Source organism: Miscanthus floridulus, chromosome 10, assembly GCF_019320115.1.
Source record: "Miscanthus floridulus cultivar M001 chromosome 10, ASM1932011v1, whole genome shotgun sequence".
NCBI lineage: Eukaryota > Viridiplantae > Streptophyta > Magnoliopsida > Poales > Poaceae > Miscanthus > Miscanthus floridulus.
The window spans coordinates 79,615,842-79,682,362 of NC_089589.1; the positions used below are offsets into that span (position 1 = coordinate 79,615,842).

The 66,521-nt window shown below is 46.1% G+C and overlaps 1 protein-coding gene across 4 annotated transcripts; it reads right to left on the reverse strand.

The window, feature by feature from the left end:
* Nucleotides 1-39,880: 39,880 nt before the first annotated feature.
* LOC136486794 (uncharacterized) lies at nucleotides 39,881-60,425 on the reverse strand. 4 transcript variants are annotated; one of them, XR_010766971.1, is made up of 10 exons: nucleotides 59,577-60,425; nucleotides 59,394-59,495; nucleotides 59,218-59,286; nucleotides 58,886-59,142; nucleotides 58,406-58,802; nucleotides 58,062-58,321; nucleotides 57,899-57,984; nucleotides 41,835-42,045; nucleotides 40,876-41,059; nucleotides 39,881-40,424 (listed from the first exon to the last, which is right to left on the reverse strand). XR_010766971.1 is itself a non-coding variant. In XM_066483811.1 (4 exons), the coding sequence occupies exon 1, from the start codon at nucleotides 46,454-46,456 to the stop codon at nucleotides 45,305-45,307; it is 1,152 nt and encodes a 383-aa protein (XP_066339908.1). In that variant the 5' UTR covers nucleotides 46,457-49,847; the 3' UTR covers nucleotides 39,881-40,424; nucleotides 40,876-41,059; nucleotides 41,835-42,045; nucleotides 43,188-45,304. The 4 variants fall into 4 exon arrangements, 3 of the variants coding, with proteins under 3 accessions (XP_066339908.1, XP_066339909.1, XP_066339907.1); XM_066483811.1 differs by lacking the exons at nucleotides 57,899-57,984; nucleotides 58,062-58,321; nucleotides 58,406-58,802; ... (2 more) ...; nucleotides 59,394-59,495; nucleotides 59,577-60,425 and adding an exon at nucleotides 43,188-49,847; XM_066483812.1 differs by lacking the exons at nucleotides 57,899-57,984; nucleotides 58,062-58,321; nucleotides 58,406-58,802; ... (2 more) ...; nucleotides 59,394-59,495; nucleotides 59,577-60,425 and adding an exon at nucleotides 42,651-49,847.
* Between the last annotated feature and the right edge of the window lie 6,096 nt (nucleotides 60,426-66,521).

Below are 66,521 nucleotides of genomic sequence, written 5' to 3' on the forward strand. Positions count from 1 at the left end.
AGCTGCTATGATCCCTCCAAATGGAGGAGAAAACGGAGGCAAGAGGTTTGGTCCTGTGCTGCCGCAAGCCCTGGATGTTGATTCTGCAGATGTCTTTGATCCCATACATGTGCCTGGCAGAGGGGCCCCAAAGAAAAAGTTGAAGTCAGTTTCAGATAAATCTAAGAATAAATGTACCCTGTGTGGTGCAGGCATTCACTACTGCTGCTAGAGGAGTGGTCAAGAAAATTGAAGACTGTGTTATTGATTTTGATTTATCTGATCAGGTAAGCTTCATGTGTCTCATATTCTCCCTTTGCGTTATTATCACGGCGTTGGTTAATATATTAATTCTGGAGTATTGTATTACTGTATAGCTTATTTTCTCTATTCCCTGCAGTCTCTTGACAAGCTTGTCTTCCGGCCTTTCCCTGCTGACACTCTGGTGGTGGTCGCTGCTGCAGCTAACTATGCTGTTGGTAACCATGCCGAAACAAATCGAAATCCTTTCGGTTTCCATGTGCCTTGTGAAATACTAATAGCTGGAGTAGTTCCATGATCATTGTGTTTCTGATGTATAATTTATTATTAGAATGTTAGTAAAGTAGTAATCTGTGGGTTTTAGATTTGTTACTGAGCGGAGAGATGACTAAGTCATCTCATATCGATACAGGAGAAAAAAATTGTTACATATACAACATTTTATAGGCCTAATGCAATTCTTGAGGCAAACGAGTGATAAATTCTTTTTCCTCGTTTGTGTTTTGTTTGTAGGCTAAATTCCATATGGTCAAAAGTTATTTATCATTTCTTATACTAGTTAACATGCACGTGCGACACGCACGTGTCTAGAAAACATTTATTGTTTTTATTTGTCATTTTCTAGAAAACATACGATTAGATTAATTTAGAATTGATTTTGGGCTATAATTTTAAGTGAGCCATAGAGTTTTTCATGTAATATTATAATGAAAATACATATATCTGTGATAGAATTCTTGTTTTGTATTTACATAATCATTGGGTGTGGTGGACATTTGTATAAATCATGTTTCCTAGCGTTGTTGGCTCTAACTGAGTCTTGAACTCCCAAGGGAAGTGATGAGATCAGCTATCCCTGGTCCAACATTTTGGTGCTCTTAAAAACCTCAGGTCATTCCTGCATTTCCTGCAAGAAAATTTTGTATGTACAATAAATATATTTGTTTCGAGTATTATATCTCCCAAACTGAAATAAGATTAAATAAAAGTATTGAATGTATCGGTGTAACATCTCTAATACATCTCTAAAGACAATATTTTTTTTGTGCTCTTTCCAGTGGGGTCAACATTCTTATTTATGTTGGCCAAAACCCAAGTGCTCTTACAAGAAACATCTCTTGACAATGCTATATACAATTGGTCATGGGAGAAAACTGGTTCAGGGAGATAAACACCAACATTTGGTATTGTCTGATCCTGGGCTTTATTTATTGTCATTGCAAAACTCAATCTTATTGGGAACTACTTTCGCTTAAACTTGAATGGCAATGTAAGGTCTTCAGAGGGAGACATGGGAATCTTTGGTATGAAAACTCTGGTTCTTGCGTGATCGCCGTTAACTATTTCAGCATCAATTGAATTGTTCTGGAATCCTCTAATGACCAACCTAGTGCCATTGCAAAGACCTTTGTGAGGATCAAGATTACATAGTAGGATAACAAGGTAGTCTTTTTTAACCTTAAGCTCATGAGGAGGCAACCCATTAGGTGTAATAGAATTTAGAAAATCAAGAGGGTAATTATTCCTTGTATCATCGTCCACAGAGTCAAAACTATAGTATACCTTCTCATCTCCAGGAAACCTCTCAATCATTATTGCATTCATTTCATCGACATGCTCATTTGTAGTAGAAAGAATCGCACGTTCGTGCATATAATCTGCAGAGGTGCAATTTTCCTTGAGTTTGGAAAACACCTTTTCAATAAGGTTGTCAATTGGATTGTCTTTTGAACTTAGTTTCTTTTGCATTCTTACTAGAATCTTGCCTCCATTCCACAATGATATCATCAGGCAATTCAACATAATTATCACCAAATGTTTTTTCTGTTCCATTCCCAATTCTTAACAGGTACTCTGCAAACCAATTATCGTTTTTAGCTCACATGTTTTGGGTAAACTGAATCATTCATACATTGTCCCATATATATGACTTCAGTAAAGTAGCATCAGTGATTTGTGCTCTTGTTCCTCGTGTCACAACGGGTAGAACTTGCCTAAAATCACCTCGGAACAACATGACCTTACCTCCAAAAGGTTGATTGCAACCTATTATATCTTGCAATATTCTATCGAGTGTTTCTACTGCTTGTCTCTTTGTCATGGCTACTTCATCCCAATTACCAAGGCAGTTTGTCATGGCTACTTGATCCCAATTACCAAGGCAGCCCTATGAAGCAATTCGGCAGTACTACCCTGCTTTGTAAAGCTGCACATAGTGTTATTATCTAGCTTGATGGGAATCTTGAAGCGGGAGTGTGCAGTGCGTCCGCCGGGCATGATACTTGCTGCAATACTAGATGTGGCTATAGCAATTGCTATAAGATTCATGGAGTGCACCTTTGCAAGCAAAGCTTTATATAGATATGTCTTGCTAGTTCTTCCTGGTCCATCAACAAAAAAATACCTAGCCAACTTTCTTCTCCACATGATTCATAATCAAATCAAACCCAGCTCTCTGCTCAACATTCAGTGTTTCTATCATTCTTAGATGTTCTTCTTCATATCCAATATTTAATTCTTCTATAAGCTCTCTATAATGGTCTCTTGACACCTCATCTAATGAAATAAAGTGTAAATGGTCATGTCAAAATGATGAATAAGAAGAATTAATTTTCTTAATAATGTTTAGTGACATATCAAATTGTCATTGTGATGTTAAGGTAAATACAATGTTTATGAATCAAAAAAAGTTTTTTTAGAACTTTTATATTTATCAATTTACCTGAGGCATCTAGTTTAGGAAGTCCATATCTTATAATGTCTCTACCCATATATTTAACATGTATAGATATATCTCTAAGCACCATTTGTTCAACCATTTTGGAGTTTCCATTTGAGCGACGATAATCCTCTGACATTGAATCAATATGTTTGTCCCATAGTGCTCGAACATTATTACATTCATAGAAAACTATGATAGTTGCAAATAGCCTCCTCAGAGCACAAGACATCTTAAATTGTGCAGATTTAGTGAGGCAGTCATCTAGGCTCTTGTCAGTTTTCACATAGCCCAAGGCCTCACAACCATCTCTAAATGTTGCATATGTAATTCCATGTCGACTTCTAAGATGCTCGAATGAAGTTGCACCCCTCACATGGTTTAGAAGCACACAGAGATAGTATTGCTCACCTTCAGCAGGATGGGCATACACCAATCTTCCAATCTGGCCACCTCTTTCTCTAGGTTTCCAAAACTTTTTTGACTTTATCCAAGTGAAGTGCTCAGGGAACTCTCTATATAAATATTTTGTGCATCAAAATTATACATGTTTGTGCTGAAATATTATGTAAGCATGGACCTCTGAGAGTTAGGATTTTGCACAACATTGTTCAAATCATCCCTAGCTTTGTAGGCAACCATATGCTTTCCTGGAAGGTGAACTTGCATTTGTAACACAAAAGGTGACATATCATACAAAGGAAAACCGTATAATCTATAGATTGCCTCTATAGCTATTATACACCTTCCGTCTCTATACTGCTTAATCTCATTAATAACCAGTGGTTGCCCATCCATATTTGCCTGAGCCTGATTTATCGAACAGGAAACACGGTCGTGGCCCTTAAAGACATACTTAAATAGATACTTGGCACACTTTATGCTGCTCCAAACCTCTACATTAATATGATAATTATACCTCATTAAAAAGGATTGGATTATACGGCACAACCCATCTGTTGTCCAACCATTCCCTTCTTATTTTCACCTTTTATCCATCATCTCTCCTTCTATAAATAGGATATGTGTTCTTTCCTTGCTGGGTGGTTTCACAAAAGTCACGAGGCTAATTAAAGCGACAATTTCCGTCTATCATACATGGACATTTATGATTAAGGACACCACATGGTCCATGCATCATATGTTTGCACACAAGTCTATGCAATTCTGGATATTTCTTCTGATTTGGAAGCTCTGCTGATATATACTTGTCATAATCATCAGGAGTACGTACTTTGCTCTCATCTTCCATAACCAAAAGGAAGTGTTCATGTGGTAATCCCCTTTTTTGAAACTCAGTAACATGTGCCCAGGCAGCAACCCTACCCAAATGATGCTTTTTAAGAAGGAAATCTTGGAGGTCTCGTAGCTTTGCTCTATAAACCCTTGCCACTATATCTAGATGATCCTACGGCAATTGACCTGGCAATAATTGTTCTACTATCTCATCCCAATATAGATTGGATGTCATTGTTACAAAAAAATCTGGCTTTCCGTATCACTTCCTGGGAAATCTTTTGATAGTACAATTCTACAACCAGCTTATGATGCACGGGTTTCTCTAGCGGCAAGAGTGTCTAGAAGGCCCTGAGGAATATGTGTTAGAAGATTAGTAGTATTTCATTGGGTTAGAAAATAGAAAAATCAACTTTTAAACTCAAATAAATTTAACCTGGTATAGATCAGCACGAATTAGATCTTGATGCGCTGATTTTGAGTACCAATCTAACCGCATTGACTCCACCTTCACATACATATCAACAGCCCATTGTTGGAAAAGCCTCCCACCATGAAACATCACATTAAATTCTCCCTCACGAATTTCTAGTCTGAAACATAGGTATTCCCTAGCGCTCACGTATTGCTGTGACTCGGTAATTTCTGTTGATAACAACAAAAAATATTAAATTTCATTCTGTTTTGAGTTTTAGAATGGCTGAAACGTCTTAACATCATCATGTTGAGAAGAAATAATAATAATATTTTAAATAGATAAAAATTGTGCAAAGAAAATAACCTTCTTCTTCGTGTACATTCATCTCCGAGACATCATTGATGTCAACAAGTGTTGGGCCTATATAAAATATAAAAGTAAGAAATTTGTACTTGCACTACTACACAAACGATTAACCGCGACACCCCCCCCCCCCCCCGATGGCCTCTGAGGCGGCGTCCATTTTAGCCCGCCACGGTTAATCCCGCGATTTACCGAGGCGGGCATTTTTTATTTACCGTGACAGGCTCTTTTGCCCACCATAGTAAATTTATTTACCGTGGCGGGCATCTTAAGATGCACGCCACGAAAAATACCCTATTAACCGTGGCGGGCGTCTTAAGATGCCCGCCACGGTAAATCGATTTACCGTGGCGGGCATATTATAAAGCCCGCTTTAAAAAATAAGGCCCAAACTCTCAGCCCAGATGAAGCCCATCTCAGCTTTTCTACTGGGCTCGTATATAAGTGGCACTTCACTTGTGAACCCTAGCCTCAGTCCACATCCCTAGCTGCCTCCCTCTCTCATCCCCGACTCATGCGACCGCGCGCCTCCTCCTCTCTTCCCTTCGCCGTGCGCCACCCCGCGACGGTGGCTCCCGGGTGCTCGCGCGGCGGCGGCCCTCCGAGCTCACACGCGGCGGCGACCCTCGGAGCTCAGGCGCTCCCTCCCTCTCTTCCTCTCTCCCTCCCTCGTCGGCGGGGGAGGCCCCCATGGCGCAGATCCACGACGGGGGAAACGCAAGGAGGCGGTCATGGCGTGGTTCCACGGCTGTGCAAGGAGGTGGTGCCAGCCCGGATCCATGGTGGACCCCTCCCTTCCCCGTCGGTGGCCTCCTCCAAGGGCATGCAAGGCCTCCAGACGGCGGATCGAGGGCGCGTAGGGCGACGGCGCGCGTGGGATGATGGCGACGGCTGCGCCCTCCTCCTCCCCTATGGATCCTCCATGAACGACGACGGCACGGGGCTAGGGTTTCAAATACAGTGAGTTCATCTCCCTCTTCCTCTCCATCTCCCTCTTCCTCTCTCCATCTCCCTCACTCCTCCCTCTTCCTCTCTCCAGATCCGGCGACGGCGACCTCTTCCTCCACGGATCCGACGGCGGTGACCTCCTTCCCCACGGCGCGGCGGGATCCATGAGGAGGCACGGGGATCCGCGAGGAGGCGTCAGTGTGGTCCCCTGCGAGCGACTGGCGAGGTGGTGGCGGCCGTGGGAAGCCCAGATCCGTCGCCGGTGGGCTCGCCAGTGGGCTTGAGAATGGGCTCGCTGACGGGCTCCTGGTTTTTTTGTTTTTTTAAAAATGATTAACCGCAGCGGGCATCCTAATGTGCCCGCCGTGGTAAAAGTATATTTACCGCGGCGGGCACGTTACACCGCCCGCCGTGGTAAATTGATTAACCGCGGCGGGCAACGCCGCCTGCCGCGGTTAAGCCATGATTTACCGTGGCCTCTAGGCCGCGGCGGACGGCTTTGCCCACCGCGGAAAACCGAAAACGCCCGCCTCCAGTAAAGTTTATGTAGTAGTGTTAGTTGTTCATGAGATTTTGAGGAAAAAATTATTTATGCAAATAACAAATAAAATCACCTTGTAGCACACGCTTAGTATATTTTCTCTTTGGTTTTGATGGAGGTGAGTCTTGATATAAAATCTTCTTATCCTCCCAACCAGTTTCACCATTAGGATTGAATATAGGATATGCTAATGGATCATAACATCCATGATACGGTCTTATATAATGAGGTTGATTTTCTTTCCCATAAATGACTATGCTTCGCTCAAACCATTGTTGTGGGTCATTTCCATCAAACCATATTGCAGCCACTTGCTCCATTGCAAGGGCATTATATCTTCTCTGGTCAATAGAAATACTTGTATTTAGTGCAATAGCGTAGCAATCCAAGTTGGTAAGATTGCCAAGACTCTTAAATGCTTGAACATATGGATTGTGTTGCATTATGTTCAAAATAGTGCGGATCACATTAGCATCAAGGTGTGGTGATCTTTTCATCCTTGTGTCATAAAAGTACAACTGCATGTGGCGTGATCCCTTAGCACCAGGCATAAGTTGATCCAACCTGTGATATATTTGGCCATGAGCTTTAAATGTACATATACCAGTACCCTTTGCCGTTGCCAAACTACGATCAATGGACACCCCCATGCTGGTGAAAGAAAAGTGTGAATTGAAGTAACGAATGCTCCTTCTGAAATACTTTGCATCCCTATTGGTTTGACTTGTGAACAATCGACGGAGCTCATCTAGGACCTTTGGTATAAATATATTAACCCGTCCGTTCCGACAACAAAATGCAGGACCTTCACCTGCAAACCTCTTTGCACGACAATAGAAACAGTTCTGCACTTTCTTCAACACATGATGGGTCTCAGGAAGTCCCACATACACAAAGTTATAAGGATCATGATCATTTATTCTTGTTGCGGGTTCTATAGAAAACTCGTATTGGAAATCTGCATTTTCAAATAAGATTTTTTAAGCTTGCATGAGCATTATATATATATATATATATATATATATATATATATACAGAGAGAGAGAGAGAGAGAGAGAGCGAGAGCTCACCTTTAACGTTAAACATTCTAGCTTCATCATCTTCGTAGATGTCAGGGCCATCTTCATATGGGTTCTGTTGATCTAAGTCATTTTCTATTGAAAAGTATTAAACTGTTACTCATTGCACATACAATGTCTTTTTGTGATTTGCAATTACAAAGTTTAAACTTGTCATACCTTCTATTCCATGCAATGTGTCTTCTGGCTCCCAAATACCAGGGTTGAAAGCTTCTTGATCAACTCTTTTATGAGTTACATTGATATACACGTTTCCCAACACCTAAAACAGATAGGATTAAGCAAATAACATTACTATCATACATGACATATTTGACACTACATATATATAGTAATAGTAATTAAATTAAATGTATTCAAAATATATTACTATCATAACAGACATATTTACCGTTGATGCTAAGAATTTCTTGGACTTCGCGACAGCACTCAATTTAGCGCGATTGTTATGTTGATATTCACGTTTTTTTAGCAAGGATCTCATCCTTTTTATCACCAGACATTGCATGCCTATACCTCTCCCTAGCCATGCGCTTTTCATGAGTGTCTTGATCTTCATGAGTGCCTTGATCTAAAAGACTAAAACAAATAAAAACTACTATTCTTGCTAAAATATACAATGCCAACAATTCAAAGTGAAGAGCAGAAACCAAAAGTGGATAGGAGAAACCTAAGCAAAATACCTATATTACAGCTTGTGAAGCCATGTCCCGTTTCCTCTTACAAGAGTTGCCTTTATTGTTCCTCTTACAAGAGTTGCCTTCATCATCAATTCTAGTATCAACTTCAACTATTTCCAAGTTTAAATCATGGATAGGTGTGCTTTCAGATGATGCATCCAATTTGGATGCAACAGCCTCGGCCTTTAGACGAGCCCGACTTCTACGTTGATCCTCACGATTTTTGGTCCGGGCTTCCTCCAATTTGGATGCATCAGCCTCAGCTTTGAGACGAGCCAGATGACTATGGTACTCACGATTTTTTGCCCGAGCTTGCTCTAATTTTGATGCACCAGCCTCATCCTTCAGATGAGTTAGACGACTACGTTGATACTCACGTTTTTTGGCCCGGGATTCCTCCTTATTAGGAGACAATGCAGCATACCTCTCTCTACGTTGTTGTTTTTTTCATTGAGAACTTAGCTCGCCAACATTTGTTTGAGATGACTCCATCGCTTTTGTACCTGTATTGTATCAACTTGAATATAAGGGCCGCAGGTCCATTGCATAGGTATATATTAACAAGCTCAGGAATGTGTAGTAGCAGTATTAAACCAAACATGCTAGTCAAGAGAAGACATGTAGTTATCATTAATCATTAAATTAGAGCATATTTCTGTCAGTTTATCAAAACTTGAAATTGGAAAGTTAATCTAAATGTTCCCTTGCTATATTTCTCACATATTAGCAAAACCAGTACTCCCTCCGGTTCTCTAAAGCAAGTCGTTTTGAGGTTGCCTTAAGTCAAATATTTTAAACTTTGACAACAAATAACTTCTTTTGGGTTGAGTTTGAAAATATGAAAGTGATATAAGTAGATTCATCTCGAAATGTAGTTTCATAAAAGTATATATTGACTATATTTTATAAATATTTTATAGTAAAAAAGTTGCAGTCAAAGTCGTTTCTTAAAGATCGTGTCGATATCCAAAACGACTTGCTTTAGAGAACCGGAGGGAGTACAATCTTTGAATGTGATTTTTATAATAAGAAAATCTCTTAAAAAGGAAACCCCATATTGGAGTAAATCATCTCAAATCCTAAACCCCTAGATTCGAGCACTATTTTCCTATGGTTGATATTGAATGTGATGTTTAATAGCAAAAAAACACCCATATTGCATGTGGAAAGCTAGTTCTCATAACAAGGGCTGTAGTGGAAGTACCGGTAGATCAGCAATACCTGAGCAGAAACCAAACAAGGCCATCAATTGTAATGGCTATTAAGCTGCAATTTCTACAATACTCACTACTATAGAAACCATTTTTAGGGGCGGCTCGTAACCCTTTGTAGGGGCGGTTTGGCCAGCCGCCCCTACCGAACCGTCTCTACAAATCATGCATTTGTAGGGGTGGTTCTTAGGCCGCCCCTACAAATTGATTTGTAGGGGCGGCTCGTATTACCAGCCGTCCCTACAAATCGATTTGTAGGGGCGGCTATAGTACTAGCCGCCTCTATAATACCTGTTTGTCGGGGCGGTTCAATCTAGAACCGCCCCTACAGTACGTTTTTCCGCAAAAAAATTCAAATTTAGAATTCAAATTCGACCAGAACACTGTTTGTTTCCATGTATTCCATTAAGCATTCACGTTGTCGAATGCCCCGCGACTAATGTTCCGAACTGCGTTCGCATTGCCGAACGCCCTACGACTAGCGTTCCGAACCGCGTTCGCGTTGCCAAACGCCCCGCGACCAACGTTCCGATCCCCTTAGACTACAAGCACAAGAGTATTATATAAACTACAATTACAAGTCACCGACGAGCTCTAAGAGTTGGTCATCCTTGTATGGGTCTCTTTTCATTCCTTTCTCTTCTTTCCACTACAAGAGAACAAGTTTTGGTCTAGTATTTCATACCATGTACGAAGTTTTTATACTACGGGTGAAGAGGTTCAAACTTACCCTTAAGGGGTGTCTCCTATAGGCACCGGTGTTACTCATCATAGAACATATATAGTAACCACAATGTACACTCCTAGGCTTCTGCTTGGGGCACTGTGTGTTTTGCATATGAAAATGTTAAGTAATGCTTTTGACAGTCATGTAATGGAGTACTGAAGAAGTAAGTTACACTTACCGCACATAGTGTTTTTATAGCCAGCTTTTCCTTCCTTGTTGGATCATGCCTTCCATGATGATTAGTGACATAGAACCTAAATGCCCTGTTCAAATTATTTTAGCAAATACAACTTGTTAGTATCCAAAAGTGAACATTACAAGTGTGTATACAAACATATAAGCTAATGAGGATTGTCGATATGTATACGTCTTGAGAATTGATATGAAGTCTTTGTATGTCACCGGGTCCCTATCTATTGAATCAAAGACCCATGCCATGCTCCTTCCGACATCGATGGCTATACAAATCCAGTGGTTGCTGCATGGATTTAATCATAGAACTAGATAAGCTCTTTTGCATCGAATAAAATATATCGAACAAAGCTTTAAGTATAGAGTTGAACTTACTCGAAGTTGTATGGTAGCCATATAGTAGAGTGTTGTTGGAGAGTTTTGAAAGCCAGGGCAATGTATGCCGCAACCTTAAGGGGCTCTTCCCTTAGTTTCTCCGTACAGATGTGCTCTTTCTCCCGAAGAGTCTTTGCAATAGCTAGCTCTTTGGCATCCGGTTTCCACTGTTTAGGGTAATTAAAATTTATTTGGGCTATAGCTTGTGGGTCTAGATACCCGGCTTTCATACTTGGCATTTGTTTGACAATGTGCACTTGCATTCTACAAATCATGGCGTGGGTTAGTTACAACAAAATTCAAAGATTACATTCATATCATATCGGGAGGACAAGGACTTACAGGCACCACGTGCGAATTAGATTCAGCTCCATTTCTCCCAGGTGAAAGCATGTGTGCATGTCATTGAAGTCAAAGATAATTTTCCCGACTGGACTTCCAAATGTGCCGGTGGGGAAGCATGCTTGTATGAGGTCTAAGCTCGTTGGGAGAACATGCAAGTACCAATCATGGAACCTTCTTATTCCAAGTGGTAGGCGCTGGATGTCCCGGTTTGGTAGGAAGGGCTTGCCTCTTTCATATGTTTTTGGGCAATCCTTTAACCATTTGATGGCATCAACATTTGGATACTGCTTTGCAATTTGGTGGAGTTTGCTAGTGACGGCCTCCTCAGAATCCCATGATGGGACTTTTTTAACATGGTTCTCAGGCTTGAACTGGTCATGGGAATACCACTTGGACACCGACGAGACGTCTTTCATCGGAACATAAACTGGCCTTATGGTGATTGGATGCTTCTTTCAAAGTTCCCATTCAGGCACGTCCTCATCTTCTTGTGCATCACCTTCTTCAGGAGGCACTCGTTGTTCATGTATCGGTTGTGCTTGTTGAGAAGACTGTGGCATCTCATCATGCACTTGCTCGATACGAGCTGGAGAAGGTTGTGGCATCTCATCAAGCACATGCTCGCTAGGAGGCGGGGAAGAATGTGGCATCTTAGGAATCTGGTGGTCATGAGACGGTGAAAATATCTCCCCGACCTCAATAACTTGCTCCAAATTTGGGAGAGGGGGAGGCGGCGAAGAAGCAGTCAATATAATGTCCCGTTTGTGCCAGAGGATGAACTGCCCCATAACGTCTCCAAGTAACACCAGCCCCTCGGAAGTTACGTAGTCTATCCTCCACTGCATGAACTCGGGCTTCACGGTATGCACCTCGACCCTAGTGTAGTCTGGCGGTATCTTATTATTGTGGTGTAAGCCATCGGGAGGATGTGCCACACCCATTGCCACCTCCATCACAGTGTTCTGCCGGCCACTGAGAAACACCAAGGTGCAACTAGTTGGTTCCCATATGCGATCGATGGGGGTTGTGGCTGTAGTGGAACCTTGGCTGCTAGGAACTTTCGGAGGGCTACCAACTAATGCCAGTTCTCCCGGCGGTGTCACTAATATCCATGGCTCCATAGATAGTCCTTGCTCCTACAGCGCCTTCGCAATTAGAGCCTTTACTTGGAGCTCAAGATTAGTCTCCCGGTCTCTGCCATGTTTCTTGTACATGTGCCTGTCCTCTTCGAATCCTTTTTTCCAGGTTGTCCTTTTCCCTAGCCCCCTAGTGTGGCCTATGTGCTCCTTGTTCCCAAGCTAAGGCTAAGCTCGTCCCTCTCTCTAGAAGGATTGAATGAGCCCTTCTCCTTGTCTTTAGCATATTTTAGTATCCTTAATACTGCCTCTTGGGTCTTCGGCTTATCAAACTTAAGATTACCGTCAGATGATTCTGTACTCCTCGCTTATATCCAATTCCTTGAGCGTACCTTCAAATTTGTCACATCGATATTCCTAGCAGCTACGGCCTCTTCGTCCATCTTCCTAAACTGCTCTTCCTTGGCATAGTAGCCACCGGGGCCTAGATGATGGTGGTGTTTGTTCCTCTTCGCCAGCTCGGTGTTACGGGTACTGAGCTCCAATGCCTCCAGTGAAGTCTTTTGAGCCACAAGCTCTCCCATTGACTAGGAGTTATTTTACCGAACTCGTTGAAGGGAGTTAACCCCCTTTGGATATACTTCGTGTTGAGCTCCGACCTCCAACGTCGGAATGACTCTCCCATCATCCTGAAAGCATTTTTTACCAGTTTGTGCTTACCCTCTGGAAATCTAAAATTGAGCTTCAGCTGCCTATCCCATAGTTCATTCTTTTTGTTCTCTGGTACCTCTTTCCAGTTAGGGATTGCTGGGTTCAATTTATCTCTTACTAGGGCCCCGATCGCATTATGGAATCGTCCTCTATGTTCCCAAGAAAGCAAAAGTAAGCATTGGTGTTATGAGTGAAGACTACATTAGGAACATTTTCAGCAAGTAAGCAAAAGTACAATTTTTTTTTATCCATGTCTTAGCTTGGCATGTGATGCTATGTTTTTTTATTTCACTGTCCTCAGTTTTTCTAACCTATACTCGCTTGATAAGCATTACTTCATATGGAAGCAAAAGTATAACTATCATGTGAAGGAAGCATAGATTGGTATATATGTATATTTTCAAAAGCTGGCCTCTTCCAAGTTTCAACATAACTTTTAGGTATATTTCCATTTTAAGGGGCATTATAAAGCTCTTGCTTGAGTTGTGACGTAGTTGGATCTTCCAATGACTTCAATTGTATTGTCAATATGGGGCCCTTCTGATTTGATAACTGTTCTCTCTGGTGTACTAATAATAATAATGACTTGACACCAGCAATCCAGGATGTCCCAAAAATCTAGATTAGTGTCTGGCTTGCACATAATTTCTAGTTCCCTAAGTAGATCACAGACATGCACAATTTTTCAGCACCCACGGTGCATTTTACTATATTCCCATATAGTATTATCTTAAATGCCCCCCTTTGGTTGCTGACCTATGCTATGATTGTTTTTATCAATTTAGTCTAATACTCTGTACTTACATGGTTCCTGCATAATTTGACCTCCAATTGCAGGACTTTTACCTCTGGAACACAAGTCACTATTAAACCATGGTCATGGTCAGTGGCAAGAACCAGTAAAGAATGAAATTGTAAACCAGGAGAGCTAGCAACAGGAACAGACACATGCACTTAGAAATGATCAGCCGTCAAGACCTGAAATGGTTTCTCAAGGTTCTAATAACAACCCCCTTCCTACTAATACACCAAAAGAATATGATTTACTTAAGGCAAAGCAAGAGCCTGGGACCACATCTCAACAAGGTATTGTTGCTCAGCAGCAGCCTATGCAGCAAATGAAGAGTGAACAAACACCAATTGTCACTCAGCAACAATCTATGCAGCAAATGAAGAGTCAACAAACACCAGGCACAAACCAAACAAATAGTGCAACTACAACAGCAAAAGCCCCAGTTGTTACATTTCACATGTTAATTCCAATTTTGAGACGCTACCTTGACAAAGACAGGGATATGCAAGTGCTATCCATTTTCGCCAAGTTGCGGGTTTGTATATTGTTTTTATTACTACTGCACTAGAGTAATACTAATTTTCTCTTATAACATACATATTGATTCAAGTCAGTAAGTCTCAAGTAATCACATGGGATTTTTTATTGGTTTTTATAGAACTTGCATGAAAGCCATTAATCTGCTTATCCTTTTTCTAAACTTGATCTTTTATTTTTAATAGAAAAATGAAGTCAGCAAGGAACACTTCTTAAAAGTTGTAAGGAATATTGTTGGTGATAAATTGCTTAAGCAAGCTGCTTCACAATATCAAATGCAGGTAAATAATCTTTTGACTTCATTTTGTTATATGTAAACATAGTCTGGCTTGCCACCATTTATAAGTGTTGCTTAGCTTTGCACTTTTAGTGTTTATAAGTTAGGTCTGCCTGTATATCTATCAGCATTGCATGTAGTCTTATTGTAGTCATTCTTACCGGCACCTTTTGTTTTGGGGGGTTACTTACTCATGTTTGTCAGCACACTGCTCAGGCATAGCGAAGCCCTCAGACAAACCCAAGCAACTATTCTTTATCAGATCAAGTTTCTGGTCAGCAGACTGTTCCCAGTGGTTCTATGACAGGAGATGAACAGAAGGGAAATTCATTAACATTGTTATCTCAAGGAACCAAGAAGAAGTGAAGAACGCCAATGCAACTTTTGTATCCATACAACACTATTCATTACTATTCCACATGATTTCATAGCACTGTTCCCCTTTGAGAGAATCTCATGCTCCTAATACTACATAACAGTACAAAGGATGGACAACCAAAAAAAGAGGATAAAATCCAGGCTTTATTAATTTCAAAATCAACCATCTATCTACAGGGGAAACTATCCATAACCAAAAAAAAAGGAAGGCATTTTGTAGTGGCATAATTTAGCACTGATCCAAAACACTAGCCAATGCAACTTGCCGCAGCACTCATATACAAAGAAAAACAAATAGATTTAAATTCAACACATCCATTCGATGCCACCAAGGAGAACATGCCCAACGAACTGGCCATGATGATGAGAGGTCACTGCTGCTGATTGAGCCATTGAAGGAAAAACAAAAAAAACAGTGCAAAGAGCTGGAAGAAAGCATCAGCACACTCACCGAAGAGCTCGGGAAGGAGTGCGGACGCCAGTGGAGGTGCGCGGACGCCGGAGAGCACGGGAAGGAGTGCGGACGCCGGTGGAGGTGCGCGGAGGTCGCCCACCATTGGAGGTGTGGACGGTAGGGAAGGAGTGCAGACCTCGGAGAGCTCGGGCACCATGGCCGCTCGCCGCGGGAGGGAGCACGGGCGGCCGACGCACCTGGGCCACGGGAGGGTGGGGAGCAAGCCTGTGGCACCTCAAGGTCGGAAACCCTAGCACCGCCGGCCGGGTGCGGGGAGGGGGCGCGGGCGTCAGGAGAGGTCCGGTGGTGCGGAGAGGGGCGCGGGCGTCGGGAGAGGTCTAGGAGGCGGCGTCGGCGGGGCGCCGGGGAAGGAGTGGGCAGCCTAACGGCGTCGGAGGAAGAAGAGAGCGCCCTACAGGTTTTCACCCGTGCACCCTTGTATTTATACTCAGGCCGATTTCTAGGGGCGGTTCCTAATCCAGCCGCCCCTACAAATGCATTTGTAGGGGCGGTTCTTGATCCAACCGCCCCTACAAATATTTTCTATTTTTTAAAATTATTAATTCTGTATTTTTTTATATCACAAAAACACAAAGTAATATAAAAATAACTGTATATATGCACAAATATAATGTTTTGTATTATTCTATATATGCAGAAATATATATATAAACAATTGTAGTCAAAACAATATAGAAAATAAAAAACAAAAATTAAAAATTTGAATTTTAAAACTTCGACTACAATTTTATGACATTAAATGAAATAAAATGAAATTATTGTAAACATAAAAGTTGTATAACTCATCAACATATACAACTTTTATTTTGGTCATCTTGTCATGTGACTTTGTTTGAACGATTCAAAATTTGAAATTCAAACAATTTCAATTTGAAACAATATTTTGAAAGAGTAAATGATTTCAGATGAAAAACTCATGAATACCAAAGTTGTAGAACTCATCAATATGTACAACTTTTATGTTGATCATATTTTCATTTGACCAAATTTGAACAGTTGAAATTTTGAATTTCAATAAATGTCAACTTCAAACAAGATTTTGAAACCTTAAATGATTTCAACAATAAAAGTTGTGAACATAAAAGTTGTTGAACTCATCAATATCTACAACTTTTATTTTTGTCACTTCTTCATATGACAAAGTATTAGTAAACATTGTTCACAAATTCACATATGACTCATAGTTTCATGAAAGAGAAACATGTTATTTGTGAACAATGTTTACTATTACTTTGTCAGATGAAGAAATGATCAAAATAAAAGTTGTAGATCTTGATGAGTTGTACAACTTTGGTATTCATCACTTTTTCAGCTGAAATCATTTAATGGTTGAAAATCTCATTTGAAATTGTAATTTTTTTTTAATTTGAAAATTTGAAGTGCTCAAACTTTGTCAAATGAAAAGGATGACCAAATCAACACACTAACTTGATAGGGCATGATTTTAGAAAATTTTAGGAAAAAAAACCATCACATTTAGAGTTAGTATGAGGGAGAAAGACTAGTTACAAATTTTACCTAGAGATTAAAAAGAAAAATCACAACTGTTCATGATGATCAACGATGAACAAGTGTGATTTCTCTTTTTAATCTGTGGCTGAAACTTGTAACTACTTTTTCTTCCTCATACTAACTCCAAATGTGATGGTTTTTTTCCTAAAATTTTCTAAAATCATGCTCTATCATTTTAGTCTAGTCATCTATCTTTGTCACTAATTTTGAACAATTCAAATTTTTAATTTCAGAAAATGACAGCTTCAAACCTGATTTTCAAACACTAAATGATTTCAGCTGTAAAGCTGATGAATATAAAAGTTGTATAACTCGTCAAGACCTCCTACTTTTATTTTGGTCATTTCTTCATTTCATAAAGTGTTAAGTGGTTTCATAAAGTTTTAGTAGTAATAGAGTGGATGTTTAAATAGATTCATCTGGATGTTGCAAATGGTAGTCTCACACACATGCATAAATGTAGTCTCACACACATACAAAAATATATAGTCTTACACACATACATAAATATATAGTCTCACGTGCATGCATAAATGAAGTCTTACAAACACACACTTACACAAACACTCCACGTTCAACAACTAGCTAGCCCGCTGTAACGACTTTCCCCTTGACACCTTTTTGTTCCCATAGCAATATGTCTTTGGGTAGGTTCTTTTTCACAACACTGATCTTCTTAGAAAAGTCTGTGAATAGCGGCATCTCATCGTAGTTATTGTAAGCTTCAACATCGTCCACGCCATCAACTCCAATAATGTATTGTTTTTCAGAGGCAACCACGTGCTTTGTCTTCTTCTTCGAGGGAGGTTACTTTGTGGGTCAGACATATAGAAAACTTGTGCGACATGTGAAGCGAGTACCCAAGGGTCATCTTAGTAGCCTAGATTCTCAAGGTCTAGGACTCTGAATCCGATCTCATTCAGTTGGTGTTGTTTGATCCAGCGGCATCGAAACAGGGCCACCGTTATATTCCTTCTATAGTCAAGTTCCCATATCTCTTCAATGATGCCAAAGTATTGGATCTTTCACCCCAATCCATCGAGAGCCTCTATTCGAACGCCGTTGTTTTGGTTTACATATTTACTATCCTTTGCGTGGGTATAATACATATACCCATTGATGTCATAAGCATTCCAAGATGTCACTTGTCTCGATGGCTCCTCCGCCAACCTACTGATGGTAATAGAGTCTATGGTTTCTCCAGGCGGTATATTTTGGTCCTTCAACCATGTAATTAGTCATTGCTTGTGTTGTTTCATGACCCAATCATCCAAACAGCCATTTCTCTCCGCCATAATGATAGCCAAGTGTTCATCAATGTACGGTTGCATCAGTTGTGTACTCTGCAAGACACTGTAATGCGCCCGACTCACCTCTTTGTAATCATGGTCGATGAACACATTTCTACCCCTGGTGCCCTTCCAGCCAACCTACCCTTGTGACGAGAATCGGGTTTACCAATCCCTTTCTGTACTTTTAGGTACTCTTGACAGCACTCGACGACTTCTTTAGTACTGTAACCCTCTATCATGGAGCCCTCTAGATATGCTCGATTATGCATGTATCGACTTAGAACCGACATGAACCGCTCGTAGGACCACATTTCATGCAAGTAGCAAGGGCCCAGCACCTGTATCTGATGAACCATGTGAATCATGAGATGTGACATTATATAAAAAAAGCAGGAGGTAAACACATCTCTAGTTGGCTTTGTGTCTCCACCACAAATTCATGTAGGTCACTCAGCTCTTGCTTGCCAATCATCTTCTATGAGATCTTTGAAAAGAAGTAGCACATGCGGGTGATGGTTATTTTCAAGAACTCTGGCTTTATAGCCCTGATTGCAATAGGTAGAAACACTATCAGCATCACATGGTAATCGTGAGCCTTGCAGTGTGTTATTGACAAGTCCTTCATCGACACTAGCTTCTTCACATTTGCTGAAAACCCAGTCGGGACTTTGATCCCCCTCAGGAAAGTGCATATAGCTCTCTTCTCGTCTAGTGTTAGGTTGAAGCATGCCGCGAGCAGAGTGTATTTTCCATTAGCCACAGGTACCGGGTGAAGCTGTGGCATCATGTTTAGCTGCACCTTGTCTTTCCGTGCTTTCAGACCATCCTTTAACTTACCAGTGTCCATCAAGGTAGCAATGAGACTCTCAAAGACATTCTTCTGCACATGCATAGCATCAATGGCATGGGGGACCTCCAAGTCTGGCCAATAAGGCAGATACTGAAAAGAAAATCGATTATTTCTTGAAAGGTACGCCTTTGACAGGAGGTGTGCTTCTATCTCTGTTCGTCTCATCCGGATTCTTCTTTCCATAGACGACGCGTATGTTTTTCACCATTCTGTACATGTGTTCTCCGTTATGACGTCTCTCCGGAGGGGGTTCAATCTCCGATGTGTTGTCATAAAATCTAAAGAACAATTTGCTGCGGTACTTGTGACTTGTCTTTAAGAAGCATTGATTTATTAGGTAAACTATCTTCTTGGATGCATCCAAGTACACCCATGTAGTACCATCCAAGCAAACCAAGCATCCTATCTTTCCTTTGATCTGTCCAGAAATAAAAATAGTGAGAAGGTACTTTCTCTTCTGACACAACCATATTGGGATGTTGTACATGGTCAAGATCACTGGCCATGTGCTGTGGTCGCTCATCCTCTCATTGAAGGGATTCATTCCATCGGTGCTCAAGCCAAACCGTACATTCCTTAGGTCATCGCTGAATTCTTTGTGCTTCTCATCAAACCTTTGCCACTGACTACAATCAGCCGGGTGTGCAATCTTATCATCATCCACCTTGCGCTCATCATCCCACCATGTCATGAGTGTGGCTTCTTTAGGGTTTAGGAAGATACGTGTCAAGCGGTCGGTCACTGGCAGGTACCACATTACCAAGGCAAGAATTCTTCTCTGCTTTGCATCGTTGCCTAATGGAGTGTCCTCTAGGGGCTAAGATTCTTGTACCACCATTTTGTACCCTTCTTATTTCTCTTTTTCCCCATGGAGGCTTCGTCCCCACCATAAAGGTCATTGTTCTTGTACCGGCTGGCCCCACACCAGGGACTTTATCCAGTGACTTGAACGTTTTGCCATGAAAAAGTATATAGTGGTTGGGGCATGCATGGATTTTTTAAACCTCCATTGTCAATGGACTTATGACCTTCTTCGCTTGGTATGTGTTGGCGAGAACTGAGTTTGGTTGTGGCAGCACCCATGATAGGAGATGCAATAGGTCATTGAAACTACAGTCTGACCAACTGTACTTAGCCTTCAGGATGAGCAGCTCAAGCATAAAACATAGCAATGTCTAATGTGTTGGACAACCCTTTTCAACACCATACACAGTCTCCTTCGATGCTTTTGTCACCCTTTCCAAATTTTCTAGATCTTTTGGGCTATTTAGTAAAATCACTAGTCCAAGGGCTCGAATTATGTCCTCCAATCATCTTCATCCCCGACACGTGCTGCATCATCATTATTGGCACCACCTTCGTCGTTACCATCCCAACCACCGGCATCACCACCTTGTTCATTGCCAAACTCAAAATCCATTCGTGCATCAAGCTCTGCTGAATATTGGGACAGGGATTCTATGGTTTCGTCATCGTATTTCTCCTCATCCTCATCGTTAACAATAACTGTTTCACCATGATGAATCCACACTGTGTAGTCCTCAACAAATCCTCGCATAATCAAATGTGATCTAATGATAGTCACATCTGTCCATGCCATACGATTCTTGCAATATTTACAGGGGCAAATAATTGTATCCTTATTCTCTTTCAATGTCGTTGCATGCTTCTTTGTGGCTTTAATAAATTTATCCACCTTTTCACGGAAACCTGCCTTGAACCTTAACGAACCATACATCCAAGAGTTCATGTACTCCATCTTTTACAACAACAACAAAACAAACATTAAAGGACTACTAATTCAGATATATATAAAAATGAATCAAATTAATAATTAATTGAGAATAATTGTATATACTTCACATATATATGAATATGAATCTAATATAATTACATGAAGCATACAAACACACCATGGTAGAGGAAAATTAATTAATGGTCCATTTATCCATAAATAATTAAAATACATATTTATTGATTACAATAAATAATTTTAAAGACAACAATTAGCAACAATTATACTTTACCCAATATCTTTCATACAAACCCTAGTCCAATTTTATCAAACATAAATTTACAAAAATAAAATTAATAAAAAAACCAAACCTTAGATCTAGATCTACATGCACATGAAACATGCATAAAACTAACTAATTATTCACTAAAATCAAGAAACATGGACCAAATAAGGGTATGATCTTGTTCCCCTCCCTAGTTTACCCTAGTACATTTAAAACTTGGGTCTAATTTGCTTCATAAGTAGCTCAAGCACCTTAGAAGAGAGAGAAAAACAAAACTTTAATTACTCACTAACCAACCATTAAAACTTCAAAAAAAAGTGTGGAATATCATTTTCTTACCTTCTACAACCTCTCTACCAAAGGATTTGAGACCAAAACCTTCCCCCTTAGTAGAGCAATTTTTGGAAGGTGCCCAAGGCCTCCCACCTTTCTTTCATGGGTTGGAGTGAGTGACCTGAGGAGGAAGAAGGTGCTGCAGTTGTGCTATATGTGGGTGTCAATGTTTCACCACCAATAGCCTATCACGGGGGTACCCGGGGCAGTATGTTCGGGCTTCAGCGTATGCAGAACTCGATGGTAAGCGCAAGAGACAGTCGATTTATCCTGGTTCGGGCCCTCGGCCGTGATCGAGTAATAGCCCTACATCCAGTCGGCGTTAGCCTTTACGTTTGATTGATTGTAAAGTGTTGTGTCGTAAAAAAAGTCGTGTCTCTAGGAACCCTGCCCTCCTTTATATAGTCAGGAGGTCAGAATCCTAGTTGGTTTACAATGAGAGTTCCTAGTAGAATTACAGAATAATACTACTACTAAGATTATAGGGGAAGAATCCTAGTTAGACTAGATCTTTTCCCTCCCTTGCGGGGTATCCTGTGGGTCCCGCACCGACAAGCCCCCGAGCACTTCAGGGTTGAGCTCTGGAAGCCTTGTCTTGTTCCTTCAGGTCTTGTCGAGTAGGAACAAGCATCATCCGAGTGCTTTCTTGAGTGAAACCATGTAGCGCTTCGTGAGTTCTTCGCGTGGTGTGTACCTTTTTGAAGAAAAAAGTACTCCCATTTAGGTGTAGCCCCCGAGCCTCTTGTTGTTTGGCACAAGGAGCTGGAGGGTCTTCTCTTGAAATCGCTCTGATTCTTCGTCGAAGGGCTCCTAAGCATATACCCGGGTTCTTTGTCAAAAAGAGCTCGGATATAGCTATGTCCAGGTTCTTTTTGTCGTGTGGCCTTGAAGTGGTCTGTCTTGAAGAAGTCTTCTAAGTGATGTGCGCTTTTTTTAAGGAAAAAGTGCACTCACTGAGTGTAGCCCCTGAGCCTCTTGCTATTTGGAACAAGGAGCTGGAGGGTCTCGCGTCTTATGTTGTTTAAAAGAGCTAAAAACCTCTTCTGTTGCAGCCCCTGAGCGTATATCTGGGTTCTTTTACCTAAAAAAGAACTCGGGTGCAGGGTCTTGGCATATTCTCTGGTATTCTGCTGTTGTCAGATGTGGTTGTATGGTAGTGGTTGAGTGTAAATGTCGTTTGCTTCATGAGTTGTACAGTGTTGGTATATCCTTTCGAATATGCTTGTCCTTGAGTATTGTTCCTTCACTCCTTAGTTCTCTTTCATTGAATTATGTCTTTTCACTATGCCTTTTGTTAGGTTTGTTCTGTTGGTGCTCCTGGTCCATGTGCACCGCTTCTTTGGTCTATAAATACCCTCCTGGTGTGCTGTTTTGATTCATCGAGCATTTTGTTGCATGGTATGAAATCTCCGTAGTCATGAATATGGTAGTTAGTGAAGTAGAGCAGCCTCCGGGCGTATTTTGCAGTTCTTGTGTATCTTGCCATAGCTGGAGGGAGTCTTGTGATAGGGATTAGAGGTAGACAAATCCTGCAGCAACATTGTACTTGGAAGTACGTGGCGGTAGTCGGAGGGAGTCTTGTGATGTGGGATACGTTCCTTCATCTGGCAGTTCTGGGTTGATCCTCGTCGCCTGCCCTGAGACTATCTGGTGCAGATCAACACCATATCTAGCATCACATCGGACTTGGGTAGACAGATGTCTGTCGGCCTTCTCTGCTCCATGTTGTCCCACCATGCTGCTGATTTCCGCCTTGGATGCACTGCGTCCGTCCTTTGAAGAAAATAGTGTAGCCGAGTGTGGTTTGTTCTACCGAGTAGCAATTTGGAACACGTAGTCGTTCCAGAGCCTAGCTGTGTTCGGGTTCCTCTTTGCTACCTTGCTTGTCATAGTACCGAGTTCATTGGGTCTTGTAAGATGTGTAATCTTCTATTTTTTGAAACCATTTATAATGGAAAGAATCTTGTCTTCTGAGTTGTCATTCTTTATTCTCCTGATGTCCCGATTGTACTTTTTTCACCAAGAAGACTTATTCAAGATAGACCACTTCAAGGCCTCAAGACAAAAAGAACCCGAACCAAGCTATATCCGAGTTCTTTTTTATAAAGAACCCGGGCATGTGCTCGAGAACCCTTCGACGAAGAATCAGAGCAATTTCAAGACAAGACCCTCCAGCTCCTTGTTCTAAATAGCAAGAGACTCGAGGGATACACCTAGATGGGAGTACTTTTTTCTTCAAAAAGCACACACCACTCGAAGATCCCAAGAGCGCTACACGGTTTCACTCAAGAAAGCACTCGGACAACGCTTGTTCCTACTCAGCAAGACCTGAAGGAACAAGACGAGGCTTCCAGAGCTCAACCATGAAGTGCTTGGGGGCTTGTCGATATGGGACCCATGGGATACCCCACAAGGAAGGGAGAAGATCTAGTTTGATTAGGATTCCTCCCATGTAATCCTAGTAGTAATACTACCATGTAATCCTACTAGGACTCTACATTGTAAACCGACTAGGACTTTGGCCTCCTGACTATATAAAGGAGGGCGGAGTTCCTAGACAGAGACAACATAACACAACACAACACTTTACAATTAATCCAACACAAAGGCTAACGCCGACTGGATGTAGGGCTATTACTCGATCACGGTCGAGGGCCCAAACCAAGATAAATCGACTGTCTCTTGCGTTTACCGTCGAGTTCTACATACGCCAAAGCCCGAACAAACTGCCTCGGGTACCCCCATGGTAGGCTATCGGTGGTGAAACATCGACAGCTGGGGCGCCAGGTAGGGGCTTTCGGCGAATTTGCATCTGAAAGGATCATGATGCCCAAGAGGGGGGGTGAATTGGGCTAATTCTAAATTTCTTCGCAATAAACAAGTCATATGGTTAGCCCAATTAACCCCTTTTGCCTAGAGAAGTGTTTCTATTGATCTAACACACAAAAGTTTAGCAACCTAGTTCCAATCCTACTCTAGCATGACAATTCTAGGAATGTAAATGACAAGAATTAAATTGCTCAAAGTAAATGCTCAAAGTAAAAAGAGGAGAGGAAACGTGGCGATGTTTTGCTGAGGTATCGGAGATTCACCACTCCCCACTAGTCCTCATTGGAGCACCCACACAAGGGTGTAGCTCCCCCTTGATCTGTGCAAGGATCAAGTGCTCTCTACGGGTTGATTCTTTGACACTCCGTCCCAGTGAATCACCCACAACCGCTCACCACTTGAGTTGGGTCATCCACAAGCTCCGCCGGATGATCACCAAGCTCCCAATCACCACCAAGCCATCTAGGTGATGGCGATCACCAAGAGTAACAAGCACGAACTCTCACTTGACCATGACAAGCCTAATGAGAACGGTGGATGCACACTTTGCTACTGTTGCTTCACTAATGAGGCTACTCTCTTGGATTCTCAAATCTCAATCACCTCACTAGGACCTTGCTCTTCTTGGCACTCACAAATGTGTTTCTCAGGCTGTTGGAATGAGCAAAAGTACCCCCACACACGAGTGGAGGTTCTATTTATAACACCGGCTAAAAAACGAACCGTTATGTGCTTCTGCGGGGTGACCGGACGCTCCGGTCATGTTAACCGGACGCTCAGGTCATGTTGACCGGATGCTCCGGTCAGTTCAACCCGCACACCAGTGATTAAGTGTTGACCGGACACTGGCAGCGTCCGATCATCACTGACCGGATGCATCCGGTCGCATTTAACCCTCACTGGAACTTTACTGTACTCGACCAGACGCTGAACCCCTAGGGTCTGGTCAGTACTGACCGGACGCGTCCAATCGTAGATTTTCTCTTCTGGAACCTTACTGGAGTCGACCGGACGCTGGACCTCAGCATCCGGTCACTTGACCACTCAGCGTCCAGTCGCGCCAGACGCAATCTCCTTGGTCAAATGAACTGACCGGACCCTGCGGCCAGCGTCCGATCGCATCGAAGCCAGTGCCCGGTCAGTACTTGACCCTCCATTCACTTCCAACTCTCGATCATATGTGAATGAAGTTTGCTCCAAAGGATCTTAGGCATATGTAGGAGCTACCTAGCGCTAGTTTTAATAAGTGTGCACCACACCTAACTCACTAGACTCACCTAGGTCAAGCTATCCGTCCATACCCCCCTTAATAGTATGGCCAAAGGAAAAACAAAGTCCTAAACTACTCTAAGTGTCTCTCCAACTCCAATCGACACTTAGAACTAGTCATCCTTAACCTTGTCGTCCATCCTTTGAAACTGAAACGATTTCCATCGTAGGGGCATGACCACCTTGATTGCCCAATTGATCTCCATTACTATGACCTAACTTAAATTGCCTCTGCAAAACACACGTTAGTCATAGTAATCTTGTATTGTCATTAATCACCGAAACCCAACTAGGGGCCTAGATGCTTTCAATCTCCCCCTTTTTGGTGATTGATGACAATACCACCTCGAGTATGTGAAAGAGTTGAGGTTTTTAATCATGCTTGGATCATATAAGCTTTTGTCAATAAGAACAAGAGAGTTAGGCAAGCTTATATGACCCAAGCCAACATAATGTACTCAAAGGATATGAAATAAGTATGAGTACAAGTAATAAAGCTCATTTGCATCAGAGTATAAACGCGGAAGCAAGGGCAAATGAGCATAACACAAGTGATATGGCATATAAATAGTTATGAAGTAGAGAGCACACATGTCATATATCACAATCACGTAGATATCACTATCACATAGATATAGTTTAATGCATGAAGGTAAACACACGAATGCATAATAGTAATAGTGTATCACACAAATAAAACTCCAAATGTATATAATAGACTAATAGCTAACTAGGCTCCCCCTAAAAGTCGCTCCCCCTGAGTCTACATACTCGAACCCTCTCCCCCTTTGGCGTCAAACACCAAAACCTAAGGGTCGGTCGGTGGGGCTGCAGCGGACGAGCCAGGCGCTGAGGTACGAGGAGCAAGCTAGAACTAGGGCGCCATCATCATCTGACCCTGAGCTCTGTACTGACTGACCCTCTAGTGGCTAGAAGCATCGCTGAAGCGGTCTGAGTCTGAGCTAGGGCAGGTGCAGCCTAGTGATGGTGCTGGTATGTCTGTCGTAGGATCTGAAGATGCGACTAGAAGAAGGGAGCCTCTGAGTAGTCACGGTGACGGGAGCTGCTGTAGAAGGACCTAGGGCATGCATATGTGGCGGTGTAGGCATCCCTAGTCAACTCGCTAAAAGATGCTCCAAGACTCCTGGAGACTGATGTGTTAGGCACAAATAGCGAGGATGACTGATCCGGTGTGAAGCCCATCTGAAATGGTGTGAACTGCGGGGCTACCACTAGCGAGGATAACCACTAGGACACCTGTACTATGGGAGAAGCAAACTGAGCTAGGAGGCTGTCCCTGACTCTAAGGCCCACTGGGCTGTACTGCTGGAGTCATCATAGTGGTAGCACGCTGACCAATCTGGGGCGAAGGCTGTGGCTGTGGGGCCCCAATGGCTGTCACTACATGCTGCATGAATCCCAAAAGCTGCTGCTGCATGAGTAACTGCTGCTGATGCATCTGCTGCTGTGCTGCTGGAGGACCTGCTGCTAGTCGCTGGAACTCATCCTGACGAGCCTGAAACTGTGCAAAGTTGGCAGCGGTCTCCTGAGCCTGTCTAGCCTGATCCTGCTGCATCCGCTCAAGGATAGCAATCAAAGCGGGGTCCATCTACGGTGCAGGTAGGAGCGGAGCTAGAACTGTCAGGCCTCTGCATCATGTCTGCATGGAGGCATCCGAGGAATAGGCTGGTAGTCATCATCTGAGCTGTCACTAGGCTCACTCACCTCCTGCTGTGCCTCAAGCTCCTCCTCCTCAGTAGCTGACTATGCCTCTAATGATCTCATCCTGCTGAGCTACAGACTCTGGTATATCTGGACGACGGCGAGGCTGACTGGGTGCCTGTGGCGTGCTATGCCTGATCCTCTATGCCATGTTATAAGCAGGAAACTCGGTGGTGGCACCTCTGTACTCTGCAACCATCTCTGGTGACCTAACTGTCACTAGCCTTGAGGATAATGAAAGTGATCCAGTGAGCATAGGGTAGCTGCCTGCGACCCTTGAAGCCCTCAGCTATCGTGTCCTCCATCTTAGACAGAAGAAGATCCCAAACATCAAACATTGTCTACTGCATCAGGGCATTGAGAAGCCATAGCTGGATACGTGTCAGGCCCTCCCTGTATCCCATCCTAGGAAGCAGTGTCCTCCTCATAATAGCCTCTAGAACTCGAGCAGTCGGAGTAAGATCACTGGGGTTCCTGTGTGCGCCCTCGCCAAAAGGCTCCTTGAAGCAGTGTCGCACAAGATCTGTAGGGGGGCACCAAACCACCATGAGGACGCCTGGGAGGCTCTGTCTGTCCATAATAGACCTCATGTAACTTGACTGGCTGCTCTTGTAGCCTCAGTATCTCCCTGACCCTCTGACTTGTTAGTCTGTAATCTCTGCCTCGGAATGCAAAGTGAATAAAGTTATGGTGTGGGTCAACAAAGAGAGAAGCATAGAACTGACGAACCCATGATGGAACATATAGTCCTATCCATCCAATCAAATTAGTCAGCCCTGGCAGATATGCAAGGTAGGGGCGAATATGCTCTCCAGCTGCTGCTGCTATAGGCCTCAATGCTGTAGACTCTCTGAGATCTGAAGACTACTCCACTATTTAGATATGCATTGTAGAAATCTTCCTGGAGCGGTGTGTAGAATCCCTCAGATGCTCTCTCATCCCTCCTCGGAGGAAACCATACATCAAACACTACAAACCTCAGCTACTGAACCTGCTTGGCCATGGCGGCCCTCAAGTCAAGGTGGGTCACTGGAGGTGGACCCTATGGTCTAGGCGGTGGACGTGATCCCCTCCGCTGTGTCGGCGGCCTCGGTGAGACTGGAACACGGGTACGACCAGAGTGGCTTAGCTGTGGCTGGGGTGCCTACTCGGTCTCCTCGGCCTCCTCAGCCTGCTCATCCTCCTAACTCTACTCTGTCGGCTCTGCTGGTGGGGGCTACTGCTGCGGCTCCTGCTGTGACTCCCCCTGAGGCTGAGGATCCACAATGGGAAGACATCGTCCTGCCATCATGACAGTCCCAGGTGGACTACCATGAAGATGCTCAATACGCTCAAGTCTGCCCTGCGCCTCTGGTGATAGATGATCTACAATAACAACTCCACTACGAGCTCCTCCTCTCTCGGCACGCTCTGTGGCCTTAGTGACTACGGCTGCTCTGGCTATCTCTGCATCAGGGTACTTGCACTTCTTTAATGCAACCTTCTTCGTTGCCTTGCCTTTAGGATTTGTAGGCAAGCGAGGTGGACGCCTTGGATCCTCATCTCCTGGACCACCACTGACATTCTTCGTGCGAGCCATCTGATCTGACTAGAACCACTGCCGCTGACAAGATCAACTGTCCACTGACACTTTTGAGGCTTGGCCTTGATCCGTACTCGCGAGCTTGGCTCCGTTAACTGACAACAGCACCTACAATCTCAATAGCACCGACTCGCTGCACGATGGAATAGATAGGATATACAATAAATACAATGTATCTAATAGATGCAAAACCCTAGGAAGCAAGCAATTTAGATATGAAATTGAAGCGACTGGCTTGCTACTTGACGAACCGACGATCCAAGAAGAGAAAAGCGTCACGCGGGGGAAACACCAAATCAGCTAGGGTTATGGTTGAGTGGTGAATTGACAACCCTGGATGCAATTAAAGTCAAAGCTTTGAAACCGATCTAGATCAAGAGCAAAGCAAAGTGGGTGCTAGGGCATGGCCTTACTGGCATGGAGCAATGGATGAGAACTTTGCAGTGAATCTTGGCGACGTGGGAGCACGGCAGGCGTGCAGGAGAGGACGGCGGTGGAGCTTTGCGAGGCGGCATGGTGGCGCATGGGAACGGCGTGGTGCTAGGGCAGGCGCGGCGGAGCTGGCTGCGCGGTGGCTGGCAGTGAAGGCATGACTCAGGGAGGCGCTGGCGGTGGCACATGGGCTCAAATGCACGGCTGCTAGGGCATGGGAGACGGCGCACTAGCACAGGAGACGACGATGTCGGCGGCTGAGAATAGGATGCGATGGATTAGGTTAATGCCGCGATGATGATTTGGTTATTAAGTGGCCCCCCATGTGAGTGGAAAAGGAAACAGATGAGAAGTCCAGAAAATACACGTTTTCTACTAACCGGACGCTCTAGTGGTAGCGACCGGACGCTACCACCCAGCATCCGATCGATTCCAGAGAGGTCCAATTCCTCTGGAAACACGACCGGATGCGTCCGGTGGACACTGACCGGACACAGCCAGAGTCCGGTCAACTTAGCCTTCATCTTCTTCACACGACCGGACGCTGAGACGTCTTCTAACCGGACGCTGAAAGACAGAGTCTAGTCACTCCTTCGCAGCGAGTTCACCTCCTGTGAACTGACCGGATGCTGGACTTTAGAGTCCGGTGCAGCGTCCGGTCACTCTTTTCCAGCAAATCTTCAATGTTCCTTCACACTGCATGTTCCCAATGAAGTCCCAACTTGAATAAGACTCAAATAAACACCAATTGGGACTGATGTGAGTGACCTCTCTCAAACCCTCATATTTTTCAAAATATTTTGCCTTAGGCTATAATTCTTTTTAAGAAAATAGGCAATAAGAGGGCAAATGGAACAAAACGACAAAACAACATTCATGCATATGCAATACTTGTAAGTAAATCTAGTTGCTTGTCAAGTTTGATCCAAGGTTAAGCTTCTTCACACGCTTTTCGGCGGTTATCTTAACCATGTTAGACAAACCCTATATGCATTTCTAAAAATTAATCATGTTGTATATTACAATGAATGCAAGGGACAACATAAGCTCATCTTTTAGTGAAGTTACTAAAATCAAGTACATTGAGCTCATTTCTCAATCTACAAAATGTAGCCTCATCTAGCGGTTTAGTGAAGATATCTGCTAATTGATCTTCGGTTCTTACACCTTCTAGTGATATATCATTTTTCGCAACATGATCTCCAAGAAAGTGATGGCGGATATCTATGTGCTTAGTGCGAGAGTGTTGAACCAGATTATTTGCAAGTTTTACCGCACTTTCATTGTCGCACAAAAGAGGTACTTTATCTAGAACTACACCATAGTCTAGCCAAGTTTATTTCATGTAAAGTATTTGTGCACAACAAGCACCCGCGGTAATGTATTCCGCTTCGGCGGTGGAGAAAGCCACACTATTTTGTTTCTTGGAGGACCAAGACACAAGTGATCTACCAAGCAAATGGCACCCTCCGGATGTGCTTTTTCTATCAACTTTGCATCCGGCATAATTCGAATCGGAATAGCCAATTAATTCAAATCTAGCTCCTTTGGGATACCAAAGGCCAATGCTTGGTGTGTGCTTAAGATACCTAAGAATTCTTTTTACGGCAATTAAATGAGTTTCCTTAGGATTAGCTTGAAACCTAGCACACATACACACACTAAACATGATATCGGGCCTAGATGCGGTCAAATACAACAAGCTACCAATCATAGAGCGGTAGAGAGTTTGATCAACCGGGTTACCTCCCTCATCTAGGATCAAGATGTCCATTGGTTGGCATTGGTGTCTTGATTGGCTTACATTCATCCATCTTGAATCTCTTGAGAAGATCATTAGTGTATTTCTCTTGAGAGATGAAAATCCCTTCTCTCATTTGCTTGACTTGAAAACCAAGAAAGAATGTAAGTCTCACCTATCATTGACATCTCGAACTCCTTCGACATCAATTCACCAAATTCTTTGCATGAATCTTCATTTGATGATCCAAAGATGATATCATCAACATACACTTGAACAAATGAAGATATGCCCATCAAGCTTCTTGGTGAATAGTGTGGTGTCGACCTTCCCAATGATGAAGCCCTTCTCAATGAGGAAGTCCCGAAGGCGCTCATACCAAGCTCTTGGGGCTTGCTTAAGCCCATATAGTGCCTTGGACAACCTATAAACATGATTAGGATATCTAGGGTCTTCAAACCCGGGAGGTTGATCAACATAGACTAGTTCATTAATAAAGCCATTTAAGAATGCACTTTTCACATCCATTTGATAAAGTTTTATTTCATGATGTGATGCATATGCAAGGAGGATATGGATGGCTTCTAATCTTGCAACCGGGGCAAAGGTCTCTCCAAAATCCAAACCTTCAACTTGAGAGAACCCCTTTGCAACTAGTCTTGCCTTGTTCCTCACAACAACACCTTGATCATCTTGCTTGTTTTGGAACACCCACTTTGTTCCAATGACTCTTGCACCTTTTGGCCGCTCTTCAAGAGTCCAAACTTCATTGCGAGTGAAGTTGTTCAACTCTTCATGCATGCATTTATCCAATCCGGATGTTGAAGAGCTTCTTCTACCTTAGTAGGCTCAAAGCAAGAGACAAAAGAGTGATGAGCAATAAATGAAGTAAGTTTTTGAGATCGAGTCATTACACTCTTAGATGGACTCCTTATGATGAGATCTTGTGGATGATCTTGAAGTAGGGGTGTATTTCTTCTATTGACCACTTGAGGGGGAGGTTGTGGAGCATCAACATCTTGTGCTTGTACCACCATTTGTTCATGGGAGACATGAGTATCTTCATTTTCTACTCTCCCATCTTTGTCATCATCTTGTGGCACACTTGATTGAAGAAAGGTAGATCAATCACTTGTACATCATCTTCATCATCTTTAGGCTTGATGTCTCCAACCGGAATGTTCTTCATAGCCTCCCTCAATGGTTCATCACCTACATCATCAAGATTCTCATGTGCTCCTTGGGAGCCGTTAGATTCATTAAATTCCACATCATATGTTTCTTCAACCAAGCCGGTGGCATGATTAAATACTCTATATGCTTTGGACTTTGATAAGTAACTAACAAGAAAACCAATATTACAACATCTTTAGAACTTCCCTAGGTGTTGCCGCTTCTTGTAGATGTAGCATTTGCAACCAAACACCCTAAAGAAGAGACGTTCGGCTTCTTTCCCATTGAGCAACTCATAAGGTGTCTTGCCAAGGAACTTTTGAAGGAATAGGCGGTTTGATGCATAGCATGTGGTGTTGATTGCTTCCGCCCATAGACCTTCGGGGGTGTTGTACTCATCAAGCATTGTTCTAGCAAGAGTGATCAATGTCCGGTTCTTCCTCTCAACTACACCATTTTGTTGAGGAGTATATGTTGCAGAGACTTCATGTTTGATTCCAACTTCATCACAATAAGCTTCTATGTTTGTGTTGTCAAATTCTTTCCCATTGTCGCTTCTTATCTTCTTGAGCTTCACTTCAAATTCATTTTGTGCTCTCTTGGCAAACTTCTTGAAGCAAGATGCAACTTCGGATTTGTCATGAAGGAAGAATACCCATGTATACCTTGAATAGTCATCAACAATCACAAGACAATAAAGATTTCCTCCCAAACTCTTGTATATTTGTGGTCCAAATAAATCCATATGAAGGAGTTCTAGCACTCTTGCGGTTGACATGAAAGCTTTTGTTGGATGGGTATTTGCAACTTGCTTGCCGGCTTGACATGCACTACAAAGCTTGTCCTTCTCAAACTTCACATCCTTCAACCCTCTCACCAAATCATTCTTCATAAGCTTCTTGAGTGAGCTCGTCCCAACATGAGCAAGTCTTCTATGCCATAGCCACCCAAGTGTTGTTTTGGTGAAAAGGCAAGTCTTCAAGTTTGCATCTTCGGAGGTGAAGTCCACTAGATATAGATTGTTGTATCTAAATCCTTTGAATATCACTTGTTCATCATCCTTCTTGGATACAACAACCTCCTTCTCAGTAAACAAGCATTGGAAGCCAAGATCACACAATTGTCCAATGGATAGCAAGTTGAAACTCAAAGAAGCAACATATAGCACATTTGAGATGGAATGATCATTTGATATTGCCACTTTGCCCAATCCTTTAACCTTGCCCTTTGAATTATCCCCAAATGTGATTCTTTCTTGTCCATCTACTTCTTCATCTAGTGAGGTGAACATACGAGGATCACCGGTCATATGTTGTGTGCAACCACTATCAATAACCCAATGACTTCCACCGGTCTTGTAGTTCACCTACACACAAGAGATCAAGCTTTAGGAACCCAAACTTGTTGAGGGCCCTTCACCTTCTTAACAAGTGACTTTGCAACCCAAATTTTCTTAGGCCTATTCTTATTGGGAGGTCCTAAGAATATCACTTTCATCTTTCTACTAGAATCCTTTCTAAGCATGTAGTGAGCATTGAAAGCAAAGGGTCTAGCATGCTTGGGCAAGGGTTGTGGTGATGGAGTTTGGCACTCATGAGCAAAATGGCCTTCTTGTCCACACTCAAAGCATCTCTTCGGCTTTGGCTTTAGCTTTGATTGTTGTTGTTGAGCTTGAGCCTTCTTCTTCTCTTGATTTGCCATGTACCCAATGCCACTTCTATCCATCTTCATGATGGTGTTCATTAAGAGCTCACTTTGAAGGTGATTGCCTCTTGTGAACTTGCTCAATCCAATCTTAAGATGCTCTTTTTCTAACTTGAGCTTCTTGTTTTCTTCCTTGAGTGCATCATTGTTCTTTTCTTCCTTGAGCTTCTTATTCTCATCTTTGAGCTTCTCATTCTCAAGGATCAAACCATCATCATGAACAATAGTTTCTAGCACAATAGGCTTGGTGGCTTTGAGTTCTTCAAATTCTTTCTTGAGCTTCTCATTATCATGCTTGAGCTTGATGTACTCATCAGTCTTTGCACTCAACCACTTGCTTGCCTTTGCCACTAGATCCTTGCTCAATGCTCTCATCAATAAGATCATCACATGATGTAGCTATATCAATCTTAACAACATTATTAGTGGCATCATGTGGCTCATTGGATAAAAATTCTTGAGCAATAACAAGGGTATCATAATTAACCTTAAGTGTAGTGTATTCATCTTTTAGCTTGTTATGGCTAGTGATGAGCTCTTTGTGCACCCACTCAAGTTTATCATGTTTATCTTTGAGCTCTTTCTTAGAAGATTTGAGCTCCTTGAGTTTGGATGACATAGCATCATTTGCCTCTCTAAGCTCAACACTAGCCTTCGGCTATCTCACATTTAGCTAAAAGAGAGTCATTCTTAATCTCAAGCTTTTCATTTTTAGCTCTAGTCTTTATAATGATCTTAGTGTATTTCTTTAGTAATTTGGCAAGATCATCATAAGTGGGTGACTCATATTCATCATCGCTATCACTATTACTATCATCATTATGAGCATCATCACCACTACTATCATCATCATGTGATACCTTACGTTCACCCTTGGCCATAAGGCATATGTGTGTAGAGGATGATGGCGGTGAAGGCGGTGAAGACGATAAGTCAATAGCAATGGCGGCCACCTTCTCATTGTCACTTTCATCATCAATGATCCACTAGATGAATCAATGTCCGTGAGCCAATCACCGACGATGTAAGCCTTTTCACTCTTCTTCTTCTTGTGGAAGTCCTTCTTGCCATCTCTTTTTTTGTATGGCTTGTTCTTTTTCTTCTCATCTTCATCTTCATTGCTTGAGTCATCTTTCTTGCCCTTGTTCTTGTTCTTGAACTTGTCTTTCTTGGGCTTTGTGCATTGATGAGCTAGATGGCCAAGTTCACCACAATTGTAGCAATCCATCTCGGAGATTGGCTTTCTTCTTGAGCTTGTGAAGAACTTCTTCTCCTTGCCATCGAACTTGATGCCACTCTTGTTGAGCTTCTTTAGCATCTTGGTGGTCTTCTTCACCATGAGAGCAAGGCTTTCATCATCAACTTCATCTTCACTTGAGCTTTCATACTCAAGTCTTGCCTTGCCCTTCTCTTGGCTAGCTTTGAATGCTAAGTCTTTGTCTTTCTTCTTGGTAGAGGATGAGCCATCTTGTGGCGTGATGTGCATGTACATTTCATGAGCATTGATCTTTCCCAAGATTTGTGTCGGTGTAGCGGCGAAAAGATCACCTTGATGTAGCACGGTCACAATATGTCCATATTTGTCAATGGGGAGGACACTCAATATCTTTCTTATAACATCGGATGGTTGCATTTCAGTAGGTCCAAGCCCATTGACTTCCTCTATAAGAACATTCAAACGTGAATACATTTCATTAGCACTTTCTCTAGGAAGCATTTCAAAAGAGTTGAGCTTTTTCATGACAAGATGATAACGTTCCTCACGCTCACTCTTAGTTCCCTCATGGAGTGCACAAATATCCGACCATAGTGCATGGGCGTCTTTATGGTTCCTCACACGATTGAACACATCTTTGCAAAGACCTCTAAAGATGGTGTTTCGAGCCTTTGCATTCCACTTCTCATAATTAACCTCATTGCCTTGTAGGTTAGTAGCATCCTGAGGTTTTGGGAAGCCTTGTGAGGCGGCTCTAAGAATACCAACATCTAGAGCCTCTAGATACGCCTCCATGTAAATTTTCCAATAAGCAAAGTCATCTCCCTCAAAGATAGGAGGAGGTCCATCCCCGTGAAACATCTTGCTCTAGGTGGTTAAGCCTAAATATGTGAGCATGAGGCTCTGATACCAATTGAAAGGATCAAGATGCCCAAGAGGGGGGGGTGAATTGGGCTAATTCTAAATTTCTTCGCAATAAACAAGTCCTATGGTTAGCCCAATTAACCCCTTGTGCCTAGAGAAGTGTTTCTATTGATCTAACGCACAAAAGTTTAGCAACCTAGTTCCAATCCTACTCTAGCATGGCAATTCTAGGAATGTAAATGATAAGAATTAAATTACTAAGTAAATGCTCAAAGTAAAAAGAGGAGAGGAAATGCGGTGATATTTTGCCGAGGTATCAAAGAGTCGCCACTCCCCACTAGTCCTCGTTGGAGCACCCGCATAAGGGTGTAGCTCCCCCTTGATCCGTGCAAGGATCAAGTGCTCTCTACGGGTTGATTCTTTGACACTCCGTCGCGGTGAATCACCCACAACTGCTCACAACTTGAGTTGTGTCATCCACAAGCTCCACCGGATGATCACCAAGCTCCCAATCACCACCAATCCATCTAGGTGATGGCGATCACCAAGAGTAACAAGCACGAACTCTCACTTGACCACGACGAGCCTAATGAGAACGGTGGATGCACACTTTGCTACTCTTGCTTCACTAATGAGGCTACTCTCTTGGATTCTGAAATCTCAATCACCTCACTAGGACCTTGCTCTTCTTGGCACTCACAAACGTGTTTCTCAGCTGTTGGAATGAGCAAAAGTACCCCCACACATGAGTGGAGGTTCTATTTATAACACCGGCTGAAAAACAAACCGTTATGTGCTTCTACAGGGTGACCGGATGCTCCGGTCATGTTGACCAAACGCTCCGGTCAGTTCAATCCGCACACCAGTGATTAAGTGTTGACCGGACGCTGGCAGCGTCCGATCATCACTGACTGGACGCGTCCGGTCACATTTAATCCTCACTGGAACTTTACTGTACTCGTCCGGACGCTGAACCCCCAGGGTCCGGTCAGTACTGACCGGACGCATCCGGTCGCAGATTTTCTCTTCTGGAACCTTACTGGAGTCGACCGGACGCTGGACCTCAGCGTCCGGTCACTTGACCACTTAGCGTCCGGTCACGCCAGATGCAATCTCCTTGGTCAAATGAACTGACCGGACCCTGCGGCCAGTGTCCGGTCGCACCGGAGCCAGCATCCGGTCAGTACTTGACCCTCCATTCAGTTCCAACTCTCGATCATATGTGAATGAAGTTTGCTCCAAAGGATCTTAGGCATATGTAGGAGCTACCTAGCGCTAGTTTTAACAAGTGTGCACCATACCTAACTCACTAGACTCACCTAGGTCAAGCTACCCATCCATACCCCGTTAATAGTACGGCCAAAGGAAAAACAAAGTCCTAAACTACTCTAAGTGTCTCTCCAACTCCAATCGACACTTAGAACTAGTCATCCTTAACCTTATCGTCCATCCTTTGAAACCGAAACGATTTCCATCGTAGGGGCATGACCACCTCGATTGCCCAATTGATCTCCATTACCATGACCTAACTTAAATTGCCTCTGCAAAACACACGTTAGTCATAGTAATCTTGTTTTGTCATTAATTACCAAAACCCAATTAGGGGCCTAGATGCTTTCAGCATTCAAGAGCTCGACGGACCTCGACAACATGATCTTCTTGACGGGATCAACCTTCATATCGAGGGCTCGACGAACCTCAATTCCACCATGGTTTCTGTTGACGATGGAATCAATCTACTACGGTGGCAACTCGGCGACCTCCCTTGCAGATCGACGTGTACATCATACCATCATCTTGAGAAAGTCGCTAACGGCAGAATCCATCTACTATGGCGAAAAAAAAACTCTCAAGGATCGACATTCCTAGCGGGTTCAAGTACTCGCAGGCTACGACGCACACACGGCATCGCTGTTGGGCCGTAATGCGCCGAAAGAGTCCCGACACAACTCGTCGCGAGAGTCGGCATCTTTTGGGCGTGGAGTCAAAGCCTGACGCAGCACCCAGCACGGCGTCTGCACGGAAGTCTACTCCGATCCGGCAAGCTTGGCTTTGGGTATTGCCGCCGCCACTACCGTATCGGGATCCATCAAAGATGCTACGAGACTGAATCGGACTCACATGGAGCCCTACACGCTATCTCCGTGTCCTCAAAACGAGGAAGGAATCCAAATTCGCCAACGACGCCACTACAACGACATTAGCACCACGTGTGGGAAGGGAATCCCGGTTGGTTCGTACGCCAAAGTGGATATGCTCGCTGCTGGATGTTTTCTCCAATCAACGACAAGCAAATAAGCAAGGAATCTAACCGGCTCCTACACGAGACCAAGGCACATGTCCGACTGCTTAAGCCGACTAGCCAAGCAAGCTAGTTGTCCGGCTGCATCCCGAGCCGGAAGCAAGCCAGTTGTCTGACTACTCGTCACAGTTTCCGACTACTTTGGCTGCGGTGACCAACTACTCGACAGCTCATGTCCAAGTACTCGCAAGCTGATGCTTAGGGGCTACAACCACTAGGGTCTCCTGAGCGCAAAATGTCAGGATCGCACGCTGATTCTACCACGCGATCTACGAGGTGGACGACGAAGGCAAACTCCAAGGACGTCTCCTCGAAGATCGAGAGGACCACGAAGACCTCGCTCTTTCAACGAGATCAACAAAAGAACTCGCCGGAAGGCTCTCACGTCTCATGATGTCTGAATCAACCCCGGTCCCGCAACCATGGTTTGAGTCTTTTTTATATGATGACAACCCATAACTCCATCGGTATGCCACCAGTAAAAAAATTTAGGAGGGGCTGAATAAAAAAATAGAGGTTTTTTTATCTTCTCTTAATTTTAGCCCCTCCTAGCTAATACATATATGCATAAAATTTTAAGAGAGAGTTTAGGGGCTCCACGTGCTGGCTTCGTCACTTGTCATCCTCAATCCTACGTCCTACTCCACCTTCGGCCTACTCCTAGGGCCCTTGAGATGCCTGCAGCCATCAAAGCCATGCCGATGGAAGGTGTGAGGGCGTGGACACAGTGAGGCGGCACCACAGGGATCACCGCGGTGGTGGCGCTGGTGCGCCACGGCCCGTCACGGCGCGGACGGAGGCACGGAGCCTCGTCGGGGGTGGAGTAGAAAACTGCGGGGTTGGGGAAGAAGAGGCGGCGGCGGCGACCATCTACCTGTGCACCAGAAGCGGCATCCGTCGTCCTCGTCCGTACCGGTAGACGCGAGCGGCGTCCGTCGTCCTTGTCCCTGCCGGCAGACGCGTCCGCTGGGCTGGTTGATGCCGCGGCGTCTCTAGGAGCGGGATGCGATCATCTACCTGTGCACCAGGAGCGGCGTCCGTCGTCCTCGTCCGTGCCGGCAGGCGCGTCCGGCCGCTCGGCGGTTCTTGCGGGCAGGGAGCGAGGATACACGACAAAGCGAGGAAGTGCGGAGGTTGTCGCGTCGAAGGCCGGGCGGTGTCACGTGTGCGGGTGGGAGGCACGCAGGAAGCCGTGCAGACGTAGTCGAAGAGGGTCGCTTGGGTAGAAGCGGGCGGGTAGAATCACCGGTGAAAAGAAAACCCAGGAGAGCGAGGCGTCGGAGGGGAAGCGAGGGAGGGGACGGGTGGGGTGGGGATACGACGGTTGAAGGGGCGACGGGCGATGTAGGTACACGGGCGGGTATGTTATTTCTCGCGTATGAAAAAACGTAGAAGAGATCGGTGAAAGGGAAAACGTGTTTGGTCACATAAGTATCGCCCTTCTTCGTTTTGGGTCCGCTGTCAGTTTTGTAGGAAGCGTTGGATGGAAAATCTAAACAGATCCGAGGGTTGAGATTGTAGGTGTGTAGGGGACTTTTAGGTGACAGGTATTTTATAATTCATTCGCTTCTTTATAGTATAGATACATATGTGTAGGTTCGAATATGAATTTTAATCTATAATGAGAGGCATGCTTAGATTTCTCGCTGAATTGACTTTAATAAGACACATGAGCTCCTATATTGGATTTAAAACTGATATCATCTTAGTGCTACGGAAAAGCTTTTAATAACACATCTTAAGTTATTACACACATGCAACATGCTAAGAAAAGCTATTACACACATGCTAGTCAGGTGATTCGAGTCATGGCTAGGTCCATGCCTTTACATCAAATCTCCAGTGTGATAAGCCGATCTTAGTGTACATAAATCACATACTACTAATACTCGCTGCAACATAAGTACATCCTTAGGAAGCTTGGAGCAACTCATAACAGAGAACATTACGACGAGATTCTTAAAGGTTCATTGCTAATATATTGCTACAACCAGAGCACATGATTCACGGGACCAATCTGCCTCGAGCACTTGCTACAGCTGGAGCAACCTGCGGACTATTGCAACCGAGCTGCTCCCATGCTTCAGCACATAGAGATGACATAATGCATCCCCAGCGACGTTCCATGCAAATCCACACTTGCTAACATCACCATGAGCACGTGCAGAGCCATAAGCGATCTGGTATATCGCGCAGGCCTCAGCAAACACTGTCTGGTGATCCCTTGGGGTTTCTTCAAATTTTGCAGCGCTGTACAGCATCTACAAGTTTGCAAGTCATTACATGATGTACAGTTAAGGGTCCGTTTGGTTGGGCTTTTGGCTTTGGCTTTTGGCCCTAAAAACCAAAAGCCCAACCAAAGGGGCTGCTTTTGGAGACTGCTTTTTCAGAAACAGCTGATTTTTCGTAGTACATTTTTGAAAGCTGGTTTGACCCTACTTTTGACTTTTGGCTTTCTGCTTTTCGAAGTTGGTGGAATAAAAAGCTCTTCCATAGTTGTTTCAAGAGAGATAAAGATAAAAGGTATATTTTATACTTGTTTAACCAAACAGCTTTCAACTTTTCTACGGCTCATGTCCCACAGCAGCTTTCCCACAACTCACAGCCCACAGCAGCTTTTTCCCACAGCTACAGCTTAACCAAACACACCCTTAGTACCAGCTTAACAGGATGTCTGGATGTGACTGGGCGTTAGAAGGATCAGATAATTACCTGCTTATATTTTGCGTGAACCTGCTGAAGCTTCATGTTCTTTCCTTCTTTGGAGTCAAGCAAGAAAATCATCGAATAATGCACTTTCCAGGGAGGATCCATAATGTTGAGGGTTCTTTTGCTCCTTTCTCTTTTGAGTAATCCTTTGAAGCCGAGGCTGACATGGTTTGAAGTATTTCAGTAACTGAAAACACCAAATTCAGTCATAGTGAGTTAGTGAGAGCTCCCATTAGTAAGTTGGCAGAAATAAACAAAACAAAGAAAGGCTTGAAAGTGTGCCATGCATCAGGATATCAAAACGAGTGATTTATCATGCAATCTATTTTATAATAAGAAATGGCTATCCATGTCAATGAGTTGCTATTGTATCTAATAAGATACGTATCCATATTGAGCCCAACTGTGATCCTTAGTACTACACAAAAAAAGGGTGCTCAATACCTAATTTACAAAAACCAATCACAACCCTAATTTCAACAATTTATATAGTACATACAAATCAATAAAACTAAACTGCAAAACAGAATATAAATTATAATGCAACACAGTTGATATGGAAGACTTCAGTTAAAGAGCATTCACTGCAGGTCATATCCATAGAGTTGTATTCATGAAAAAAAAAAACTAGATAAGCACATTAAATACAGAAAACAATGGACTAGAAATTCTTACAAAGGTTTAAACACAGCATAGAGCAACATCTACTAGGCAGAAAAAGGAAGTCCAGATTCAAAATCATCCACAATATACAGAAAGAGAAAATGGTTTAACTCCATTCTAATCTACTGGTAGGAGTGGAACGAAGAGGCATCATGAGCTCTTGCATTAAAGTCAGGGCTGGTCAAACACAAGAGAAAGAACAAATTGTGTTTCCTTTTCAAAAATAAAATATGATGAAATGTTGATATTCCATAGAAATACAGGATCACAGATTTTCAGTAGTGATAACACCAACCAACCTCTGAGTTTCTTGATACCCAGAACATATTGCCACCAAAACTGCTTGCCATAGCTTGTGATCCAGAAACAGGAAAAAATATAGCATACTTGGAATTTCCAACAATATCCTCCAAACCCCGGATATATGTAGCAATCAAGACATGGATATCACCAAGATGTAGCCCAGGATACTTGTAGACAAGAACGTCTCCAGAAAGTTGGCCATCACCACTGTGCAACAGGAGATATAGCAAGTTACAACGGCCACCAATAGGAACAGCAAGAAAAAAATACTCAGTTGTCTAAAATTTAGTAATAAACTGTTAATTTCATGCTACCCTAACAGATTACACATAATCTACTATCATATTTCAGTAAATTTCTGTTTTAGATGAAGCAAGCTTTGTTTCAAGATGAAATATTGTGGCCTCTACGTTCCGCAAAACGATGACGCAAAAAAGGGATAGAACACTGAAACAAGGTGTGCATCAAGCAACACGAAGTCACAAACCCAGGCCTACGACACAAAACCACAAGAACAGTGCTTGCAGCTTGCTATGCACTAACACTTGTCTTATGCAACTAAAAGAGAGGATCTCCAAGACTCCTAACTGAAGTCCTCCGACATGGAGAGTGACCAATAAGGTGCACTCAGTTGACAGCCACCATCGAAGAGTGGCAGATGACCACAAAGCATGGCCAATGACTAAACCAGTGCTGAGCATCTTCTCTCTGAGTGAACTCAGCATCAGCAGGAACTCCAAAGGCATGCCTCCTACACACAATGTGATGATGCCATCATTACCTGATCCAAAAGGATATATAGTGGTTTTCACCTGGATAACCAGCTGAGGGACACAGAGGTGAAGGCAGCACCAAGGAGGGTAATAACACCCTTAGGTTCAACTGTTGCAAGGAACCCAGTAATTTATTCCAGTTTTTCTAAACAAACATAGAAGGAACTAGAAGACTCAATATTAATTAGTAAGAATTAGGCACCCAAATTCACCTCGATGAGGATTTGAACTTGAGTGGTCTGGGTGTACATCCACACCCTCATCCAACCTTGGTAATTTGTTCCTTTTTTTTAGAATGACATGAAGCTTTTTGCCAAAAATGTAGTCACATTACAAAGAATTAAAGAAAGGTAAAACGAGAATAATGCAGCAACATTGGTATACATCATGCAAATAGGTCTGGAAAACCCTAAAGAAGTTTCTGATTCATGTGAGATTATGCAGGCATGCACGACTAGTTTCTGTTGTTTCTGGAGTTTAACTGTAAAAGATGGTGAGCAGTACACCACTAACAATTTAGCTGCTCAGAGGAGACAAAAAAACATCAAGATTCAACAGGCATTGTTGAATACTTACAGTATGACATAAACTTCGTTAGATTTTAAGGACCCTGTGGGGTCGGTTGTACCCATCAAAAAGGAGTCATCAATTGGGATCTTTCCATGTCTTTTTTTTCTCGAACTACGTAGGAGAGCTGCGTGTCATTTCATTAAGATAGAAAAGAAAGTACATAGAGAGGGGGGGAGAGCCCCCAGACTAAGTACCAAACACAGCCCCACACTTACAAAACACTACACACCCAAAACAAGGAAAGACCTGACCATAGAGCACCAAACCTAAGATGGTGCTACAAGCGACCTAGCAAGCAGCTCTTTTAGCTTAGAAGCTCCAGCCAAGCACCACAGGGTGCTTTCATTTGTTATGGCCTGCAGGAGAACCTGGGAGTTAGGGAGAACACCTTCAAACACGCAAGAATTTCTATGTTTCCAAATCTCCCAAGCCACCAAAATGATGAGCGAATTTAAACCCATTTACCCACTGATTTGGAGCAGCTCTAATGACTTTGCCCCACCAAGCTGAGAAGCTAGAGGAGTTTACCGGCACATCAACTACCAGATTGAGATGTGAGAAGACCAAAGTCCAAATTTGTCTAGTAAAAACACAAGATAACAGCAGGTGGGGGGCTGTTTTCTGCGCTTGGTCACAGAACAGACATGCCGGGGGGTGCTGCAGGCCCCTCTTGGCCAGCCGGTCAGCAGTCCATAACCGCTGTTTAATAGCCAGCCAAACAAAGAACTTGCAGCGTAAGGGAGCCCAACTTTTCCAGATTCTTTTCCATGGGATAAACTTTATTGAGCCAACAAAAAGGGCTTCATATGCAGACTTGCTGGTGTAGATTCCAGATTGGGTCAGCTTCCAGCGGTGTTGATCCGGGGTATCCTGATTTAGATGGACACCATCTAACTTATCCCAAAGTAACAGGTACTCCATCAGGACCTCCACTGAGAGGCCTCCTCTAATATCTGAAACCCAGTGCCTGTTGGACAGGGCCTGTGCCACTGTTCTAGATTTGACAACTTTCTTAGGAATAGTCTGAAACAGATTAGGACCAATTTCAGCCAAAGTTTTTCCTTCCAACCATCTGTCTTTCCAGAATAGGATTGTTTCCCCGTTTCCAACAACCGAGACCACTGCCATGTTAAATAAGGCTTGAGCCTTTTGGGGTACCTGGATATGAAGACCAGCCCAAGGACGAGAATGATCTGTTTTTTTTAGCCCAAAGCCATCTAATCCGCAACGCCCAACCAAAGGACTCAATGTTGTGTATGCCCAGACCTCCATATTCCAAAGGGCGTTGTACCTTTTCCCATGAGACCAGGCAATTTCCACCATTTGCCTGTTCCTGTCCTTTCCAAAGGAAACCCCGCCACTTTTTGTCAATAGCTTTGATAACCCATTTGGGCAGGTCAATAGCCAAAAGATGATGTATCACAGAAGCCGTGAGAACCACCCTAGTCATAATCAGGTGGCCTGCTCTATTCATCAGAGAGGCTTTCCAGCTTGGGAGGTAACCAGCAACCTTGTCAATCAGAGGCAGGAGTACTTCCTTGGAAGGTTTTCTGATTGTAAGTGGTAAGCTCAAATAAGTGCACGGAAACTCCTTTGTGGAGCATGCCAGGTGCTCCGAAATTTGCTGTACCTCTTCCTGTGAGCACTGAATTGGGAAAGTTGAACTCTTGGAGAAGTTTGTATGGAGTCCAGAGGCCTGACCAAAAATATCTAAAATCTGTTCCATTGTTCTGAGATCATCCACACATGGTCGAAGGAAGATAACAGCAGCATCTGCATAGAAAGAGGCCCTATGAATGGCCTGTTGTACCGTGAGGGGTTGCAGAAGGTGGTGTCTGGTGGCATATTTTATCAAGGAATTGAGAACATCCATTACCAAGATGAATAGCATGGGTGAGAGAGGATCACCCTGCCTAAGACCACGAACCAATACCTGAGTAGACGAAGTAGACATCACCACGAACCAATGCCTAAGACCACAGGGGCATTTGAGGAACGTATTACATCACTTACAGCATTACACCGGCTATTTTGGTTAAGGCCATGCGCATTCCAAATCAGAATAGAAGATGGATTCATGAGTAAAACAAAAGAATTTCGACCGGCAAATTGAAACCAGGAAGTTACAGGAAGTCCCCTACACGAACCTGAGCGTCCTCTTCGATGTTCCAACCGAAGATAGCCGCCATGGCAGCCACACGGCTCTCAGTGAGTCGGCTCCCCATAATCTTGAAGTAGACATCTTGAGTCTTGAGATCAATTTTTCCTTTGCACGCAAAACCTAGACTCCTCATAACCCTCCTTTGTGCTTCGGTGGTGACTGGTCCTAGAGAACATGGGTCAACTCCAGCCACCCTTCTGCTTCGTCGAGGTAAAGAACCCGGAGCCGCAGCTTTGACGCACCTCATGTGAATAACAGGCAGCGGTAGGAGGCTATCTGTTGGCTTGCGAGCTCTTTCAAGTTGGGGGAGCACCGGCGTTGAAGGAGCAGCCGCGTCCACTTCCCCGAAGTGTGCGGAGGTAGATGGGGGCCTAGTACGGAAGTGCGAGCGAGAGTACACTCGCAGCGCCCCGGCCCTGGAGCCGCCAGCAAAGGACATGTGCGGTGCCGCCGTCAGGACTTGAGGCCGAACAGGCGTGTCTTGACCGTCAGCTGGGGATGGCTGGAGAAGCTGGCCCGTAAAGAAATTCTCCAGAACAAGGCCGTCCATAGGCAGATGGGCCGTTTCCTCAGGTCCATCAAGCAGCCCACTATCAGGCCCAGCCCAAGCGTTTTTAGGGGGCCCAGCATCAGGCGCCACTGGCAGGGAGGCATCGATGTCCAGCAGTTCAGGCGCAAGCTGGGGTGCTTCCGCCAATAATGGCGCTGCCAGATCTTCAGAGGGAAACTTGCTGCTGGGCTCTTCGTGTTGTGCGCTGTGCACTTCACCAGTATCCAAGGAATTGAAGGAGAGATCCTCTGCTATTTCTAGTACAGGATTAAAGTCCATTAAGACTACCGATGGGGCAGCGCACACATGCGCCTTGGGAGGAGGAGCTTCCTTTGTGGTTTCCTCATCTGTGAGCTGCCCATCTAACAGCACGAGATTTACTTCATCAGTACTGCTGGATCCGTTGGGAGACGAACCAACTTCATTAGCCAGCACGCCTTGAAAGTCAGAAGAGATGGCGCACGCGGGTGACGCCTCAATAACTCTATCTTGCTCGGGACTGGGCGTGGGAGACGCTGTCAGTGCGGGACCCACGGGATACCCCGCAAGGAAGGAAGAAGACATAGTCTAACTAGGATTCTTCCCCTGTAATCTTAGTAGCAGTGTTACTCCGTAATCCTACTATGAATTCTCATTGTAAACCGACTATGACTCTGACCTCCTGACTATATAAAGGAGGACAGGGCTCCTTAGATAGGGGGTGGAAGAGAGCAATTGTACAACACAACACTTTACGATCAATCCAACGCAAATGCTAACACCGACTGTACGTAGGGCTATTACTCGATCTACGATCGAGGGCCTAAACCAGGATAAATCGACTATCTCTTGCGTTAACCATCGAGTTCTGCATACGCTGAAGCCCGAACATACTGCCCCGGGTACCCCCGTGGCAGGCTATCGGTGGTCAAACATCGACAGCTGGTGCGCCAGGTAGGGGCTTTCGGCGACTTTGCATCCGAGAGTTTGATGGACCTCGACAACATGATCTTCTCGAAGGAATCGACCTTCATCTTCAGTTCATGGATCTGCAAGGCAGGCGACGATGGCAAACTCCAAGGCCGTCTCCTTGAAGATTCAGATCATCATCAGGACCATCCTTTTCGACGATAACGACAGATCAGCTTGCCGGAAGATTCGCACAGCTCAATCCGACTCAGTTCTCGCAAATTCACGTATCCGATTCAAACTCAAGTTCCGCTTCCGAAACGAAGTCTTATCCGAGTTCTTTCGGAAAACCGAGTTCTTTTCTGACAAAGCTCCGAGACATGACGTCAACCTGTCAAGAATACTACTCGGAATACACCCAGAATACTTCAAAAAAGTCGGGTCTTTTTTCGTTCGGACTCCACAACTTGGCAACATCCTATCAGACATGACACGAAGGATCCACTTATCCCATGCTTAGAATGCCACTGAAGGGAGCCCAGGAAGGTCTCGTTTTAACCATAACATCTCAAGACTGCATCATTCACTGGCCAAATACCGTTCCTGAGGATGACGACGCCCAACTAGTCGATTACACGACAACAGCAATTCTACCCTACCAAGGAGATTCCATCTATGACTTTGAGACCTCTACTGAAGTCATCAACTGCTCTGCCAGTACGGAAATCAACGACGATGACAGAACAACTCACGCTAGAGAAGTACTCATGATTCGCCGTACTTGATCACCATTGATCCCCCCAGAAGCACCCGACGTAAGGTCTTCAGATGAATCCGAGTCCAACATATCACCATTTATCCAGGGACACGATGGTGAGACTGAGAGCCAGAGGCAAGCAAGAGAAAGAAAGAACAAATTGAAACAAGGACGACAACGCCGTGCGAAACAGCGGAAAGACACTTGGATCAAATATGAATCAGACCTAGCCGAGTACAATAGAAGAAAATCAGAACGAGAAATGGAAGAAGGACGAGCAGCGAATACACCCTACGATAAGATCCGGGAAGCACTATAAGAAATCAGGAAGACCTCGCATCCCAATGAGAAACAAGAACAGCTTCGAGATTTCCTTCGATCAACAGTCTTTAAAACGAACGACGGAAAGGCAACATCTCATGAACAGGAAAATCAAAATCAAAGGAAGTCTGCTTTCGAAAGACTAGGACCAAGTGGAAGTCACAACGGAGGAAGCCGAAGAAATCACAGTCAAAATAACCGAGTCGAGCAACCAAGAAAGGACAGAAGCAGAGCACCTACTCGGATAGCCATACAAAACTACTCTCACCAAGACGACAGTTGGCAAGAAGGAGACACAGAATCAGAATATACAGAAGCCAGAACACACGATAGATTTCCCTGTTTTGCAAACAGACTCGCTTCGATTCGACTACCTCACAAGTTCAAACCATCCAACCACTCCAAGTACGACGGCAAGACTGAACCAAAGCAATGGCTCAGGATTTATTCACAATCGATTGAATTAGCCGGAGGAGACGATGACATCAAAACCTTGTTCTTCCCCATGGCCCTAGAAACCATGCCGCTTCAATGGTTTGACAAATTAAATACCGAATCAATCAGAAATTGGGAAGACTTACAAAGAGCTTTCTGTGAAAATTTTGCGGGAATTATTACACATCCAATCACCCACGCAGAATTAAAAGGACTCAAACAGCAAGGAGGTGAAATTCTAAGGAATTACTATCGACGATTTGGCGAACTACGAGCTCAAGTACATGACATCACACAACGAAAAGTAATCGAAGCTTTCTCTCACGGAATCGTAGCTAGGTGGCAATTTAAAGGCTTCTGCAAAGAAAACCCAAGAAACAATGAAGAATTCAGAAGAACAGTAGAAAAGATGATTACTGCAGAAGAAAAAACAAGAGAAAGATTCCCGGAAAGGAACAACAGAGACAACCCGAAAAGGCAAAATCCTCGAAACAACAGACATCATGAGAGAAAGCGAGGTCCAGACAACACGGTAGCGATGGCTGACAAATCAAAGAAATTTACCAAGCCTAGAAGATATGACGACATCGAGAACATGCGTTGCCCTTTGCACCCCAACGGGAGGCACATCATCGGAAATTGCTACACCTTCAACGAAAGGTACACTAGAAAAGATAGCAAGGGAAACAATAAAGAAGACAATCAGAAAAAAGGAGACAACCATGATGACAAGGGATTCCAAAAATCCAGAGGGACAGTAGCAGTAATCTTTACCAGGATTCCAGACTCCAGAAGCAAACATCAAGAAAAGCTAGCGCTACGAACAATTATGGCCGCAGAACCCGCTACACCAAGATATCTCAACTGGTCAGAGTACCCAATCCAATTGTCAAGAGAAGATCAGTGGACCAGCGTAGGAAACGCAGGCCATTACCCACTGGTTCTAGATCCAACCATTGCCGGCATGACTATCACGAAAGTACTAATCGACGGAGGAGCAGGACTCAACATCATCTTTTCAGAAACTCTAAGGAAGATGGGACTACAACTCGTCGAGATGATCACACCAACAATCACACCTTTTTATGGCATAGTACCCGGCAAGACAGCAATGCCATTTGGACAAATCACTCTGCCGGTTACCTTTGGGACTCCCTCGAACTACCGCACAGAGTTCATCAAATTTGAAGTCGCAGATTTCGATTCCTCATATCATGCAATTCTTGGGCGCCCGACACTAGCAAAATTCATGGCAATACCGCATTATCCGTACCTGTTGCTTAAGATGTCAGGGCCTAACGGAGTTCTTTCTCTTCGGAGCGATTTAAAACGCGCATTTGACTGCGACATACAGGCGATCCAAATTGCAGCAAAGGCACAGGCAAACGATGGAAGAAAAGAAATAGCCACTATCGCCGCAGAAATAAGCCAAGAAGAACTAGAGATACCGGCTAAGAGACCAAGCATCCTAACACCACCAAAAGAAGCCAATGTGAAGCAAATCACCTAGGCACCGGTGATCCCACAAAAACAGCAACCATCAGTGCCCACCTATCGACAAAATAGGAACTCGCGCTCACCAACTTTCTTCGAGACAACAAGGACATCTTCGCTTGGAAGCCGGCCAACATGCCAGGGGTCCCAAGAGAGTTGGCTGAGCACGGAATTGATATCAATGAAGGCTCCAAGCCTGTAAAGCAACGACTACGATGATTCTCTCCCGACAAGAAGACAACAATTAAAAAGGAAATTACAAAACTAATAGCAGCTGGATTCATCAGGGAAATTCTTCATCCGGATTGGCTAGCAAATCCAGTTCTGATACAGAAAAAGAACACAGACGAGTGGCGCATGTGTGTTGACTACACAGATCTCAACAAACACTGCCCAAAAGATCCATTCGGGCTACCACACATTGATCAGATAGTTGATTCAACAGCAGGATCTGCCCTATTATCTTTTCTTGATTGTTATTCCGGGTATCACCAGATCGTGTTAAAAGAACAGGACCAAAGCAAGACATCTTTCATCACTCCGTTCGGCGCCTACTGCTACAGGACCATGTCGTTTGAACTTAAGAATGCTGCAGCCACTTACCAAAGAGCCATCCAAACATGCCTCGGTGATCAGATCGGCGAAAACGTAGAAGCAAACGTGGACGACGTGGTTGTAAAAACAAAGAACTCGGATACACTGATTGAAGACTTAAAACAAACCTTCGAGAATCTAAAGAGGTGGAGGTGCAAATTGAACCCAAACAAGTGCGTATTTGGAGTTCCCTCAGGACAACTACTCGGATTCTTGGTTAGTCATCGTGGAATCAAAGCAAGCAACAAGCAAATTCGAGCAATAAGAGAGATGGACCCTCCTCAAAGCATCAAAGACGTACAAAAACTAACAGGCTGCATGGCGGCACTCAACCGTTTCATATCAAGACTCGACGAAAAAGGGTTGCCTTTCTTTAAACTACTAAAGAAGACAGACAAGTTCGAATGGACGGAAGAAGCCAATGAAGCTTTCAAGAAACTTAAAGCATACCTCACCTCCTCACCAGTCCTCACACCTCCAAAGAAAGACAAAGACATGATGCTATACATTGCAGCAACTGCTACTGTAGTCAGCACGGCAATAGTAGTGGAAAGGGAAGAAGAAGGGCGCGTGTATAAAGTACAATACCCAGTATACTATATCAGCGAAGTGCTATCAGAATCAAAAATCCGGTATCCGCATGTGCAAAAACTACTCTACGCTCTACTGATCACTTCACGCAAGCTTCGTCACTATTTTGAAAGCCACAAGATTACCGTGGTGACAGATTTCCCACTAGAAGACATCTTACATAACAAAGACACAACAGGACGCATATCCAAGTGGGCGGTTGAACTCGGTGCTCTCAACATCGATTTCACCCCGCGGAAAGCAATTAAATCTCAAGCCCTTGCTGATTTTGTTGCCGAATGGACAGAAATTCAACAACCCGTATCAAGCGCCATCCTTGATCATTGGAAGATGTACTTTGATGGATCACTTAAGCTAGGCGGAGCTAGTGTAGGCGTCCTCCTAATTTCTCCAGACGGAAGACAACTAAAGTATGTCCTTCAGATATTATGGCAAGCCACCAACAATGAAGCAGAATATGAAGCTCTCATACACGGGCTAAGAGTGGCTATTGTTGGCTGCCAGAGGGCAGCTTGGCCAAAAGGCCGCTTGGATTGTATTGCAAAAATGACTTAGATACAAGAAGATGCTAACCACTGCATATATAAGCAAGTGGTGTACCTACTCCTTAGCATATTCTAACTGCATAAAGCAGATGCTATGATTCCCACTTGGTTGCTAAGGCACCATGATCAACTTGGTTGCCAAGGAACCTGAAAACTTACATGACAGTGAATAGTAAATAGCTATAGTAGGTAATTGGAAAAAAACAACACTAGGCTAACTATTGACAATTCTCCCCTTTAGCCTTGTGGTCTTTGGAAGTGATATGCTTGAGCCCAATTCTTCCCCTCATCTCTTCAAATTTTGATCTTCCAAGAGGCTTGGTTAGAATGTCAGCCAGCTGATCAGTGGTGGATATGTGATCAGCCCTGATACTTCCATCTTTCAAGTAGTTTCTGATGAAGTGATACTTGATCCTGATGTGCTTACTGCGCTCATGAAAGACTGGATTCTTGGCTAGAGCAAGTGCAGACCTGCTATCAACTTTCAGTTCAACCACTTCCACATTCCTTCCAAGGAGGTCTACCAGCAGCCTAGATAGCCAAATTGCTTGTTTTGCAGCTGTGGTAGTGGCAATGTACTTAGCTTCACAACTAGATAGAGCCACCACCTTCTGCTTCACTGACTGCCAGCACACAAGATTGCTTCCCAGAAAGAACAAGATGCCACTAGTGCTCTTGCTGGTGTCAATGTCCCCAGCCAAGTCACTGTCGCAGTACCCAACAAACCTTGCTCTCCCTGGAGCCTTAGTGTAGTGCAGACCAAGCTCCAGAGTACCAGCCACATATCTCAAGATGCGCTTGATGGTTGCTTGGTGTTCTGCAGTTGGGCTCTCCATGAATCGACTGACAAAGCCTACTAAGAAGGCTAAGTCGGGTCTTGTGTGGACCAAGTAGCGCAAGCTGCCCACCAATCTTCTGTATTGGGTAGGATCAACCTCTGCAGCTGCGCTCTGCCTGCTCAACCTCAGCCGTTCCTCCATTGGTGTATGGGCGGGGTTGCAGGCATCCATACCTCCCAGCTCAAGGATCCTCTTGGCATAATGGGTTTGCCTCAGAGTGATCCCAGCTGAATCTTGGTGTACTTCGACCCCCAGGTAGAAGGATAGGAGGCCGAGGTTGCTCATGTCGAAAACCTTCTTCATCTGAGCCTTGAAACCTTCTATGGCTTGAGCGCTGGCACCGGTGATGATCAAGTCGTCAACATAGACGCCGATCAGCAGCAGCTCCTCCCCTGTACATTGCGGCTTCATGGTCGCTTTGCTGGAAACCCATCTCCTTGAGGGTGGCGTCCAGCTTGGCGTTCCAAACTCGCGGAGCCTGTCGTAGGCCATACAAAGCCTTGCGCAGACGGTACACCATCTTCTCCCTCCCGACGACGGTGAAGCCAGGCGGCTGCTTTACGTACACCTCCTCCTTGAGGTCGCCGTTGAGGAAGGCAGATTTAACGTCCATATGGTGGACGCGCCATCCTTCTTGGGCCGCCAGCGCGCCACGGGAGCAAACGCGTCGTCGAAGTCGATCCCTTCTTGCTGGACGAAGCCCCGCGCCACCAAGCGCGCCTTGTACTTGGTGACCGCGCCCCGCTCGTCCTTCTTGAGCTTGTAGACCCACTTCAGAGTGATGGGCCGGTGACCGGGAGGAAGCTCCACAAGCTCCCAAGTGCGGTTCTGCTCAACTGCCTTGATCTCCTGCTCCATGGCGGCCTGCCAGGCAGGATCGCCTTCAGCCTCCGCGAAGTTGGCCAGCTCGTCGGCGTGCGTGAGGTGAAGCTCGGCGAAGAGACGTGAAGCCGACAGCGGTGTGGGTGCGTCCCCGATGATGTTGGGCATGGTACGGTACCGCAGTTGCTCGCTGTCGTAGGAAGCATCAAGGCGATCGTCGTCGTCCTCGAGCGGTGACGCGAACTCAACTGGATCCGCCTGCTCGGTCTCTGCTGCTGGTGAAGCAGAGGAGGCTAGTGAAGCAGAGGAGGCTTGTGGATTGTGCTCCCCTGGAGCTGGTGACGACGCGCGCGGCAGAGCTCCGTCTGTGTCGACTCCCCAGAACTCGATGTCGAAGTCGCTGGAGGCGAAAGCAGACGTCCCGGCGACCGAATTGGACCAATCCCAGCCGCGCCCTTCATCAAACACCACGTCGCGGCTCACCTTAACGCGTCCCGTCGCCAGATCGAGGACCCGGTAGGCCTTGGCGCCCTCGGCGCAGCCGATGAAGACCCCAGCCTTGCCGCGGTCGTCGAGCTTGCGCAGCTGCCCGAGCTCCCTTGTGTAGGCGACGCAGCCGAATGTACGCAGGTAGCTCACCGCCGGTGCTCGTCCATGCCAGGCTTCATAGGGGGTCTTGCCTTGCAAGCTTCTTGTCGGCGCGCGGTTGAGCAGATGCACCGCCGTCATCACCGCCTCCCCCCAGAATTTGGCCGGCATGGTCCTCTGCTTCAGGAGCGCGCGCGCGGTCACCACGACCGTCTGATTGCGCCGCTCCACAACACCGTTTTGCTGCGGTGAGTGCGGTGCAGAGTAGTGCCGCTTGACTCCTTCGGCGGCGAAGTACTACGCCAGCTCGCCGACGGTGAACTCTCCTCCATTGTCGGTCCGCAGTACCTTGAGCTCACGGCCAGTCTCCTTCTCTGCTTCGGCCTTCACCCGCTTCACGGCATCCGCAGCAGCATCCTTGGTCGGCAGAAGCACCGCCCACATGAAGCGGGTGGCGTCGTCCACCATCAGCAAGAAGTAGCGGCGCCCTCCTGGCGTCGCCGGCGTCACCAGCCCGCACAAGTCGCCGTGGACGAGGTCCAGGGGCGCCTACGCGCGGTACTGCGCCTGCTGTGGAAACGGCTTGCGGCGGAGCTTGGTGGTGACGCAGGTGTCGCAGACTTGCTCCGCATGCTTGATCACCGGCATCCCCCTCACCATCTCCTTCTTGCCGAGCTGGTGCAGCGCCTCGAAGCTGAGATGCCCGTAGCGCTCATGCCACCTCCATGACTCGTCCTCCTTCCTGGTGGCAAGACATACCGGCTGCGTGGCCTCCAAGTGCAGGATGTACAGCCGACTGGGCCCGCGATGTACCTTGGCGAGAAGACGACCACGCCGGTCCCAGATGCGGAGCACTCCATGATCAATCTCCACCCTGGAGCCTCCTTCGTCGAGCTGCCCCAAACTCATAATCGAGTTCCGGAGCGCTGGGATGTAGAAGACGCCATGGAGGACGCGCTGCTCTCCGTTCTTGGCCTGGAAGACGATGGAGCCGGTCCCCTTGATTTCCACTCGAGACGAGTCGCCGAAACGCACCGTGCCGCGCGCCGTGGTGTCGAGCTCGGCGAAGAGCTCCCGGCGGCCGGTCATGTGATGCGTGGCCCCGCTGTCGAGGTACCATCCGTCGAGCGCCTCCTCGTTGGCGCTGGTGTTGAGGAAGACACGCGCGCACGGCTCGTTGATGTCAAGGGAGGCCGTGGCCTTGGAGCAGACGGCTTCGTCCTTCTCATCGAGCTCGAGGAAGCCGTGGGCGAAAAACAGAGCACCATCATCGTCCTCTGCTTCTGCGACGTGCGCAGCACCGCCACGCCCTCCATCGTGCCGTCCACCTCGATCTCCTCCAACGCGGTTGCCTCCTCCGCGTTGGTTGCCACCGCAGCCGCCGCGGTCACCACCACCACGGTGCGGCTGGCGGCAGTCGCGCGCCCAGTGGCCACGATCACCACAGTTGAGGCAGGTGTCGTCGTTCACCCCGCGATTGTCGCCACCGCCTCTGTCTCCTCCGCCGCGATTTCCCTTCCCGCGCTGCTTCTTGCCGCCGCGTGGACGACATCGCGGTTCCTTGCCCGACGCAGAAGCGGCAGCCTCCTCCTTCTCCTTGGCACGCCACTGCTCCCTCGTCAGCAGCAGTCCACCGATGGCGGCCGGTTTCGCGTCCAGCGCCTCCATATCGTCCACCGTCTTTGAGCGCCCAGACACCTCCGCGATGGTGAGGTCCTAGAAGTCGATAAGCGTCTCGATGGCGATCCGGAGCTGGGCGTACTTCGGCGGCACGGCGCGCAAGAGCCTCTCCACCGCGCGCTCTTCATCGATGTCATTGTCGCCGTGGAGAAGCTGCTGCTTCAGGGCCATCAAGCGAAGGGTGAAGTCCTCGATCTGCTCACCCGGACGGAAGGCGAGCTTCTCCCAGTCGCTGCGGAGTCGCTGGAGCGTGGCGCGGCGCACCCGATCGACGCCGATCCGTGCGGCGGCGATGGAGGCCCAAGCCTCCTTGGCCGATCCCTTCTCGGACAGCGGCATCTGCATCTCCTGCGGCACGGCGGCGATGATCGCTTCCACCGTGCGCCTGTCCTCATGGTATGGCAGATCCTGGTACTCGATCGCATCCCAGAGTTGCCGCGCCTGGAGCTTCAGCTTCATGATCGAGGCCCACTCATGGTAATTTGTCTTGGTGAGCATCGGCCAGGTGGAACTTGCGCCAAAGTCCTTGTACACGGTCTGGATCACCGGCGAGCGGCCCCTGGCCCGTCTGCGGCGGCGATCCTAATCCCGATCAGGCGACCGCGTCTGCCTGCGCTCGCGCTCCGGACTCCTCCGCGGAAACGGAGGACGATCGCGCGGCGGATCCTCCTCCACCAACTCTCGACGCAGAGCCACGGCCGTGGCGGCCGCATTCCGAGCTGCTGCTGCTACGGCCTCCGCGGCCTGCTGCGCCTGCGCGGCTGCGGCCTCTGCCGCGGCCAAACGCTGCGCCCGCTGCTCGGCGGCGGCGGCAGCTGCTGCTCTCTCTGCGGAGGTGGCCATGCTTTTCCCTATCTCTCAACCGGCTCTAGATACCAATTGTTGGCTGCCAGAGGGCAGCTTAGCCAACGGGCCACTTGGATTGTATTGCAAAAATGACTTAGATACAAGAAGATGCTAACCACTGCATATATAAGCAAGTAGTGTACCTACTCCTTAGCATATTCTAACTGCATAAAGCAGATGCTATGATTCCTACTTGGTTGCCAAGGAACCTGAAAACTTACATGACAGTGAATAGTAAATAGCTATAGTAGGTAATTGGAAAAAAAACAACACTAGGCTAACTACTGACAGCTATTACCCTCGGAATCAAGCGACTACTCGTATACGACGATTCAGCAGTAGTCATCAACCAAGTCTACAAAGATAGTTGAAAAATAGTTGAAAAGACACTAGAGCCCGTCGATGAGAATAGCTAACAAGCTAACACCCGAAATAAAATACAAAATGGCTGAAAAGACGTCTGAGCATCCCGGCCGAGAGCAAAATAGTTGAAAAGACACTTGAGCCCGCCGATGAGGGTAGTTAACAAGCTAACACCCGAAATAAATTGCAAAATGGCTGAAAATACGCCTGAGCATCCCGGCCGAGAGCAAAATAGTTGAAAAGACGCTTGAGCCCGCTGATGAGGGTAGCTAACAAGCTAGAACCCGAAATAAAATTAAAACGACTGAAACTAAGCCTAGACATAGACCAGAGCAATATCAAAAGCAAGACCCTCCAGCTACTTATACCAAATAGAAAGAGGCTCGGGGACTACACTGGAGATACCCTAGAACGCAAAGATCTACATATAACGAGTTGTTTACGACTCGACGGATCAAGAAAGGTCGTCAACACAAAGATCTACATATAACGAGTTGTTTACAACTCGACGGATCAAGAAAGGTCGTCAACACAAAGATCTACATATAACGAGTTGTTTACAGGGCACAAGAGAAGGCCAAACAAGCACTCGACAGATCAAGAAAGGTCGTCAACACAAAGATCTATATACAACGAGTTGTTTACTTAAACAGAAAAGTACTCGACAAATCATCCGAGGAATAGGCAAGGCATTCAGGCAAAGAAGACATCAACAAAAAAGACCTTCATTCAAAAAAGAAGTATAATATCATATTACAAGGCACGGGCATAAAAGTCAAATACATCAAGCCTCATCATCAAGAGAAGGAAGAACGATATTAAGATTATCTACTATCCTACTAGCTAAGTCTTCAACTTCAGACTCCATCCTCTCAACAATATCGATGTATTCTTGACTATCAGCTTCCTCTGCTATCTTGGACAAAGGAGCCGCTGGAGCAAGAACCCAGACTTGGGCCAGAACATTCTTGGTACACAGTTGAGCGCACCTCTTCACAAACTCTTGGAAACGAGTCGGAATTTGAGGAATCAACTGAGCCCAAGATTGCCCGTCATCTGCTGGAGTTCGAAGAACGTCGGCTACTGAACGAAAGAATTTCCACAAAGCCTTTCAGTTTTCAGTAGCCGTCGCCAACTTGCCAGACAAGTCTTAAATGATTTTCTGGGCCTGCACAAGATCTCTATCAGCTCCACGCCTAATCAACTTAGCAAGCGCAAGTTCCTCTTCAGCATGAGTAATTACCTCCTCAGCCTTGTTATGACTTGTACGAACAAGAGTCTTCATTTTTTCAACGCCCTCCGAGAGTTTCTGCTTTTCAACCCGAAGAGCTGGACGAAGCAACAGACAACAAGTCAGCAGAAAGGAAAGTTTGAATACAAAAAAAAACAAAAAGAACCCTCAATACCGTTGCACTCCTTCACGGCCTCCAAGTCCTTCACGGCCTCCAAGTTCTTTCGAGCCTCCTGAAGAGCGGCATCCCTCTGCTTCTCGATTTCAACAGCCCGGGCACGAAGAGATTTTTCTTCATCCTGATGCGTTTGACGCTCAGCCTCCATCTCGGCTCGGAGGAGATCAAGATCAGCTTTCAGGGTGGTCACTTCTGAAGACTAACTTTTTCTCGTTTTCAGACGAGAAAAAGAAGCCAGTATGATCATGAGAGAAGGACTGAGCAAAAAGATACAAAGAAAAACAAAGAATAAGGAACAAAGAAAAGCGAACATCCAAAGAAGGAACGATGAAAAATCTTACCTGGAGCTTTTCTCCAAAAGAAGTCGCAAGGGACGACAAGTTTCCCCAGGCAGCAGTTAATTCCGATAGCCGATGAGTGGCATCGAACTGCTGCACCACATCATCAGCAAAAGGCGGACCGCCGGAGGCAAGAGAAGGAGAAGGAGAGGCCGGCCGAGGCGAAGAAGGAACAACCAGAGCGACCTCCCGGGAAGCCGAGGCCAGTCCCTCAGAAGGACCCGACGCAATGGCCACGGTCACCTCCGGGGCGGCCAAGTCTGCAGCGGCATCGTCGCCAGAAAGCTTCGTAGCCCCCGCAGCCACTTCACCAACAGTACGCTGCGAGTCCTGAGGCTCGGTACTCGGTGGCACGACGGAGGGCTGAGAAGTCGACGAAGAAGTGAGAGAAGACGAAGGACTGAAAATTGATAAAAGAAATCGCCGATGAGAACCAGAAAAAAGGAAAACAAAAGCAAAAAGATGAAGCCAGAATCTACTCACCCAGCCACCTTCCTCGCAAAACCAAAAGAAGACCTCGCAGGGGGGACCACGGCGGCAAAAACGTCCCCGCCACTTGGCGACAGAGCGGTATAGCCGATACCGGAGCCCCAGAAGAAGCCGGGGCTAGAGCCGCGGAAGAACTCAGCACCGGAGCTGCGGAAGAACTCGGTACCAAAGCTACCAAAGAACTCAACACCGGAGCTTCAGAAGAAGCCGGCGCGGGAGCTTCAGAAGAACCCATACCCGACGTCCGGTTACTTCAAAAAGATCAAGACTAAAAGTCAAGACAAAGAGGAAAAATTCAATGGAAGGGGAATATGAAAACAACTCACCTCCGCATGATGAGGGGTACTTCATCATCCTCTTCCCCTCGGTCTCAACCAAGGCCACCAGAGCACCCGCTGAAAAAAGAATAAAAGTACTCGGTTCAAGATAAAAACAAGAAAACAAAGGGACAAAGAGTATAAAATATGCTCATCTAAGAGCATGCTAGCTACAACTGGAGTACCTAGAAGAGTACTTGGCTTGCGAGACTTCTTGGAAGCAGGCAGACCAGATGAAGACCCATCCGTTCACCCCCTCTTCGAGACACTACGAGGACCGCGGGGGACTAGACGAGGAACATATTCTTCATATACATCAACAAATCCGGAAGAAACTCCAGGAAGCGCTGTGGAGATTGGGAACTTACTGGTTGCGGAAGCTCCAACAAGTTTCTCCCCAGTTTTCGCCACGGCAGGGAGAACATCAAGAGGGATCGGGTCAACAAAGTTGCGCCCAAACTCCTACGAAAAAGAATAAAACAACAAGACAGGGAAAAGTTAAACAAAAATGGATACAGTAAGAATACATAAAGTACCCAAACTAAGAGAAAAACAACTTATAGCTGGAGGCGGGTCGTTGGCAAAGAACTCGGAGACAGTAAGCGGAACAACGCTTGCTCCTTTCAGCATCTTCTGGAGACGCTCGAGTACCTCCTCATCGGTCAGCTCAAGAGCTGGGACCATGCGTGAAGGATCCTCAGCCCCAGAGTACTCGAAGCCAAGGTGCTCTCGCTCCTTCAAAGGCTGAACTCGGCGACGAAGAAAACTCGAGACAATACCGAAACCGATTAAACCCTGCTGTTTCAACATACTAATCCTATCAAGGAATGGCTGGATTGCCTGAACCTCAGCAGGCGACACAGGGTTCTTATCCCATCGGTCATTAACCACGGGACCAGATCCAGAGTGGACAGCAAGGGAAGGGATCAGATTGGCGGCATAAAACCAGTCGGCACGCCAATCTTTTATAGAATCGACCAGGTCATAGTCAAAGAACTTGCTCTTAAGACCCTGGCGAAATTGAATCCCACAACCACCAAGAACACTGGTTTCTTCACGGCGGGGTTGGGGTTTCAGGTGAAAGAAGTAACGAAACAGAGAAAGAGAAGAGAATTCCAAGGAAAGCTTCGCAAAGATGAACAAAGACAGAAAGGTGAAGAACTGCATTAGGAGCAAGATGGTTTAAGCAGATCCCAAAATAGCTGAGAAATTGATGAAGAAAGGCAGAGGCGGGAAGGCAAAGTCCAACACGAATGAAAGAGACAAAAAGAACGATCTCACCAGGACCTGGAGCAGGGACCCGATGCTCGCCTGAAACTCTCCATTCAGCAAAAGCCTTACTCTAGATCAAGCCGTCGCTGACAAGCTCGCGGAGCTGCTCTTCGGTGGTTGTCGGAGTCGGCCAAGACTTCTGGGCGGCCCTCATGGCAACAAACTCCTGATTCTCGATCACGGAGAGTGATGACTCCTTGTCCACAAAAGAAGACTGGGACTTACTTGCAGTTTTCTTCTTACCCATATACTAACGGAGGCAAAAAGCAATTAGGGGAAAAGAAAGCCTAGACAGCGGCACTAAAGACGGCTGCGGCAATGGCGACGGCGGATAACTGAGAGCTAGGGTTTGAAGGTAAGAGAAAGACAGTAAAGAAAAGAAGATGAAGGGTCTTTAAATAGATTTTACAGCGTTAAAAACGGCCCACTAGGCCCGTTAAAGCACCGTGTGAGAACGCAACGGTCCATTTACTAACACAGCTAAAATGACGGAGGGTACAAATCCACACAACGGTACAATTCAACGGGCAGATTTCAGACTTATCCATCCAGCGCTACTGCGGAGTTATCAAATAACTGCAAGAACAACCCGTCAACAAAGAAGAAAAGAAGGGCAACTTCACAAGTAACATAAGAACTCAATTCTTACGGAAAGAACTCGGGAATATAATGAACAACCGGAACTACAGCAGAAAAGTAAATAACAACTCAGAAGACAAGATTCTTTCCATTACAAGCGACTTCAAAAATAGAAGATTACAAATCTTAAGACCCAACGTACTCGATACCACGAAAAGCAAAGTAGCAAAGAAGAACACGGACACGGCTGGGCTCTGGAACGACTACGTGTCCCAAATTGTTACTCGGTGGGACAAACCGCCATCGGCTACACTGTTTTCTTCAAAGAACGAACGCAGTGCATCTAAGGCGGAAATCAGTAGCACGGCAGGACAATATGGAGCAGAGAAGGCCGGCAGGCATCTGTCTACCTAACACTGATGTGATGCTGGATATGGTGTTGATCTGCATCGGACAGTCTCAAGACAGGCGACGAGGATCAACCCAGAACTGCCAGATGAAGGAACGAAGTCCACATCACAAGACTTCCTCCAACTACCGCCACGTACATCCTGGTACATTACTGCCGCGAGATTAGCCTACCTCTAATCTCTATCACAAGACTTTCTCCAGCTACGACAAGACACAAAGAAACTATGAAACACGCCCGGGGGCTGCTCTACTTCACAAACTACCATGTTAGTGATCACAAAGGTTTCTACAGAATGTTCAATAGATGAAAGCAAGCACTCCGGAAGGGTATTTATAGATCAAAGGAACGGTGCACATGGACTAGGAGTACCAACAAAATAAGCCTAACAAAAGACACAGTGAAAAGACAGGACTCAATAATGGAAGACTCAGACGAGAGGGAACAGTACTCGAAGACGAGAATATTCGGAAGAATATACCAACACAGTACAACCCGTGAACAAAAGGCATTCACACTCAACCACCACCATACAACTACATCTGACAACAGCAGACTACCAGAGAATATGCCAAAACCCTGCTTCCGAGTTCTTCCTGAACAAAACACGGAGGCTGCAAATGAGAGGTATACAGTTCTATCAAACAACTCAGATTCAAGACCCTCCAACTTTTTGTTCCAAATAGCAAGAGGCTCAGGGGCTACACTCAGTGAGTGCACTTTTTTCTTCAAAAAAAACACACACCTCTCAGAATGTTTGTTCAAGACAGACGACGTCAGGGCCACAAGACAAAAAGAACCCAAACACAGCTAAATCAGAGCCCTTTTCAACAAAGAAGTCAGGGAGCCTTTCGACAAAGAATCAGGAAGGTTACAACAAAAGACCCTCAAGCTCCTTGTGCCAAACAGCAAGAGGCTCGGGGGTTACATCCATATGGGAGTACTTTTTTTCAAAAAGGTACACACCACGCAAAGATCTCACGAAGCGCTATACGGTTTCAATCAAGAAAGCACTCGGACGACGCTTGTTCCTGCTCAACAAAACTTGAAGGAACAAGACGAGGCTTCCAGAACTCAATCATGAAGTGCTCGAAGGCTTGTCAGTGCGGGACCCACGGGATACCCCGCAAGGAAGGAAGAAGACCTAGTCTAATTAGGATTCTTCCCCTGTAATCTTAGTAGCAGTGTTACTCCGTAATCCTACTAGGAATTCTTATTGTAAACCGACTAGGACTCTGACCTCCTAACTATATAAAGGAGGACAGGGCTCCTTAGATAGGGGGTGGAAGAGAGCAATTGTACAACACAACACTTTACGATCAATTCAACGCAAAGGCTAACACCGACTGGACGTAGGGCTATTACTCGATCTACGATCGAGGGCCCGAACCAGGATAAATCGACTGTCTCTTGCGCTAACCATCGAGTTCTGCATACGCTGAAGCCCGAACATACTGCCCCGGGTACCCCTGTGGCAGGCTATCGGTGGTCACACATCGACAAACGCCTCAGTCGCTGTATCTTCCTCATTTGTGGCCCCGTCAGGATGCAAAACATTAACAGCCAGAGGCACAAGAACAACATCTTCATCTCTGATGGACCGTTCGGGCTGCGGACCAACAATGATGGTAGGTGCAACCTCGGAACCCTGCGGATTGCACAGGGACCGAACAGCCCCCAGCCTGGCATGCACTAGGTGGCGTGCCCCCGAAGGAACTCCATGTGCCTGATCAGTTTCTTCCTCCAGCGAGCCGTGCCGCCGCCGCCAGCGCCTACAACGGCGACCACCGTGGTGATCAGTCGGAGGCGGGGGTGGGGGGTGCATCAGCAGGAGCATGAAGATCCAAAATTGAGCAACATATCTCGACAGGGTAGATCAGACTACGTTTCCCTTCCTGAACACTAGCACCAGCCACCGGCGGCTCAATAATCTCCAAGTCCATACCAGTTGGGACGCGGCTTGGCGATGAGCACCATGCTGTCAAACTGAACACATCCCACCGCTCCGCAATGTCCGGGTGCAGGCTGCTAACCAAACAAAACTCGTTGAGAAGCTGCTCCGCCGTCTCCTAACCCCAAGCATGAGCAGGAATGCCGCGCAACTTGATCTCGACCAGAACTGGAGCGCCGCCGAGGTGGATTGAAGGAAACGGGACCATCGCATGACGTGCAGGCGGTGCGTATGGGAGATGATCGGCCTTCCTTCGTTGTAGACTCTTGTCGCCGTGACAGCATCAGGTAAGGTAATCAAACAACTGGCCGCGCCATACCACGGATGACGATCACATCTTCTACCAAACCAAACCGCTGGGCGACCATAGTCTTGATGGATTCCGGAGACTCGTCGACTGCGTTCCCGAATACTGACACCACCAGAGCGCGAGAGAGAACCTCCTCCCGCCGTACCAAGGGGGCAGAACGGTCGATGATCCGACAAGGTCGCACAGCCGGGGCTCGCTCCTCATCGCTAGAAGCCGTGAGGGGAGCAACGCCAGCGTCCAACTCAAGTGGGGGGTGTCAGGGACAGTAGACGACGACTGTCCTACACCTGTGGCCGCCCGCCGCCCCCGGCTTCGACGCCGCCGTCGCCCCTGGCTTCGACGCCGCCATCGCCGCCCAGCAGTCCCAGCCCCACTTGTGGCTTGCTGGGTGGACGCCAAGGACCTGACAGGGGGAGGGGGTGACGCCATGACGGGCTTCACAGGCCGCCAAACTCGCCGAGGCTCCAAGGAAGACTCCGGGCGCGGAGCAGATGGTCGGCGCCGGCAGACGTATGAGCGATGACCAACTGCTCAGCAGTGGAAACAGCGAGGAGCCGAGCGGCAGCCAGCAGCCCGATGATCTAGTGAGAAGCAGTTGAAGCACCTGCCCCGGAGGTCACTAGGGACCGGTCGACGGGGCGGGCATGCCAGACAAAGACGATTCCTGCGAGAACGACGACCTTCTGCTGTCCACCAGCCGTCGGCATCGGGGCACCGCACCAGGAACGGGCGGCAAACCGGCTGAAGGGCGACCCGAGGTGGGGCACGTGGAACAACCTGCAAGGCAGTGACCGAGACTCCTTGGGACACAGCGGCACCAGGAGTCTGCGAGGGCACTGCCGAGACTGTTCCACGAAGAAGAACCTCCTTGAAAGAAGGGCCCCCACCGGAGTCACTCGAGGAAGGTGAAGCGTCCAGCCATCGCTGGGGCTTGGAGTGACCTGTAGGGATAGGACTTCCTAACGCCACAGGTGAAGGAGAGGTCGGGCTAAGGGTTGTGAAGGTGGCCGCCGTGCCCGGAGTAAGCAGCGACGGGCGGCTGGTGGGAGGGGAGGCGTCTGGGAGGTGGTGGGGGTGGTGGGGAGGAGCCATCTCTAAATTTAAAAAAAGTTCAAAATATTGCACACTCAAATTATCAGATGACCAAAAAATGGGTTGAGTCCTCTCATTTCCTTTTTAACCATGATTTCAAGTCTGGACTGCAAATATGGCTCCTCTATTGAAATCCCGGAAAGAATCATTTGTGCCGATATTGAATTGTCCATTTCAGCAAAATTTAATGAAGCTATATAGCCAACCACAGACAAGATGATATAGGGTTACCACATGAATCAAAGCACTAATGAGAATAATACAACAATTGGTCTTTGATAAGTCCATGCCGACATAATCTAGTGAAATTTATAGGCCAACAACAAAAAATGAACAAGAGATAGCACATGAACAAAAGGTTGGCATCAAGGATAACATCATTTATGGTCAGTGTTAGCGATAGGCGCCCTAATGGGCTGTTATGGGCCGATGCGGTTAAGCACCTTTGGGATTAAGATAGATTGATAATGCAAGGATCACCGTTGATTGGGTGTTTCTATAAACCCTTAGGGATCCTTGCCTATATAATGTACCCCTGTACCCCTTTAATCAATCAATCAATCCCGAGGCTAATTGCTCTCATGGTATCACGCTTAGGTTTAGACTTCCGCTGCACCTTCCTCGCACGCGCCGGCTGACTGCCGCGCTGCCCGTTTCCTCCGTGCGTCGGCCCCTCGCCGTGCTGCGCCTCGCACTGGCCCCAGCCGCGCGCTGCTCCACCCCCCGCGCGCCGGCCCCCAGCCACGCGCCTCCCAGCCCACGCGCGCCGGCCCCCAGCCGCGCGCACCCTCGCGCGCCGGCCCCTGCTGCTCTGCGCCGCCATGGGCTCTTCTCCGCCTACTCCCAGAGACGACGACGACGGCTTCGCCACCTCCCTCCAGGCCGACGAGGTTGCCCGGCGGCTCGCCCAGGAGCAGGCGAATGAGGCCGCCGCCACCGCTCAACGCCTGGAGCGCGAACGCATGGCCACGCGCGTCGCCGCCCTGGCTCGCGCCCTCGAAGCCGAGCAGCAGGCCACGGCTGCCTCCAAGGAGCGGGACGAGGCGGCCCAGCGCGCTAGCGACGCCCTCGCGCGCGTCGCCATGGAGCGGGCAGCCGCCGACACTGCCATCGCGCCCGAGTCTTCGGGAGGAGCCACTGCGCCGCCTCGAGGAGCTCCTGCGCCGACCGACCTCCGCGCGGCCATGCTTCACCACGAGGCCGTGGCCCTGCTCCAACTCCACTCATAGGCCGTCGCCGTCAGCAACATCCGGAACCACGTCACCACCATCCTCGACGTCGACTCCGGTAACTTCAACCGTTGGTGCGATCAGTTTCTACTCATCCTTGGCAAGTTTTCACTCCAGGGCCATGTCCACGAAGACCCTACAGTCCCGATTTCTCCTGATTGGGCCCGGATGGACTGCGTCGTCAAGTCCTGGATCGTCGCCACGCTCATGGATGATCTGGGCGAGATCATCCGTGCCCAGGGCTCCACAGCCCGGCACGCCTGGCTCGCTGTCGAGTCAGTTTCTCGGCAATTGGGAGGCTCGCTCCATTCAGCTGGAGACGCGGTTTCGCAACTTCATCCAAGGCGACCTCTCCGTCACCGAGTACTGCCGCAAGCTGAAGAAGAAGGCCGATGATCTCACGGCCCTCGGCAAGGTCATCACCGACCGCACCCTCGTCCTCAACGTCATCCGCGGCCTCAACGAGCGCTT

Coding starts and splice junctions, on each gene's coding strand:
- LOC136486794 (XM_066483811.1), bottom strand. CDS start 46,456: ATGTCTTCTTCCTTCCTTGCGGGGTATCCCGTGGGTCCCGCACTGACA.